The sequence below is a fragment of the Ailuropoda melanoleuca genome, chromosome 1, assembly GCF_002007445.2.
Source record: "Ailuropoda melanoleuca isolate Jingjing chromosome 1, ASM200744v2, whole genome shotgun sequence".
Taxonomy (NCBI): domain Eukaryota; kingdom Metazoa; phylum Chordata; class Mammalia; order Carnivora; family Ursidae; genus Ailuropoda; species Ailuropoda melanoleuca.
In genome coordinates this window covers 41,237,915-41,310,003 of record NC_048218.1, presented here as the reverse complement: position 1 = coordinate 41,310,003, position 72,089 = coordinate 41,237,915, and the positions used below count along the sequence as shown (strand labels likewise).

At 33.6% G+C, this 72,089-nt stretch overlaps 1 long non-coding RNA gene across 1 annotated transcript; it reads right to left on the bottom strand.

Annotated features, from left to right (window-relative positions):
* Nucleotides 1-12,776: 12,776 nt before the first annotated feature.
* On the bottom strand, nucleotides 12,777-27,945 carry LOC109490466. The gene is made up of 3 exons (XR_002143790.1): nucleotides 27,737-27,945; nucleotides 25,167-25,305; nucleotides 12,777-12,807 (listed from the first exon to the last, which is right to left on the bottom strand). It is a non-coding gene; the product is annotated as an uncharacterized LOC109490466 (long non-coding RNA).
* Nucleotides 27,946-72,089: the final 44,144 nt, after the last annotated feature.

Below are 72,089 nucleotides of genomic sequence, written 5' to 3'. Positions count from 1 at the left end.
GACACACTGATCCTAAAATTCAAAAGGAAATGGAGGAGGTCTAGGATAGCCAAAATAATCTTGAAAAAAATGTTAGAGGACTCATACTTCTTCATTTCAAAACTTTCCATAAAACTATAGTAACATAGCAATGTGGTACTAGGATTAGGTACAAGGATTAACATAGAGAAAAATGGAATAGAATTGAGCGTTCCTAAGGAAAAAAAATACCCCTAACATTCATAATTAATTGATTTTTGACAAAGTTGCCAAAATAACTCAATGGGCAAAAACATATGGTACTGGGGCAACTGGATATTCACATGAAAAATAATTAGGCCTCTTACACTATATACAGAAATTAATTCTAAATAAAAAGTAGATGTAAAAGTAAGATCTAAAATTATAAAACCCTTGGAAGGATACATAAGAGTAATTCTTTGTGATCTTGGTTTAGGCAATGATTTCTTAGATGTGAAACCAAAAGCACATATGACAAAAGAAAAAGTTTAACTTTTTGGACTACACCAAAATTTCAAATGTGCTGCAAATAATGTCAATAAGAAAGAAAAAGACAACCCAAAGGCCTGTTTGCAATCATATATTTCATAACAGACTTATCTAGAAAATTTAAGAACACTAACAAATTAATAACAAGACAAGTAACTCAATTAACAAATGCCACAGCAGTTGTACAGATCTTTTCTCAAGGATAATAAACAAATGACTAAGTACCACTGACCCTTGAACAACACACAGATTAAAGGGCCAATCCGCCATGCAGTTGAAGATCTGTGTATAATTTCTGATTTCCCAAAAACTTTACTAATAGCCTCCTGTTGACTAAGAAACAGCTGATTAATACATATTTTGTATGTTACACGTATTATATACTATATTCTTAAAATTAAGCTAGAAAAAAAGAAATGTTATCGGGAAAATAATAAGAGAAAATACATTTACAATACTGTACTGAAAAAAATACACATGTAACTGGACCTATGAATTTCAAACCCATGTTGTTCAAGGGTCAACTATATTTAAATAATTGTCTATATTATTAGCCATTAAGGAAATGCAAATCATTTCCACAGTAAGATGTCACTTCACACTCACTACGATGACTATAATCAAATAAATTGCAAGTGTTGGCAAGGCTGTAGAACAATTTGAACCCTCATACATCTCTGGTGTAAGGTAAAATGGATCTGAACTTTGGGAAAAACCATTTGGCAGTTCCTCAAAGTTAAACATCGTGTAATCCTATGACCCAACAATTCCACTCTTAGACTCATATACCAAAAAGACATGAAACATATCCACACAAAAACTTGCACATGAAACATTCATAACAGCATTATTTTAAGATTTTATTTATTTATCTGAGAGAGACAGAGAGAGAACATGAGCAGCAGGGGGGAAGCAGAGGGAGAAGCAGGATCCCAGCTGAGCAGGGAGCCCAACGTGGGGCTCAATCCCAGGCACCCCAGCAGCATTTATTTTTTTAATAGCCAAAAATTAAAAATAACCCAAATGTCCATCAACTAAAAAATGGATAAACTGTGGCATATCCATACAATGGAATGTTTTTCCAAGTTAAAAAAATAACGAAGTACTAGTTCATGTTACATATATGAAACTTGAAATCATTACGCTAAAAGAAGCTAGTCAGAAAAGAGGACATATTATATGATTTTGTTTACATGAGAAGTTAAGAATAGGCAGATATGTAGACATAGAAAGATTAACATTTGTTTCGATGGCGGAGGGGAGGGAGAAGTGATTGCAAATGGTAGATGTTTTTTGGGGTAGTGATAAAAATTTACATTGTAGTGATGGTTGTACATGTCTTCTTGGAATATACTAAAATCATCCAATTGTATATATTATTTTTTATTTTTTAATTATATATGTTGGATGGATGAATTTTATGGTATGTGAATTCCATCTTAATATAGATGCTAAAAATTATAATTACAATACTTACTAAAATATAATTTTCATATTAATATACTAACATACTTTGAAATCTCAACATCATTTGTTAAAAATAATGTTTAAATGAAGTTAAACCAATTAAAATGACTTCTGTTAAAAGATAAACTGAGGCACATTATAAATTGCAAAACTTTATTTTAGCAAAAATCAATTCGAATTTGGCAACACCTGAATCTAACAGATGGAAAGGAGCACTGAGGAGCTATACAAAATGAAAGAATTTTATAGGCAGAAGGGAGTAGGAACAAGAAAGTTATACTAGGCCAAAGAGTGGGCTATTTTCCTATAAAAATGCAAGGGCCTGTCAGGCTGATTACCTAACTAGTGTTGATTAGGTAATTTCTGATCGGCTGGTTTCAGATTTCATTTCTGGGAAAGCCAAGCTGTAATTAAGTCGTAGTTTGGTGATATGGGTGATAAGAGACTTCATTTGGGGCTTATTGTCTTGCTTTTTAACACTTCATAAATTTCTCTGCCATTTTTCTTCTGATAGCATGAAATATATAATAGTGACAAAAAAAAATAAAACTAAAAAAGTAGCTTAATCCTTGGTCACGCCTACTTTTCATTTGAGGTTTTGAATTTAGAAAGGTAACATTTCAGGTGCGACCGGGTAGCACAGTCGTTAGGCTGCCTTCAGCTCAGGGCGTGATCCTGGCGTTTCTGGATCGAGCACCGCATCTGGCTCCTCCGCTGGGAGACTGCTTCTTCCTCTCCCACTCACCTGCTGTGTTCCCTCTCTTGTTGGCTGTCTCTCTGTCACATAAATAAAATCTTAAAAAAAAAAAAAAGAAAGGTAACATTTCATTTTATATTTTAAAATTTATATAATTTACATCATGTAAGTATGAATGTAATGTTTCTGTTTAAAAAAAGAGATAGACAACAGGCCCCAGATGAAGTCACTTATGCTAAGCCCATGTCACCAAACCAAAGTTTGATATCTAAGCTAATAGCAATTTCAACTTTCTCCAATCTTGTAGTCTTGACTGTTCAGTCTAGAATTTTCTGGTCAGTAGCAATGACAAAATCTGCTATATAAACTACTTTTTTATGTCCCAAAGGAAGATGTTGTAATTCACTCTTTCCTTATCCCTTCCCCCTTCTGACTCTAAAAGATTCCCATTCTGTATAGTTCCTCAGAAATTCTTTCTCCTTGTTAGATGGCTGTTGCCTGACTCATAAGTCACTGAATAAAGCCAAATAGATCATCAAATCTACCCAGTTGAATTTTGTTTCTTGATAATTCAATACTGACATAATTTAAAAGTGGTATAGTTCTGAATGTCTAATACAAAATTTATTTAGTGAAGAATGTCAAAAAATACCACCTTGCTACAAATTGAATTTATCTCTAGGATATCAAATCTTTTTAAAAGTAAATTATATGTTTTAGATATCTGCATTTGTTCTTTAAAAAGCTCTAATACATAGAATAAGAAAATAAAATTTCAATTAGCATTGCTTTTATATTCATTCTGCTGCTTCATTCTGAATGTCTTAGAGTGAAATGAGAGTAAATATAGTGTTGAAAGAGGTAACTCTATTGCTCTCCCACATACTTTTACTTTTGTACCAAGGCTTGTTCTTTTATCTGTTGTCTGAGCTGCTTAATTATCTCTAATGAATTCTGTTGGTATTTTGGGTTAATAAACTTTCTTCATTTCATTAAGCGTTTATGAATTATGAATTTCATAGGTTTTCAAACTAACTAGGATGAATTTAAATAGATGTATGGAGGCTCTTACAAAGAAGAGGGGAGGCAGATTATTCTGCTTTCATCAACTAGAAGCATATTTTACTGAAACTGCTTCAAAGGAAATTTTAAAAAAAACAACCACAAAACTAGATTTTCACGATAAAATTTATCTGAGGTATCTGTGTAAAACTTTCTGGCAAGTAGAGTATTGATCAGTACCGATTAAAAGAGAGAGAGAGAGAGCATTTCAAGGATAGCACTTCTTTGCTGACACTCTTCCTATCTTTGTTTTTCTTTCTTTGAGAAAGTAATCTTACCATACTGGAGTTCTTTTAATTTCATTTATTTTATTTTGATAAAACTCTATCTCCACCATTTTTTTAACCATATCTGATCATTTTAGAAATAAGAGATGGAATGAACATACCTGCTGTAATGTTTGCCACAAGATGGATAGAATTACATGCCACATCTCCAATGAACTGTCTATGAATGAATAGGAGGTACATTTGCTGTAAGCCACAAGCATGGTTAAGACCTGAATATCAGTGCAGTTTTAAGTAATTTTAGTGAACATATTCATAACGGAGTCAAGCCTAGATACAGAAAAGTGTGATTTGAGTCATTTAACCATGAATGCTTATTAAAGAATTTTGGTTACAGTTCATTAGTACTGAAGCAATCTACATTAAATTTCAGAGAGAGTACAGATATATATAAACTTACACATAAAAAATAAATGATGAAAGGAAAGTGTATCTTGGATTACATTTTTACTTAAATGAAACACATATTTTTAATTTGAAAATAAGTAATCCATGAACAAAATAGAAGACTAAACCTTACAGAGATTTTGAATGAATTTACAGCTTAAAAGACTGATCAAGAAATTAAACAGTCACTGTTAAAAGTTTCTGTATGTAATATTGAAGTCATAAAGACAATTTTCTGATAAAGGCACATGAACATGGAAAGAAATATCCCAAAATCCTGACTAGAGCTACAGCAGTTGAGTGACTGACATTTCTTAGAAGACAGAATAGCAGTAAATAAATAACCTAGAAACAACACAAGTACCCATTAATAACTTCTTTAAAGGTCTTGTATCTCAATGGAATATTATATAATTGTGAAAATGGAAGAAAAGAAAAAGTCATCAATATGAATACATCTAATGGGGCTGTAAAATATAATTAAATTTTTAGAACCAAACTTTCTGGTTTCTAAGCCTGGCTTAGCCGTATGTTAGCTGTTCAGCTTTATGCATGATACTTAATCTCTCCATGACACATTCTCTTCTTGTAGAAAATAAGAATGATTAACATATACATCAAAGATTGTAGCAATGTTAGACTATTTATGTTCATTTTAAGTATCATAGAATTGTTAGTTTTTGCTATTTCACAAATTTCCCCCAAAATATTACTGAATAAGCAAATTTCAAAAGAATACACAAAACTTGTTTTGTGCATATTGAATGTTAAAAACAAGCAAAACAACAGAAATTATTTAAGGAATATTTATATTATAAATATATTTTTAAAAACAAGAGCATAATCAACTAGAAAAAAAGACGATACAAGTTGATGACTTGAGGGTCAGAAAGGGATAATACGGAGCTGTTATCAATCTACCACAGCTGCTAACTTAGAAACAAACAGGAGGCTTCCCTGGCCAAGTGCTCCATCCCAGAGAATCCTGAGGGGGTTCGATAAATAGAAAGCATAGCTCCTGGTTGGGTTTGCCAACACTGTTGCTGAACAAACCCAGATAAACTCATCTCAAGAGAAGCCAATAACTCAAGAGATGAGGGTTTGGCAAAGACAAAGGGAGAAATTTACTTTGGGTGCTGGTAGCCAGGGGAGGTGGCAGGCTTAAGCCTTAACAACTGACCTCTGCCTGCAAGATGGATGCCTAGAGTTCCATAGGAGAGGTTAGAGGAGGTAGGTGCAAGAGAGCTGTCAGAGAGTGTATGATCATGGGTGGGGTTCGTATGTGTTCAGCAAATGATCATGGTGTGGGATGTAAGTCTTCTTATCAGGGCTTTTTTTGGACTGGGGGTTGGTGTGTTCTGGTCATTGGAAAATATTTTTGTCAATGCCTCAAGAAAGTGTGATAAGAAAGAACAATGGGTTTCAGTTAGAACATGAGTTAAGTGGTCTTGTCCATTTCTGGTTTTAACTATTGGAGTCAATAGTTGAGCAACAGGGCCTGCTAACAGAGCAAGGAATACAAGAGTTGTCAACAGTGTTGGTAAAATTTTAATTTTTAAAATTTTTTTGGTAAAATTTTATTTTTAAGCTAAGTAGTGCACAGTTGCTCAATGATTATTGTCCTCTGAATTGTAATTATGCTATATTTTCTTAATGTGAAATGACAGAATAATTTTGTTAACTTAAAAAAATAAATTGCCTACAACGATTTATAAATACTACCAAGTTCCACTACAATAGAAGTTAAAGTTCTTAAGAGCAGAAAGTTCTGTTGACTGCTGGATCTCTAGTGCCTTCAAAAATCCCTGGCAGATAGTGGATGCTCAGTGCATATTAATGATCCAATGAATGTTAATACCTAATAATGACCTAAATGAGACTGGAGAAAAATTATGTTGAAATTTCACTGTAACATTATCAAAACTTCATTTTCTAAGTACCTGAGAGGTAACTGAATTTCTTCTTGATCTATATACTTCCTTTGACTCTCTTTTCTATGATATACTTGTATTTGCCAACTCTGGTTTCATGGTCTTTCTGAGATTTGTCTCTTCTCCTTCTGCATACAGCTCTTACTCCCATTCTTAGCACTGCCAATACTGCACTCGAATTCATGCTCCACACTCAGGTATGAGTTCTTGTATTTGAATGATATTTTTATTTTTTTTAAAAGATTTTGTTTATTTGACAGAGAGATTGAGAGAGAGAACACAAGCAAGGGGAGCAGCAGGCAGAGGGAGAGGGAGAAGCAGGCTCCCTGCTGAGCAGGGAGGCTGATGTGGGGCCCGATCCCAGGACCCTGAGATCATGACCTGAGCCAAAGGCAGACGCTTAATCAACTGAGCCACCCAGGTGTCCCTAAAGTATATTTTTAAGCTACATGTAAGAAGTTAGGCAAACAGACTCCCCACAAACCAGACATTAGTCTATAAATAAAGGAGAGGGAAATTATTTTGGTTCATCTTATTTTTAATCATAAGGACTATTTCTAAAAAAAGGACAAAACTCGAAGAAGCAAACATAAAAAACAAAAACAAAAAACAACAACAACAACAAAAAACCTGCTAGGGAAAACAATAAAAATCATAGTTATTCAATTAGAAATTCCTTAGGAGCGCCTGGGTGGCACAGCGGTTAAGCGTCTGCCTTCGGCTCAGGGCGTGATCCTGGAATTATGGGATCGAGCCCCACATCAGGCTCCTGTGCTATGAGCCTGCTTCTTTCTCTCTCACTGGCTGTCTCTATCTCTGTCAAATAAATAAATAAAATCTTTAAAAAAAATTCCTTAAAAATACACAAATCTCAAAAAATAACCAATCTCAAAATGAGGAAATTAGCCACTTTTTTGGAATGGAGAAAACTGTGCACAAATCTAACAAATTACTCTGTAGAAAATATAGTTTTAGCCCAATAATCAACATGAATCCCACCTAAAAATAATCCTCAATCTAAACTTTCTCAGGAAGTATAAGCTATATAAAGAGTAATTTACTCTTACTAGTTTATAATAGATGTTATATAATTTTATAATTGATGTTTATAAATAGAAGTTAACTCAAAGTGGAAAATATAAATTCTACGTCAAACAAGCAATACAAATATTAAAGCACTTAATATTCATTTTTGAGTACTTTCTATGTGTCCAATATTGAGAAAACTAACAATATAAAAATTAATAGATGGTCCCTACCCTCAAATAGCTTGTAGTCTCCCTAGAAAGAGAACTATAGTACTTAGTAAGTGCTGTAAATAAGTTTCACAAAACCATGTGGAATCCCAGCAAACAAATTCTACCATAAATAGAAACCAAGAAAGAAATTCTGAGCGGACATTGAAAGCTATCAGTTTTCCAGGTGAAGACTGGGAAAGAAAGCGGCAGGAGATAGATAGGAAAAGTTCGGGTAGATGAAATAATGTACACAACACAGAGCTATCAAATTATACAAGAAGTCAGGAATAAAGTTTAGCTACAGGCAGATGGGGAGGGAGAAGGAGGCTCTCTTCTGAGCAAGGAGCTGATGCAGGGCTCGATCCCAGGATGCTGAGATCATGACCTGAGCTGAAGGCAGATGCTTAATCAACTGAACCACCCAGTCACCCCTGTCTCCATATTTTATATTCCTACTGTCTTGCACAACCAAGCTTTGACAGAATAAGAATAAAGCTGCTTCATTAATTCTGATATTCCTTGACAGATTAAAGTTCTTTAGGGCTTACAAATAATTTCCATCCAATCCCCCTGATTCTCCAAGTGTAAGATAGCTGGTGAAGACTTGGACTATCTCAGATCAAAGGAATGGATGGATAATTCTTGCTGCTGGAACTTCAGGATCTGACATTTAATCTTAGTCAGGTTCTGACCTTGCACACTAACACAGACCTGATTCCATTCTTGGGACATGTTTTTGGATTCAATTCTCCTTTGAGACCCTGTTTGTAGTTCATCCTGTAGCTTCAAACTTACAGTGAAGTTTCCTGCTTCGAGACACAACCTATTAATGAACCTTGCTGGCATTTTGTCCCCATTAACTTCAGTCTCCTGAACTGTGCCTCCTGCTTCAACCCCACAGATTCATCTTAAAGCTGCCATATCTAATACTGACAATGGGCAATAGAAGAACTTATTTCTAAGGATGGTTTTTAGAGGCAGTGACGTGAGTTTCTAGGACTTGGAGAATGACAGGAACTTAGTTAATAAGATACTGGAAGAAAAAGGTCAAAATAACACCAAGGACAGAACTGACAAGTCTAACTTGCTGAATACTAAACTAGGAATTCTTATGACTATAGGGGTTAGAATGATGTAGATACAGGTTCCTAACTGAGTCGTGAACGAAAATACATTTTACATAAGTTTGATTTACATGCCATCCTCCAAGAACATATTTGACAAGGGTGTGAGAATATCTTTGCGACTGTGAAGAGAACAGACAGAGGTGTGATTGTTTCCATTTGACTCATGAGAATGCAGAGAACAAAGTTGTCTGCTTTGAATCAAGGCTGATATTTTTAAGAGCAGCTATTTATATTCCCTACATCATAGTTGTAGATCCGAATGTTTTAAATACAATGTCAGTCATGGAAAAGTTGAATTATGAATTTGCAGACTTTCTAAATATTAATAAAAAAATTTGTTAGTAACATTTATTTGAAATAACTTATAAAGATAATAAAGCTATTCCCCCCACATCTAAGATCAACAAATCAGATACGACTACTGTCTTTGATGGATATACTTGATTCATTGACTTGTCAATATTCTAACATTCTTTTAAAACTATAGTGTTGGGGGCCTGGGTGGCTCAGTTGGTTAAGTACCTGCCTTCAGCTCAGGTCATGATCCCAGAGTCCTGGGATCCAGCCTGCATCAGGCTCCCTGGTCAGCAGGGAGTCTGGTTCTCCCTGTGCCCCTCACCTCACTCATGCTCTCTCTCTCTCGCAAATAAATAAAACCTTAAAAAAAAAAAAAAGCTATTATGTTAACTCTGTAAAGTTGCCATTTAAATTTGGTCTACTATATTTTATTGAAGCTATAAAAATTGATTTTAACTACTCAGTATCCTCTTCTCTCACAGAGTTAAAAGAAACAAAAAGTATGAGAATTTAATGTAAGTTGCAATAATTACCAACTCCATGCTATTATAAAAATGCCATCTGTTTCTGACCTAGTGTGATCTCAGTGATATCTTGAGTCTTGACACATTTCATGTAGGTGGACTATTAATTCCACTTTAATTTAATACTAGACTATTTTGCAATGCCATTTCTAAGTACTATGCTACTGAAAATTTACTGTTATTTTTTTAAATTATTATCCTGGTTTCATTAGTATGGACATATCTGTTATTATTGTAAGGTTTATATAAAATGATTTTATATTACAGTGGGCCTTCAGATTTCAACCTTAGCTTTTTACATTGTAATAATAATATTGACTCTTGGAATTTTATATGTGCCAACAGAATAATTTTTAGTTGTGAAAAACCAGGCATTGAAATATTTGGTAAAGCATATTTCTTTTATGTACTTATGAAATCATTCTAATCTAACTCATGGAGACAAACAATTCTATGTTAGCTTAAACTTTTTATGTTAGTGCTCAAATATTTCAATGAATATGACCAATTAGTGGAATGTGATCCATTGAAAATTTTGAAACTAAGTTCTATACTAGAAACACAAATATTAGGAAAACTGACTTTTATAATCCTTTTAGCTTATTTTTTTAAGATACTGTTATTCAAAAAAGGTAAAAAAAAAAGTAAGTAAAAGTGAAGCACCTGTTATTTAAATTTGTGCATGAATGTTTTTTGTAATTAAACAGATACATAAAAATGCATGTCCTTTCTTCCTCATATTTGAATGTTACTTCATAAAAACATAATTGTGTCTGTAAATTTCAGAGAATTTCTGATTCCAAAAAAATGCTTTGATTTGTATTAACTTTCTTTTTTTTTTTTTTTAAAGATTTTATTTATTTATTTGACAGAGAGAGAGAGAGACAGCGAGAGAGGGAACACAAGCAGGGGGAGTTGGGGAGGAAGAAGCAGGCTCCCAGCGGAGGAGCCTGATGCGGGGCTCAATCCCAGAAGGCCGGGATCACGCCCTGGGCCAAAGGCAGACGCTTAACGACTGAGCCACCCAGGCGCCCCTGATTTGTATGAACTTTCAATGACATTCTTCAGACTAATATGTGAGACCCCCACGTGCTGACATCCTATAAGAAATATACTACACTTTGGAATAGAAACACAGAATACCCTGGAATCATCAATGTGATGCTACTAACTCTTAATGGTAAAATATTCTCCTAATAAGTTTTATACTTTAAACAGCCTACTTAGAATCAGAAAATATTCCTAAGTGTTAACTCTGGATCATATAACTCTGGGTAGCAACTATAAGAAGCGTCAAAGACTTCCAAAATGTTTCATCATGACATAATAGAAACACAAGAATTTCATTTATACCGCATTGCATTTTTGTACACCCATATGGTTTGAATTTTTTATGTCTTAAAAAATGTATGTTTTATTAAGATCAAAACAATTGTGATCAATTGTTTATCACAGGTATCAATTCTTTTAACAATCTTTGATATTAAATAATAATGATTTCTTAAACTTTTTACTTTGACTCATATGTTTGAGGTCTGTTGCACAAACTACATATAGCATGAATAACTTAAACAGATATCTAAATACTGCTAAGTACAAAAAATGTATATGGAAAGAACTATACATAAAACTTTTATTTTCCCAGAATATTAAAAAAAGCATAAACTATGATCATTAAGGAGCATAGTTCTTAATGCAAAGGTTTCATAAGCATAGTTCTTAATGCAAAGGTTTAATAAGCGAAAGATTCATCCCTCTTATTTCAGTTTCACTCATTAATATAGTAAAATTTGACCCTGTGTTATACCTCTTCTACCGATACCTTAAAATACATGTGTCACTACACCGGGGTTTGGCACTGAAGACTGGAAATCAATTTGATCAACTCAGAAATCTTCAAAAATTCATTATAACTTTCTTTACTTGAAATTAAGTAAACGTGGCATCATACAATGAAATGAAATATAAACAGACTGGATCCAGATGTTCAAATCATCAAGATGCAAGATGGATCATCTGCAGGAAAGGTATGTGATTTATACGTTTTGACTGAGAGAGCTTTAGAATGGTTAGAATTAGATCAAAGAAGCCAGGAAACTTATCAATATAAATGCTACGCTGAGTTATTTTTTTCCCAGCCAATACCTGGAGCATTCTGTGAGTAGTAGTACAGCAATCAAATGAACCAATAGAACTGTCATTAGTGGCTTTGCACTCATGCCCTACTAATGAAAATTGACAAAAAGATGGATAGTATGCAAAGAGGGCATAAAGGTTTGAAGTCTAAATTGAACAAATTAGCAGAGAAAGTTAATAATCTGGAAACAGCAATCGATGGCCCAAAGGAATAAACTGCTAGCACTGACTGAGTCATTATATGAATCACAAAGGAAATGATACACTCTAAAAATTTTGCAGCAATAGAAGAGAAAGAAGGTAAAGTTTGTGACTTTAACTAGAAGCCAGTGAGAACTGTACACGCTCCACAAACACCAAATTTACCTCAGGGGACAGAGAAACAAACCAGGTAGCCTATTTGAAAATGATTCCAATGCCTTTAAATTGAATGCGAGATGCAGTTAATTAATTCCTCAGGAAAGAAAGCAGCAGAGCACCTTTACTCTGGGTTTTTTATTTGCCATATTTTTGTGTGTGTGTGTGTCCTGGTTTTCAGGAAAAGTCTATATGTTTTTAAGTTGACTATGGTTCAATAATATAAAGTGATTTCAATTTATTATTTCAGAAATATTAGGCCAATAAATATCTCTCCTGTATGATTTTCATAGTATAATAAAACTCTAGGAGAATTAGTGAATACGACAGCAAATGGACAAATTAAAAAATGGATCTGCCCTTACAAACACAAATTATTTTTTCAACTTTTTTCCAGAATTATTATTTTAATTTATTGATTCTAGATTTAAATAATGCCCAAACAGCCCCAAATTTTACAGGAATCATGCACAGATATTTGGAATTAACCAGACTTGTCAAAAAAGTAACATATAAAAAATGTTTTTTGTCAAAATGCCCTCTTCTGGTATCATACTTTAAATTCACACAAAAACCCTTCTACTTATTTGATGGTCCTTCTTCAGAGCATTCTTTGCTCCACCCAGTTCTTCTCCTCTTTGGCAACATTGTTCCACACTCTGAATAATCGGGAACTCGGAAAAAAAATTTGTATAAGGGTACCTGGGTAGCTCAGTCAGTTAAGCGTCTGACTCATGGTTTCAGCTCAGGTCTTGATCTCAGGGTTGTGCGTTCAAGGCCCGCACTGGGCTCCACACTGGTGTAGAGCCTGCTTAAAAAAAAAAAAAAAATCTGTGTAATATGATATGTGATAGGAAAACAGGTTCCTGAGAAGTAAGAGACAGCATTCTGCATGCTAAGATTCACTGATAGCTTGGAATTGCTGATGCTGATATCAGAAGAGATAATCAGAAGCTAGTAAGGTGTATGTTAAAATAAATATAAAATTTTTATCTTTATTCCACATTTGTTCTACATCTAAAGGGTCATACTGATAAATTTTAACAGAAGACAACAGGAATGACTAAAGTAACATAATAAGATCAGAGGTTTTAATTGGCACATAGACTGACCATAAAGGACTGTTCTGGGGTCCATTAGAAAAAAAATTAAATCACAATAAAAAAAAAAAAAGTTGGACCACGGAAATATTTAACAAGCTTTACAGGTGATTCTCATGCATATTCTTTGACTTGATTAATCAATGTTTTGTTAAAATAATGCTTTCTCCAAGTACTTGACATTGCCCATGTCATCCGCGTCCAGATGATAGATTTTGTTTGTTAGCATGTTTGTTTTCCGTAACAAAAAGCCAAAATAGTTGGGGATATTCTCCTTTGTTATTCAACACATCAGTGTTTATATACAATAATTTATATTGCAAAAGATAAACCTACAAAAGTAAATATCAACAAAAAATAAATAAAGATCACTCTCTAGTAAAGATTTTGTTTCATATTTGAAATGTAATAAATGCTCATATGTAAAAAAATTAGAGGAGTAAAAAGATAAATGTCTTATATTCCCTCAGAGACAAAAATTGTCAACAAGTTTGTGTATTTCCATTCTTTTTGTCAACACATTGCTGTATACATTTTACATATAAACATATGTGAGTGTGTATATATATATATAATTCTAATTGTTTTATTAAACTTTAAAGAGGGCATGATATGTCCATTTATTTTCAACTAGATAGTTTAAATACACACACAGAGACACACAGACACTAAAAAATGGTAGCCTTAGGAAAGAGACCAGATATATGTGTTTCAAAGATATAACCTTTCTGTAAACACAGGAAACACAACCTCCATGAGCATGAATGATGATGAAGACCAAGGAGCAGCTTGGTTTAACCTGATGATTTCTTCATAGGCAAAACTAATAAAGGTTCAAATAAAATGTGTAAACATGATTCTGAGGGCAGGGGAATCATCGAATGGAAACAAAAATCAAAAATGTGTCATAACTCTCTTTAAAAAATACATCCAGTATTTGTTTATATACTAGGAAGAAATGATTAAAGAGACTACAGTAATTAATTGAAAATTTCTACTTATAAATTTAATAAAATATTGTTGCTTTTAGAGCACATTCTTGAAAGCAAAGATACATCTACTCTATTCTTCTATCAACAATTTCTCCAACTTCATTATGATTCTACCACTATTCCATTAATATTCTCTTAGCTGCCTTTGGAGGCAAAACAACACTTGAAAGCATGTTGAAACAGATGGATAATGCAAACATATAGCAAAAGAAGTTGTGAATACATTCAACTACCATTCTGCTTTATTTTCTGCACCAAAAGAATTTTTACTTAAAAATATAAGATGAAGATTGCAAGAAAGTTAAACCCTGAGATTAACACAACATATATGAGAGCACCAGAGTCCTCGAACTATAATTAACTTTAATATGAAGTACAAACTTTAAGATGACATCGCTGAACCATCTCAAGTATGTTTTAAAAATCATGTTTTGAATAAATCTTCATAATCATTATGCTACTAACTTTACTAAAGTTACTTGGGAATTTAATTGCAAATGGTTATTCTGTTCATTATTAAAAAGCAAATTAATATACACTTCAGATTTGGGAAAAAGGACATATGAGCACAAAATCACAAGGAAGCTTCCTTAACCTTCTTATAAAACTTAAAATAGCACAGTATTGCCATAAAAGTGAGAATATTAGTACAAGAGTCAGTTTCTTACTTACAGTTAGTTTATATTTGATCATGACACTACAAATTAGCCTGCCATTTAAAGAAAATCTGTTTTATTTAGCACATAATGGGATTTTATAATACTCAGTGTAATTTTAACAATTAAGAAAATTATATACAGAGGACAATTTTATGAAGCCCATAAACACAATGTAAAACTGCATTATTTTTTTTATTGTATAGCCATTATTTGATTTTTGTAAAATAGAAGAGAAACTATTTATACATAACAAAGAAGAATCCCCAAAAGGAAAAATAATTGATAAGCTATTTCCCTATAAAAGAGTGATGAGAAAAATGTCGTATGGTTTGTTGATGGGACCCGAGTTAGAAAGCTTCAAATTCTTTTGAGCAAATATCCTATAATGAATATATAGAACACTAGTTGTTTAGTTTACACCACAAATAAATTAAAGAATTCCAATCTTGAGAGTGTAATTCAGTAACTGTTTGACTAAATTGAATGTGAACACTGTATATTTTGTCCTCCTATGTTCAACATGTTCTTAACAAACATGTTAGAAATAAACATGAAATTTTTCAATTTTTACTCTATTACAAGCTGCGAACATTATTGTCAAATTGTATTAACAAAGATTTGCATGGGTCTCTTCTGTGTATGTATATAGAAGTAAATTCTTTTCACGAGAGGGAAAAAAAAAAAAAGTTAGTGATCTTGTTTTTCCAATTGCCTGATACTCCAAATTACTCATCTGGAATCTAACTGGAAAATCTTTAAAAATTAGGTCCACTGATCATTTAAATCTACCTCTAAACTGTTGGACAGGGGCTACAGTGTTTCTGTCCTTTATAATTGATGTAATAAATGCTAATTTTTGTTTAATATCATTCCTGGACTTCTGTGGGTGTATGTGTGTGTGTGTGTGTGTGTGTGTGTGTGTGTATGAGAGAGACACATACACATTTTGTATCAATAAAACAAACACATAAAATTCTCTTCAGCTAATATGTGGACCTGTGTAATTATCTGAAAGTGTAGACCTCATCTCAGAGCCAAAGTCCAAATATAGTATCTTGCCAACCTGAGAAAATATGATTAAAGTTTGCATTATAAATAGGTAGAATCAATATATCAAGAACTCTGTACAATTTAAGGTAAATACTTTTCAGGTTGGATCTCTAAATTCTAAGGCAGAAGCCAGAAGAGCCCAGGTATATGTGAGACTAGAACAAAGAGTTCTTAATTAGGATGCAGAATGCAAAATGGTTGTATGTACAAACAATACTTTGGAATACAAGCTGAGAAATAAATGCTTATTACAGGACACTAGTGTGAATATTTTAGGACAGTTTATCATCAACAGCTTATCACTTTGAGCAGGCTACTGTAGAGATATAGTGAATATCTCTTTTCCCAAAACATAATAGTGTAGGTCTTAATTTTTTAGAAGTATAAACTATTCATTAAATAATTCTGGAAAAAAATAATGACTACTCAAAAAAAGGCAAAATACAACTATAAAACTTAGCTTCTTATTACTTACCCAAAGGGAAAAAGAAATATCCATAGCTATCAAATATTTTATTTCTCAAGAAAGCAAGATCAAATACAAAATATTCATACCAATTTTTACATATCACATCTGACAGACTGTTGTACATAACAGCCTTAGATTTACAGAAAGATTGAGAAGATATATAGAGTTTGCTATATGCCTGTATGAGTTTTCCTCTATTACTTCCACCTTACATTAATAGGTACATATTTGTTATAAGTAATGAACTACCATTGATACATTATTAATTAAAGTTCATAATTATTTAGATTTCCTTAGTTTTTAAGCTAATGTCCTTTTTTAATACCCCATTCAGGATAGCACATTACACTTATTTGTCATGCCTCCTTCGTCTCCTTTTTGCAGTAGCACTCACACATTTCCTTATTTTTCATAACCTTTATGGTCCCAAGGAATTTTATTGAGTACCGGCCAGGTGTATTGTAGGAGGACCCTCTATTGTAATTTGCTTGTTTTTCTAATTATTAGACTGGAGTTATGGTTTTGAGGATGATTACAGAAGTAAAGTGTCATTTTTATCATATCAAAGCATATACAATCAACATGATTTATGGTATTAGTGCCGATCTTGATTAGCTGACTGAAGAAATGTTCATCAGTTTTCTCCATCACAAAGTGAGTCCCAGCTCCTTTTGCATACTTCACTCTTTGAAATGAAGTCTCTATGCACAGCCCACACTTAGGGAGTGGGGAATCGTGCTGCTTCTCCTTTAGGGTAGAGTATCTACATGAATTCCTAGAATTGTTTCACTATGGGAAATTTTTTTTTTAAGATTTTATTTATTTATTTGACAGAGAGAGACACAGACAGAGAGAGAGGGAACACAAGCAAGGGGAGTGGGCGAGGAAGACGCAGGCTCCTAGCAGAGCAAGGAGCCCGATGCGGGGCTCGATCCCAGGACCCTGGGATTACGCCCTCGGCCAAAGGCAGATGCTTAACGACTGAGCCACCCAGGTGCCCCTATGGGAGATTTTTCTTTCCCATTTATTTATTCAACCATTTATCTATATCAATATGTACTCATAGATATTTTTATACTTGGAGTTAGAATCCAATACTAATTTATTTGATTTATTGCTCAATTTCTTCCATCCTTAATCCTTGGGAGCTTGTCAGATGGCTCCTGTGTCTCTTGGACTCACATCCTTAATGTTATAGCTTATATGTGTTATGTTATATATCAATCTTATATATCTCACCTCCTTATGTTCAGCACAATGTGTTCCAGACTCATGCATATTTACTACCCCAGTTCTAGAAACAGGTATCCAAGAAGCTATGGTACATTTTTATTGGAAGGTGGTATTAGAAAACCAGGACCATTACTACTGAGGTGTCATTCTGTTAGGACCTCTCACCTGACAAAGCAAGAAAGTATAGAGTATTTTAAGCCATGTATTCACACATGTCTAAAATTATTTGTACATGTAATCATCTGTAACTATTTTAAGCTACCCACTTATTATGTTTCCAATTCTTGCTGATCTGTAAATTTCCAGTTAGACACATGGCTCCCACTATCTGCCTTTCTTTGCCTGCCATTTATTTTTTAAAATTCCTGCATTATATATACAAGTATCAGAATTGTTAACCCATATTAATACAGGAAAAAAAATTTACCAGTGAGAATGCCGTGTTTATATGTAGTGCCTTTAGCGGTTAGTCTAACATCTTCCAGTCATCTCTAAAGTTCCTTAGCTCAACACCTTTTTCACCCATCCCTTTAAGTGAGGTTCTTTCATGCATTGTAACACAGAAAGATTCACTTGTTACAGACTGCTTTCCTTCCTAGGATCTCTCAAACTCCCAAATATTTTTTTTAAATTCACATACATTATGTCCCACTTCATATACTTAAGTTACATGTGTTTTGACAATTTCATAATGTCATGTATCCATAATTACAGGATCACACAGGCTCGACCACCCTAAAAATCCTTGGTAGCTGCTGATCTTTTAATGTCTGTATAGTGTTGTCTTTGCCAGAATATCACATAATTAAAACCATACAGTATATAGCCATTTCATACTGGCCTCTTTCACTTAGAAATAGGCATGTAAATTTCCTACACAAGTTTTCAGATCGAATGGATAAAAGCCCAGGAGCATGGATGCTGGATAGTCTGGTAGCCCTATGTTTAGATTTGTGAGAAAATGACAAACTGTCCTCCAAAGTAACTATCATTTTGCATTTGCATCAGCGATGAACTAGAATCCCTGCTGTTGCCCATCCTCACCAACACTGGGAATTGCCAGTTCAGTTTTATTTTCATTATTTTCTCTTTTAATTTCAGTTAGAGAAGTTTCTATTGATTTATCTTCAATTTCATGGATTCTTTCCTCAGCAGTGCCCAGTAAAATGATGAGTCCATTGAAAACACTCTTCATTTCTGTTACATTGTTTTTGATTTTTAGCATTCCCTTTGATTCTTAGATTTTCTGTCTCTCTGCTTGCACTCCCCATCTATTCTTGCATGTTGTCTATTTTATTTTCCCATTAGAGCAGTTAACATACTAATCATTATCATTTCAATGTCCTGTCTGATCATTTAAAAATCTGTGTCCTACTGAGTCTGTTTATGATGATGGCTTTTTCTCTTCATAATGTGCTTTTTCTTGCCTTGTTAGCATGCCTTGTAATTTTTGTTGAAAGCTGGACATGATGCATCAGGTAATTAGAAGTGAAGTAAATGGGCCTTTTGTGTAAGGTTTTATGTTAATTTGTCTAGGAGTTGTGCTTTGTTTAATGTTTCCTATAGTTGTAGGTGCCAGAGTCTTTATTACCTCTGATATCATTGTTTTAATTGTCCTTGTTTTTAGACTTCCCTAAGAATTCTTTCTTAAATACAGTCTGAGCTGTCAGCTCTCTCAGCTATAATTCACTGTTATTTTGCTGAAATCCTGTTGACGTGGTGATTATGGTAAAAAGCTGTGGGGAAAGGGAAAGTATTCTCTAATCCTATGATTACATTTCAGACTCAGTGAGGCTAAGATGTGTTTCTTAGCTTCCCCCTCCTCCCTTATGTGAAACAGAAATACTAGAGCTGGATAATTTTCCTTCCTTCAAGTCTAGTAAGACTCTAGTAAAAACTTCTCTTGTTGAATAAATGTTTTGAAGAACTCTCCAGGGGCATTTCAAAATGGTTGACTTTTCCTCCCTTTGGCAGAAACACAAAGGTTTTTTCCTGGGTTTTTACCATGAGATTGTGATGAAATTGCTGGAGGTAAAACCCACAAAAGCATGAAGGACCCATAAGATTGTGTCCTTCAGGAATACCTAACTATGATGCTAGTCTACGTACACTGTTTCCATCAATTTGTCAGTTAGCATTTAAGTGTTCCTATTGGTTTAGGGCTCCAGAGGCTTCTGCTCCAGGAGAGCTGATCTTGGCTGTGATTCTCTGACTCTTCAGATTAAACTGTGATGAATTGCTAATCTTATATGTTAAGTTGATTGGGCCATCGGATAGCTGGTTAAATATTATTTCTGGTTGTGTCTATGAGGATATTTCAGAGACTAGCATTTAAATTGGTGGGGCTGAGTAAAGCAGATGCCCACCAATGTGATTGGGCATTATCCAATCTGTTGAGAGGCTGAATCAAACAAAAAAGGCAGAGGAAGGTTAAATTTTCTCTTTTCCTGACTGAGCTGATACATTGATTTTTTGCCCTTAGTATTCCTGGTTCTTCCTGGAATCTATCCCATTGGCTCTCTGGCTCTCAGACCTTTGAACTACAGCACTAGCTTTCTTGGGTCTACAACTTTGGTGGAGGAAGTAATTGAGAGGACGTGGCCACTTGGTGACTGGCAAGCTGGACCTAGGCAATCAGAGGTCCTTGGTAGCTGCTGATCTTCATCCCCTCCTCTGTCCTTGGAAGCTACATTCTTACCACCATTGTCATAGTGGGAGCTGTTCCAAAAACATAGCCTTGAGAGAGTAGGATGCTAAGACTTCTGTATGGTATACATGACTGACATATAATTAAGGCTTCTTTTAAACTTTAAGTTTATGGTGGACAAGTGTGGAGATCTATTTGTCTTGTGGCTGCCCAGGACAAACCTTGTAATTCCCTTGCTTATTAAACTTGTTACTTACCAATCTGATCTGCCTCTTTCTTTGGTCTCTTCTTGCCCTTTGCTAATGAGCAAGTTTGTGAACCAACAAGCTTGCAGAAAGTAAATCACGGGAATTCTCAGCCTCCATAATTGTGTGAGCCAATACCTTATAAGTTATATCTCATAAAATAAATATGTGTACACACACAAACTCATACTATTTATTGGTTCTGTTTCTCTGCAAAACCAAAGCTAATATACTCTGCAACTCATTTCACTGATGAGGCAAGAAAATCATTAATTTTGTAATCAATAATTGTTATTAAGGATGGGAGCAACAATATCCAAGCCCTTTACATGTTGATGGTAAAAATGGAAGTCTCTACATCGCTTTTTTGGCTATCAATTTAGAAAATCTTTTTAAAATATTGAAAAAAAATATGTGTTGAATGAATGCCTCGGTTAACAGACTCAAACAGTTGATGAGAATATTTATATATGTTGGTACAAACTTTTTGGAGAACATTATAATAACAAATATCAAAATTAAAACTGTCCAACCTTTAGCATATATATACAAAGATGTTTAAATATGGGGATATTTGTAAAAACTGCAGAAAGAGCATATATTTCCAATAATAAAAAAGTGGTTAGTTTAAAAAATAGAAAAACTTTCGGGGTGCCTGGGTGGCTCAGTTGGTTAAGAGACTGACTCTTGGTTTTGGCTCAGATCATGATCTCAGAGTCCTAAGATCAAACCCTGCATTGGGTTCCATACTCCGTGGGGAGTCTGCTTGGGATTCTCCCTCTCCCCTTCCCTCTGTCCCTTTTCCCTACACTCTCTCTGTCTAAAATAAATAAATCTTTAAAAAAATCAAAGATAAAAATAAAATAGACAAACTTTCAATAACAATGAGGTAGACATATATGCACAGATAAGTAAAGAACACAAAAACATATTGCCATGTGACAGAAGTAAAAGAATTAAATCAATGTAAATATTTTTATTAAAATATTCACACATATATAGTAGAAATGTGTAAAAAATAAACGTTTTTATGTATTTTATATATGTATATATGATTCTAATGAGGGTTATCCCCACACATGGGTCTCTAGTTAATCAAGACAAATTTAATACATTCTTAATATTATTTCCTTCTGAAATACCAACAAACATTACAAAGAAGGGAACAGAAGAGATGGCAGCAAAGAACATTGGAAGTTTTAATGCAGATAGGCAAGTAGCAACTTAACAGCCAGAAGAAATTGAAATTGGAGGCAGCAATGGAGGGATGCAGCAGACTAAAACTTGCTTGAACCTTAGAAAGCCTAGGAATAAAAGACTGCTGCTAACTAAATAAGGGGTTCAGACAGAGCCAAATACAAGGATCGATTGAAAGTCTATTGGAACATGGGCTTCAGTTTTTCATTAAAATCTTTTATATTTAAAAATACTAACCCTTAAACATACTTAAAATGTATAAGGAGTCATAGTCAAAGAAAGTTGTAGACAATTTACAAAACTATTTACTTTAGGGAAAAACACAATTAATGATTATAAAATATGAAGACAACTTTCTGCTCTTATCCTTACACTGCTACTATATTCGAATTTTTTAATGGGAAAATATATTATTTGTGTAATTCAACTAATATTCTAAGGAGATTCAATCTTGCCAGCGTTTATCATTTTGAAAGTAAGTTCTATTTTCTCTACTGAAATTTCAGGAATTATTCACTTAAAGTTTTTATCTCTTCTACCAGATTATAATATAAAGATATATACTATTATTTATGAATACAATGAATATATTTTACTTTTTTATGACTAATGAGACTATGTCATGATGTGCTATCCAGAATCCCCTTGCTACGTACTAAATGTTTGTTTGTATTTCCCCAAAATTCATATGTTGGTATTTGGAGGTAAGACCTTGGTGAGGAAATTAGGGTTATACTAGGTCATGAGGATGAAGTTCCCATGATGAGGATTAATGCTCTTAAAAAAGAGGAGGAAACACAAGACATCTTTCTTTTTGTGCACTCACCAAGGAAAGGTCATGTGAGGACACTACCAGGAAAAGGGCCTTCACCAAAAACCCAACCATGCTGGCATTCTGATCTCAGACTCCTAGCCTCCAGAGCTTTGAGGAAGAAATATTGTTGTATAAACTGCCCAGTCTAGGATATTTATTACAGCAGCACTAACTGACTAAGGCATCCTTTAAAGAAGGATTGTTGAAGGTGCTGCTGGCATATATCCTTTTTATGTCAGCCTCCTCAGGGATGACCTCAACTGCACAAAGCTACTTTGACCAAATTCACATCCCTTTCTGGGGCAGGTTACATCCCATGACTGATTGATATGGGGTTATAAAAGCCTGGAAATCTCAAACCTACCTTTTGACAACTATGAAGAGCCACTCTACTCCTGGAGCTCCTTGTATAGTTTCGGACCTGTACCAGAATTCGACTTTTCCATCTGCCCAATCCTACCTTCCTTCTTTCCTTTCCATAGCCATTGATCCTAGGGACACTGCTGCACACTAACTTCAACTACAGAACCCGATCTCAAAAGCCTTTACAAAAGTGAAGTGTGTTTATCAGAATCTTCAGCTGCTGACTTATTATTCCTCTGTTTAGACTGTGTTTGTCATGCTATAGAATACCGTCAGTCACAAATTAACATTTTATGTATCACTGGAACTCAGTCAAAAAAATTCTCATTCATTAAATTTGTGTTTCTCAAAGCAAGTTAAAATTTCAGAGCAATAATATTTGGTCATATGCTCTATGGCTTAGATCTTAGCAAAATATAAACTAATGGGTAATGAATCTTACTTGAGATGAAGTAGGGAGACATACCATAAAACTTAAGATTCCTGAATATAGATTGTAAAGGATGTCAATAATATAACGTCCCCTGTCCTCTTCTAGCTTTTCAGAGAGCACTCATGTAGCTCAAAAAATATTTAGGAAGAACCTTTTATATTACATACTCAAAATTATATATCCTTAAAATTATATCAAATTTTTGTGAAATAAAAAGCTTTTACACAGTGAAGAAAACCACCAACAAAATAAAGAAGCAACCTACTGAATGCGAGAAGATATTTGCAAATGATATAGCCAATGAGCTAATATCCAAAATATACAAAGACCATATGCAACTCAATACCAATCATCATCATAATCATCATCATCAGGTTAAAAAATGGACTGAGGAACTGAATAGGCATTTTTCCAGAAATGACATAGAGACAGCTAAGAGACTCATAAAAAGATACTTATCATTAATCATCAGGGAAATGCAAATCAAAACCACCAGGAGATATTGTGTTACACCTGTCAGAATAGCCAGAATCAAAAAGACAAGAAATAAGTGTTGGTTAAGATATAGAGAAAAAGGAAGCATATGCACTCTTGCTGGGAAAGTAAACTGGTTCAGCCACTGTGGAAAAGAGTATGTAAGTTCCTCAAAAAATTAAAAATAGAAATACCATATGATCCAGTAATTCCACTGCTGGGTATTTATCCAAAGAAAATGAAAACACTAATTCAAAAAGATATGTACCCAATGTTCATTGCAGCCTTATCTACAATAGCCAAAATACGGAAGCAATTTAAGTGTCCACTAATAGATTAATAAAGAAAAGGTGGTATATGTATGTATGTATGTGTATACACACACACACACACACACACACACACAATGGATTATTACTTGGTCATAAAACGGAAAGTTGGCCATTTGCCATGGACCTAGAAGGCATTACAATAATTGAATTGTAAGAATGACAAATACCATAATATTTCACTTATCTGTGGATTTAAAAAAAAAAAAGCAGAAATAGATCCATAAGTATAAAGAGAACAAACTGACAGTTGCCAGAGGAGGGGATGATGGGCATAATGTGTAAAGGGAAGTGGAGATTCAGGCTTGCAGTTATGGAATGAATAAGTCGTGGCGATAAAAGGTGTAGCATAGGGAATGTTGTCAATGGTACTGTAATAGCTTTATATACAGATAGATAGTAGCTATGTTGTAAATCTGAGTCTAGTATAACACTGGGTGTCAATTATACTTCAATAAAAATATGAATTAGAGTCATTCCTAGTGGTTCAGTGGGCATTAAAAGAAAAATATGTAAATGCTATGAGCAACTCTATGCCCACAAATCTGATAACATACATGAGATTTTTCAATTTCTTGAAGAATACAAACTATTTATTTTTTAAGGAAGAATACAAACTATTTAAAGTTATATTAAGAGAAATAACGTGAATAGCTCTTTATTAAATATGTTCAATAATTTAAACCCTTCCTCCCTCCAAAAAAAAAAAATAGTGGACTCAAGATTTTACAGGTGAAATCTACCAAGCACTTAACAGAGTATAGACTTTTTATCCAAAAAGTATGAGAGAATACTCTCTAACTCATTTTACTAGGCCAGACTTAAAATAGAACCAGATGAAGACATAAGAAAGAAAAACTATAGTTCAGTAATTTTCATGAACATTAACATGAGTATCCTTAACAAAATACTAGCAAATCAAATCCAAAAACATATAAAAATGATAATATATCAAAACCAAGTTGCATTTATTCCACAAATGCAAGGCTCATTCAATAACTGTGAAGCAATCATTAAAATTATCGTTTTGTCAGACTGAATAACAAAAGTCATATAATAATAATCTATGTAGGAAAAAATCATGAAAAATCTCAAACAAGAGTAAAAGGGAACTTCATTAAGCTAGTAAGGGGAATATGCAAAACAAAATAAAACAACTTACAGTTAATGGTGAGAAATGAAACACTTCGTCCCTAATGATTTGGAACAAGGCAAGGAATTGCTCTCTCAGTACGGCTTTTCAACATAATATTGGAAATCCCAACGAAAGTAGTAAGATAAGAAAAATGGAACGTGTATACCTAGGAAAGAAATATATAAACTATATAGATGGCAAGGTTGTCTAGGTAGAAAAACAAAACAAAACAAAACAATAACAACAACAAAACAAAACATAACCAACAAACAACAACCAAAAAACCCCAAAAGTTCTGGAACTAAGCAGTGAGTTGGCAAATGTCATTGGATACAAGGAAAATTAATGAAAGTTGATTCCTTTTTAATATGCCAGCAATGAACAACTACAATTGGAAATTTTTTTAAGTACCATTTAAAATAACATCAAAAATGGAATACTTAGGTAGAAATTTAAGAAAAAAGGTTTTTTAAGCAGAAATCTATAAAACACCAATGAAAGAAATAAAGTAAAGTCTAATAAATGGACTTTATTTTTTTGTCCATGTATTAGAAGACACAATGTTATTGAAATGTCACTTCTTCTCAACTTAATCTATAGATTCAATGCAACCATAATCAAAGTCCTAGTGAGCTATTTTGTAGACACTGAAAAATTGATTCTACAGTCGATGGGGATAGGCAAAGGACCAAAACTAGTCAACACAATATTGAAGAACAAAGTTGGAGGACAACCAGTACCTACTTTCAAGGCTTATTATAAAGCTGCAGCTCTCATAACAGCATAATATTGGTGAAAGAATATACACATAGATCAAATGGAACAGAACACAGACCACAGAAACAGACCCATACAAATACAGTCAGCTGAACTTTGACATAAGAGAAAAGGTAATTCAATGGAGAAAAAACAGTCTTTTCAAAAAAGTGTCCTGGTACAATTAGACATCCGTATGCAAAAGAAAAAGAACATAGAGACAGACTTTCTGCCATATACAAAAATTATCTCAATTATATCAAAGCCTAAAATATGAAAGGCAAAAATATAAAACATATAGAATAAAACCTATGAGAAAATCTATATGACCCGGGGCTTAGTGATGTTTTTATATAGAACAACAAAAGCATGATCTATGAAGAAAAAAAATGACAAATTTGATTTATTAATATTACAAACCTGCTCTACAAAACTTAAAGTATGGAAAAGTCAAAGAATGGGAGAAATCTATTTTTTTAATCTGATAAAGAACTTGATATGCAAAGCATACAAAGAACTCAAGATTCAATAAAAGGATCCAAAAGTTCAATTGTATGTTCAGAATATCTGAACATTCACCACACCAAAGAAGATACATAGATGGCATTTAAGCATACAAAACCATGCCCATTATTGCTCATTAGGGGAATGCATATTGAAATAAAATACATTAGCTGTTAAACATCAATGAGTTCTTAAAATTGTGAAAGTTTGATGAATAGGATATTTACAAGTTCAAAGTACTTTATCACATCTTCTGTGATTTCATAAAAATATTTAGAAAATCAAAACTTCAGGGGGAAAAAACTTAGTTCAGTGATTGCTCTCCAACTGGGGGGGCGCAGGGTGGGGAATGAAAATTGACTACAAACGTGCATATCAATCTTTTTTTGGAGATGATGGAAATACTCTGCGTGGATTATTGTAATGGTTTCACAAAATTATGGTAAACTTACTAAAAGTCATTGAATGGGACATTTAAGGTGGGTAAATTTTATGGCATTTTATGGTAAATTATACCTCAATAAAGACATTAAAAGATACTTTTTCTGCAGAGGGAAAATAAGTAACTTTGTAATGAAGGAATTGTCAGGCACGGTCTTAATTGATTGTACTGAACACCATCAATAATGGAACAAATCAAAGTCATGACCAGAAGCAACACAATATCGCATCTACCATATTTTTGGGAAAAACGCATACTGTGAATCTAATAGAACATTAAGTAGACCCAAATCAAGGAGAAGTCTATAAAATAACTGGCCTGTGATTTCCAAAAGAGTCACAGTCATAAACATCGAAAAACAACTGATAAACTATTACAGACTGAAGAAAAACAGACATGACAACTAAACAGAACTGTGGGGACATTGTGATAATCGAAACTTGCAAGGGCCTTAAAGATCACATGATAGTCATTGATTTTGATCACTGTATATGGATACATAAAAAATATATTTGTAAGAAATTCATATGAAAATATTCATGGGCTACTGGTAAGACGTTATGTAAGAAACAACCCCAAATGACTCGAGAAAGAAATGGTGCTATTTTTGCAGCAGTAATATAAATTTAAAATTATTTTGAAGTAAGAAGAAAAATATGACCGTTTTGTTTTAGTAGAAAAATTATCAGGAATCAACAAATTGCTAATATGTTTAAAATTCTAATAGATTTAATTTTGTTTTTCAAGGTTCGAACTGTTAGAACAAAGACTAAGTTACCACGTACGCTATGCACTGAACACTCAGAGCATGCATTTTATCGGGAAGTTCAGGACGCTGTTCTCACCTCTAAGCCAAGAGCTCCGCACTGCAGCAACTCTCCGTTCCCCCTCTCACCTCAGATGCTGAGTCTCCAGCAGGAGCTGCCAGGGAGCTTCCGCACACTTGTTTCCAGTCTTGTGTTTTCACACTGGCATCCTGGGTCTCAAGAGGGATGGTGGGAACACAACGGCTTTGAAGAGCAGCTCCGTTTCCAGAACATGATGGCTGTTACCCAAACCCCGCTAATGGTGAAGGGGGCAGCTGCCTCTTTCCTGTTTGTTTGCCCTGCTTGTTATCTAGTAAGTGTTAATATTAGAAACAAATGGAGACCACGGTTGCACACCACCCCCCCTTCCGAGCGGGCGAAACCAGTTTAGTCTTGCAAAGCTTAATTTAGCTTATCTTCCAAGACTACCTTGACCTACGTGATTACTTGTTTATGGCTCTAAAAATCATAAGCAAAACTTGAACTGTTTCCCAGAGTTGATACGAGGTAACCATTCATTCCCTGTTATTTAAGAAAACTCTAATAGTCTCACCAATCACTACGAAGGATAAGCAGTCACTGACTCCTCACGTTATAATTGTAACAATATTTCCCTGAGCCTTAGTCCGTGTTTTGGTTTGAGTGCTTGCGGTTCACGAACTGTCTTTTGGGCATATGCACAATAACCTTCACTAATCGCTACTATGTTCATTGCTTTTACTTGTAACTTCTGAACTTTTGACAGAAGGAACAAACACTAGCCTGAAGTAGCTCTCCCACCTGGGCAGTGGCTTTCTTTACTCCATAGATTGTAGAATTCCAAAATACTTGAGTCTTGCCACCTGTGCATCCTCCGCACAGGGAACCTGGGAGACCTTTGCACCGACCGAGGCTTGGGAGGCTAAAGAAAATCACGCACTTTCTAAGAGTTCTGTTTTGTTACTTTGTTTTCTTTTGTAACCCATTTCTTTTGTGCTCCTCTGCCCTCTTTCTTCACCTTTATAATAAGGACTGTACCCCACGGGCAGGGAAGTGAGGCAAAGACTGTGAGTGGTCGGTGTTGATAGTCTTCTACCCTCACCTCCCTCCTCACCCTCCTTGTGCTTTGCCTCCCCGCCAAGACCTAAGCCAGACTAAAAGCCCGGAATGCCCAGTCCCTCCAATTCTATGGAGCCGGACTCCCGGCTCTCTTCCAAGCCATGGAACAACTTCCAGCAAGAACCTTTAGGTTGATAGCAAGGTGTGCAAGACCTGTCTTCCTGGAACCTATCAGAGGATTTCAGCCGGTCCGGTGTCCTGCCCAGGTCGGAGCCTGGCTATGTTAGTGCCCCCAGGCTTCTGAAGAGCAGAGTGTTTTACTTTGGTAGATGACAAGGAATGTAAAGACAAACAAAAATTATTAGTATTAGTTAAGATTTGTTAATAAGCTATGGTTCTGTGGATTTGTCAGTTTCTTTAAATGCCTGATTCCTTTGAAGATCTTCTGAACGTGTGTGCACGGAGCAAATTTGTACATTTATGCTAAGGCCTAAATCTTGTCAACCTGCACTAAGAAGTTTGATCCCATTTTGATTTTAATTATCTAAAAATCAACCACTGTAGGATTGGGAAGTGAGTGATGTCTAGATACCAATATCAACTTCGTTTTTTTGTTTTTTGTTTTTTTTGTTTTTTTCACGAGGCTTACTTTGTAATTTTAAATTCTTCTCTTCGACAGTGGAAAGTATTGTATTATCTAAAACACCAAATCTGAACTCATTTCAAATACAAATCTAAAGAAAAAATATTTGAATTTGGGTACTTAGATTAGTTTTATGACACTTTAAATTTATTTTAAGACACATCATAGTAGTGGCTCTCATATGATATACAATAATAATATGCCATCAAGGTGATGAGGAAGCAGAAGGCTGGCTGACATCCTGCAACCTCCCCCCTCCCCCCATCCCCTACTCATAGGTGGGACATTTTCCTTACTTCCCCCGACTCCCAAGTATATAATAATCACTCCTCAAGATCCAGGTGTAGGAGCTCTTTCTGCCGGATCCTGTTTCCATGCTTTAATAAACCACCATTTTGCACCAAAGATGTCTAAGAATCCTTTCTTGGTCATTGGCTCCGGACCTCACCCCACCAAACCTCACCTATATTCCAAAACCACATCAAAGGTATCATCAAGCAAATTATGGCCAAATATCATAGGTCATCATATAGGACTGTTGTTTGAGAAAAATGGCCTAAGATAATTCCTTTCATCAGTTATTTTTATAGAGTTCATTTTTTCTCCAGTATGTACAGCAAGTTACTACCTGAATGCAAATGTCCTCTGAAGGTTGAACTAACATTTTGTGTATGAAATAATTATTTAATTCAGGCACAGTTCATTTGTTACATCTTTAGGAAAGATTTCTGCGAACTGCTAATTTCCACAGTGACTAGATGCTGTGCTCAGGTAGAGGAGGGGGTCATTTAATGTTTCAACAATGGAAGCATTGTGTGAATAAAGTCGATGGTGTCTAATGTACCCTGAAATGTGCCCTAAAGTAGCTTTCTATTAGTAAAGGCAGGGACTTGAAATAGATCTGAGTTTCAAGTAAATTAGAAATCCCATACCACCTCCATTCATTAGTAAAAAACATATGTTTACTTTTAAGATGAATAATACACAGATATCCAGTGCAAAGCATCTTTGTGGCCTCAGGTTGGTGGTATGTTCATTACAGTGCTAGTGACACTTGATGAACAAGAACATCTCATGACATGTGACAACAGAAATGTAATAAAACTTTGAATNGTCGATGGTGTCTAATGTACCCTGAAATGTGCCCTAAAGTAGCTTTCTATTAGTAAAGGCAGGGACTTGAAATAGATCTGAGTTTCAAGTAAATTAGAAATCCCATACCACCTCCATTCATTAGTAAAAAACATATGTTTACTTTTAAGATGAATAATACACAGATATCCAGTGCAAAGCATCTTTGTGGCCTCAGGTTGGTGGTATGTTCATTACAGTGCTAGTGACACTTGATGAACAAGAACATCTCATGACATGTGACAACAGAAATGTAATAAAACTTTGAATTAGCTCAAAGTAAAAATGATATTGTTAACTCTTCAGAAGTATTGAAAGAAAAAGTTCAACTGATTTTTTTTTTAAATATTGTAAAATTCCAAGATTAAGCTTGCCCCCAAGTGAGAAGCCTGGATGCCAATGATCATAATAAACTATGCATTTGAAAATTTCGCACCAAAGGCAACCCACTGGTTATGATGGAAGTTTAACTTTTCAGAATATCCACCTTTAAGTTATTAGTTATTAGTTAATAGTGATTAAGGCATGTGCAATTGCCACTACTAAATCCTTTTTAGCTAACTAAATCCTAGTTCTAAGATGTATCTAGAATCCCAGGACATCTTATCATGCCTACTTGTTCCTACTCTGATGTAAGCTGCTATCCTTTCTCTTGATATTGCTACCCTTTTCATGTTGATTAATGGGATATATACTAATGCATGAGGTGCTCTTCCAGTTTTGTTCACATGCCTCCCATAAACTCGTTTCCATTCCTCATAGAAGCTAGAGTTATCTTTGAAAACATATTAGATTTTGTCACTGTTTGAATGAAACCCTGCAGGTTCTCTATCCCATTAAGAGGGAAAAGTCATGCCCAGGGTGGAGCCTTCTGAAGATCCTTTATGCCCCTCCTCCCTTCTCCTTGTCTGCCTCTCCAAAAAAAAAAGAGGGAAAAGTCAAAAATTTTTCTAGTGTCTAGAAGATAGCTTGATCTGACCTTGTTACCTCTCTGATTGCTTTTTCTCCTACTCTGCTCTGCTCATTCCGCTCCAGTTTACAGCTTATTTGCTATTCCTCACATGTACCAGGCAATATCTCAAACCAAGGTCTTTTTCTACCTGTTCCCTGTGCCCAGAACACTTTTTCCAGATTTTTGTATGGTTACCTCCTTACAAAACTTCATGGTTTTTTTTGATGAGATTTAACGTCACTAACCTATTTTGTACAGCAAACTACTTACCTGTCCTACAATTCCACCACTATCCTCTATTTTTGTTAACCTTACCTCTTATCCCATCTAACATACCATATGGTATACTTAGTCATTATGCATACTGTTTATTGTCTGCCTCTCTGTGCCAGAAAAGGGATAGTTGCAATGGTATGCTGGTAAAATGGCTCTTAAAAAAAGAAGAAGAAGAAAGCCTGATCTGAATTGTTTGCATGATTTTCATGGTGTAAATATTCCCACTGTGGCTGATTACAGGCAATGACTGTCTTACAAACATCCTAAATAATTAACAATCTGTTCTCATCAACTAGGATCTGCCAACTCCAGCCCACTGCTGGATATCTGGGGTTTTGTCCACGGAAATATCCTGAGTGATTACTGCTAGAATCACATCAAGTGGCAGATTTACTTATAAGTTTATAAAACAGTTTAGCACATTTTATTCATTTTTGTCTGTATTTTAAAATTAAGTCTAACATAAACAAGAAATAAATCAGTAATTTCTGTCCATTTATATCAGATTGAATATATTCAACACTAATTAAATATTTTAATGAAAATAGAAAAGTAATAGTGAAAATTATTTTAGTTCTTAAATTGTTAAATACCTGCACATTTCTTAATTTTATAAGTGATCAACATTGTATAAATTATAGTTTCCATATGGGAAGCATCCACAGCTATGCTTTACAAGCTACTGCATTACTTTACAAACTTCAGGAAAGATACAGCCTTATTTTGAAATTACCACTCATTAATAATATTTCATTTTTCTTCATTTTTTAAATTTTCAACTTTATTATTTTTTTAAAGTAGGTCCACACCCAGCATGGAGCCCAAAGCAGGGCTTGAGCTCAGGACTCTGAGATCAAGACCTAAGCTGATATCAAGAGATACATGCTTAACTAACTGAACCACCCAAGTGCCCCCATTTTTCTTTTATAGATTTAATAATTAGTAGTTGCCATCATGTATATCTGTAATAATTTTCAAAGCAATAATTAAATCTCATTTCACTTTCTTGGTCTACATGGTGAAATTAGCTTTTGTTATTGTTTCTAACTTACTGTGGGCTTGGTTTCTTGAAATAACTAGTTTTTTACACGAATTAAAAGTGGGCAAAGTTTATACATAGATATAAATAGAAACAAATATAAATATATTGATATATAAAATAAAGATAAATGGGATGCCTATTATTTAAAATCATTAACTAGTATTTTCTCTGAGAAAAAAAATGCCACAATGATGAATGACAAGGTTAGAAAGAAAAACCCAACATTTTAGAGAAAATAAATGTATTTCACATTTTAAAAGTCAATAACTTAAAATTTAAAATAACTTTAGTTATATATACAAGTGTTTAAAATTTTAAAATTAAAGGTAATATTAAAATACCAAAGACATTCTAAGGTGTGTCACTTTTAATGTGATAGCTTAAAATGAAAAAAAAAAATCCATCAGGACGATTTCCAGATGTATAAAAACATAAAAACGACAAACAGTTGCTGAGAGTATGAAAGAAATTAAGTGATTTTTCACATGTGGAGTAAAATTTCAATCTCAAGTGACATTGCAACGTGGGAAAAAGATTCTTCCTTGTTTACTTATTTAAGTAGCTTGTAAGAACCTTGAAAATCACTTGAATTATGTCCTATTTCCCACAGCAGATTAGGAATTTCTTTATGTACTTATGACCTAGAAGCTGCTTCAGAGTCAACTAAACCTTTCATTTACAATAAGAAGTATAAGAAAGGCTTAAATTACGCCAAAACCAAATTGGTGGTTGTTGGCAGATCCATTAAGCAGATCAGCATATGTAGAAGATTGGCAGAACATTTAGCACCTGCCTGTTCCTGAAAGGTCCGAAGTTTTTAAAAAATCTAATATGCTTTAGAATAACCAAGAGGTTCTTACCTACGAGTTAACTGCCAGCTATATACGACTGCATTTGTTTACACACAACAGAAAACCTGTCTATATATTTTATTTCTATGTTCCTGTTTTATCCTCCTGTTCTCACATTCCTTAAAATTACACAGTGCACTCTTGTAATTTCGTGATATATTTTAATACCTGAGGGATGCATATTTTCCTAACTTCAATAATCCATTGAGTCTTTTAAATTTTTCCCAAAATAAGGTAGTTATTAACAATATTGGGTTTTCTTCCCAATGGACTTTAGAAACTTTCTCAGATTTTACCAAACAAAAAACCACTTATAGAGACATCAGTTGGGATTTTATTAACAAGGTCACTTGTTAATACACAGTATTGTTGGAAGAATATCTCTTCATAGTTAGAAAAATAAATTCCTGTTGCTCTGTTTTACTGAGCATATTCATATTTGAAGATATTACTTTGCTTTTGTACTTCATTTTAATATATTTAGTGTGTCTTTCCTAATCAGATGTCATATAGACCTCTCACTATATGTAATTTTCAGCTCTTTTGATAGATGGCTTCCTACCCCAGTGAATTTACTCAAAGGTGCCCAGAGTGATTTCATGTACACCGTATATCCTACATCTTAAATAGTTTATCCCAATTTCACAGACCAAATTTTATGGACTTCTGGTCTTGCCTTTCGATAATCTGTAAAATGATTGACTATCTTTGAATGTTTTTTGTGGTTCTGTGAGAACAGTCTATATGTACATATATAATAAAATAACAAACAAATGAAGTAACAAAAACATGGAAACAATAACAAGCATAAATTTCTGTAGATTATATGTAATAATATTAACAAACAGTATTGTGTAATCTATTTAAGTGCATTATCTTTTATCTTTTCACAATTTTTATAATTTTAGGAACGGTAGATATTCATCCTTTCTCACTATTTTTATAATTTTAGGAGTCCTATAATTTTTAACTAACAAGAATTAAATTGGCAAGGGAAAAAACAATTAAATTGGCAAGGAATCAAAAGATATCAATAACTTCATTAATCCAAAATATAAAAATTATGATATAATCTGATAGGAGACTTAGCTTACCTACCCAATATTTAAACTAGAGCTTACCCTGGGCACCTGGATGGCTCAGTTAGTTAAGTATCTGACTCTTGATCTCAGTTCAGGTCTTGATCTCAGCATCATGAGTTCAAGCCCCGTGTTTGGCTCCACGCTGGGTTTGGAGCCTACTTAAAAAACAAACAAAAACAAAACAAAAACTGGAGCTTACTGATACAAACATTAGTTGTCAGGGGGAAAAAACAAATAATCACAGTTATTTTCTCAAACCCGTTGTCAATAGATCAGAGAGTAACCAACCCCTTTCTCCCAACCACAGAAAAATGATGGGACAGTTTGGTTGCTTCCAGGTTTTATTATAAATAAAGCTGCTATAAACTTATCTATGTGCAAGTTTTTGTGGCCATTAGTTTTTAACTCCTTTAGATAAACACCAAGAAGCACAATTGCTAGATTATATAACAGTGTGTTTAGTTTTATAAGAAACCGCCAAAACTGTTTTCCACTTGCCATTCCCACCAGCAATGAATGGGAATTTCTATTGTTCCACATCTTAGTTAATATTTGGTGTTGTCTGTATTCTGGATTTTGACCATTAGAATAGATGTGTAGTGGTATCTCATTGTGGGTTTTTTTGTTTATGTGTTTTTTTGTCTCTGCCAGATTTTATTTATTTAAATTCAATTAGCCAGCATCGTTAGTTTTTGATGTAGTGTTCAATGATTCCTTAGCTGCATATAACACCCAATGCTCATCACATCACGTGCCCTCCTTAATGCCCATCACTCAGTCCATCCCCCACCCGCCTCCCTTTCTACACCTCAGTTTGTTTCCTGGAGACAAGAATTTCTCATGGTTTGTCTTCCTCTCTGATTTCTTCCCCTCCAGTTTTTCTTCCCTGTCCCTATGATCCTCCGCGTTAATCTTTATATTCCACATATGAGTGAAACCATATGATAATTGTCTTTTTCTGATTGACTTATTTCACTTAGCATAACACCCTCCAGTTCCATCCATGTCAGTGAAAATGGTGGGTATTCATCCTTTCTGATGGCTGAGTAATATTCCATTGTATATATGAACCACATCTTAATTCGTATTTCCCTGATAACACGTCATGAATCATTTTTTCTCATATATGTCCCCCTTTATTTATGACATTTTTCCACTTACATTAATTTTAAGCAGAAACCAATTGATTTAATAATTATATTTTAATTCTGCAGGGTCTAACATCCTTTGTGCTTTCAGCAATTGCTTTCTCCGACACACCTATCTTTTTTTGTCCTTCTCACCACCTACAAAACTACAAACTTCGTGTTGTATCTGTCATCAAATTGGGTTTTCTTGGTTTTACATCGTATTTATTTATTGTTAAAATATATTTTTTCACATATTGACTATATTTGAACTTTTTGTAAATGGCAACTTACTGTTTATTTTTTCTACTCAATTTTAATTTTCTTGGAATTCATCTATGTGGACATATGTAGTTACAGTTCATTAGTTTTTTTTATTATTATATGCAATTTTATTGTGTGAACAAAACACCATTTCTTTTATTCATTAACTTATTGTTGAATATTTACCATCCCCAGCCCAAAGGATTTTGCTACTAAAACATTGCAGTTAAGAGTTTTTACAGATGCAATAATCTCTTGGGAAATGCTTTACAGGATTGATGCTGTGACTAATTTGTGGATTACTAAATCAATTTAATGTCTTAAACATCAATTAAAACAGTAAAATGGAACAGAGGAAATAAAACATAAAAAGAAAATATGAGAATGAAATGTCAGTAGTAAGTTTTACTCACTTATCGAACTTTGTTTTAGCTGTGTATGTGCGTGACCTGGAAAATACATTTTTTTCTTTGAGTCAGTAGTCAAACACTCTGAGTTATCACTGCTCTAGTGTATAGATCTAGGAGTAAATTGCCTTGGTCATCGAGTCAGAACTTCTTCAATTGCACTATGTTTGTAATTATGTGTACACATTTACCAACTCACTAAAAATATATACGAATTCTGATTAATTCATAGTTTCTCCAATACTTAATATTGGTGAATTTGTATTGCTACAGTAATAGGTTTAAATATTATTTTATTGTACTTTCAGTTCGTACTACCTCCTTACTAAGAAAGCTGTGCCTATATTTGTATGCTTATTGCCATTTGTGTTTCTCCTCTTGTGAAATGTGTTTACATGTATTTACAAAAAAACATTATTCATCTGTTTTTTTTTTTGCTTCTATGTTATTTTTTTCTATCATTTTTTCTTAATTTTGGGGGGTTGTTTGAATACTTAGATACCCTTAGGTAGCTTAAGTAGCTTTTATTATATTATATATGCTGTAAATATTTACTCTGAAGTCTACATTTTCACTTTCTTCATAATGCCATGTAATGAACATATATAACTAATCAAATATAGTTGAATTTATAACAATCTCCCCTTATGGTCAGTGCATTTTTCATATTTTTAAAGAAATTTTTATATCATATATCCATAAATGTATATGCATATTCTAAGTAGTTTAACTTTTTTCCCTTTACATTTATTCTTTAATGCACTCTGATTTAATTTTTCTCTATGGTTCAGTTTAAGCCTCATGTCTTACTATTTTTTCCAAAAACTTCAAAAATCATTAAATGAAGAATTTTTCTTTTCCCAGGTTGCAAATCAAGCTCTGCCAGTAATTATTTTCTATATATGGATCTCTTTTGTAGTTTAATATATGTTTCTGCTTTTAATAATTTGCCATATCATCTTTTCCTTTGCCACTCTCTTAATTATTGTAGTGATATATAAGTACTAATATCTGGTACTGGCACTTAACCTGATGAATTTTTTTAAAGTTCAGTTTAGTTTTATATTGCTTTTGTTATTCATTTCTTTGTTAACTTTCTTGTACCCAAATTGCATGGCTTCTACAATATCAATTTATGTTAAGTATTTTATTTTGTTTTAGTGAAGGGTGTTGGATATTTCTAATATTTTGGTCTTTATCTAACACAGCAGAAAGAATAGTTATTCTAAAATAGTTTCCTCAAAATTCTTAGAAACTCAATAATATTGTTAGAGTTGTATGGTAACAGATGGTAGCTACATTCCTGGTGAGCATAGCATAATCTATAGAGATGTCGAATCACTATTTTGTACACCTGAAACTCATGTAACATTGTGTGTCAACTATACTAAAAAAATCCTATAACTTCTGGATAAAGAAAAAGAGAACTTTCTTTAAATGCTACCTTATTACATTCTAAGCACTTTAAATAAGTTAATTTTTGTGATCTTTAGTTTGCTTGTACAAATCAGATTAACATAGATTACAATGTCATTTGGTTGTTTGGTATTTCCAATTAGCTAATACATGCCTGATGCCCAGTCTGCTCTACTAGCAGCAGTGGTCATGATTCTGATCAACAACTTCACTGTCTATATTTAGTTTCACCCAGCTCCAAGTTTTCTTAGCTTTTGTGAAGACTATTTTTTCATTTTAATTTTTAGATTTTTTTAAAAATTTTAATTTTAGGTAATTAACATACAGTGCAATATTGATTTCTGGAGTAGAATTCAGTGATTCATTACTTTCATACAACACCCAGTGCTCATCATAACAAATACCCTCCGTAATACCCATCCCCCATCTAGCCCATCCTCCACCCACTTCTTTCCATCAACCCTCAGTTTGTTCTCTATAATTAAGAGTCTCTTATAACGTGTTTCCTTCTCTCCTTTTCTTCTTTTCCCTCTTTCCATATGTTCATCTGTTTTCTTTCTTAAATTCCATATAGGACTGAAATCATATGGTATTTGTCTTTCTCTGACTGACTTATTTCACTTAACATAATACACTCTGGCTCTATCCATGTCATTAAAAATGGCAAGATTTCATCCTTTGTGATGGCTGAGTAACATTCCATTGTATGTATATACCATATTTTCTTTACCCATTCATCATTCGATGGACATTGTGAAGATATAAGACAGGAAACAGCACAGGATGTATAACAACAGCATGAATAGAACAGGCAAGTCTCATAACTCCCAAGTACAAAGTCTCATGACTCAATTATTCTGTACTGCCTGCAAGATCACTGCATATGACACCAAGCTGTGGAGCAGCTTCAGATCAGAAAAGCGGTCATCACTGGAGTCATCATGTCAACTTTTCTCTCAGGAGTATGTAACTAGCCAGACATGCAACCCCTTAGAGTATGTTCTAGTTCCCATTCTCCAGTACACCCGTAACTCGGTAATACCAACAAGTCATTACCTGATTATCTGGGAAATATAGGTGTTTGGTCTGATGTATAAATCTTGGCTAGATTATCAGCCATGTTGGATCTGATATAGGTAAATTCTTAACAATTTCTGGAGTTATTGTTTCAAAGAGAATCAATTTCTTAGATACCATCTCTTTGACTGAAGGATAGGGCACAGAACCAGTTGTTAATCATTTTCCTCTCACTTTCAACTGCTAGCTGAATGTTTACACACAGCAATCTTAATAATGTTATCATTAATATTGTAAATTTAGTAGTCTTTTATATTTTCTGTTTGAAATGTAAAGTGTGAAATAAAAGCAATAACATATTTTTATCGTAAAGCAATTGAGAAATTGTATCCCTAGGAGTATGGTGGAAAAGAACTTCTGAAGACAATTCTAACATGAATAGCTCCTGGATAAACTGAAATAAACATTATTTTATTGCATTGCTAAATTCACAGTAAAGGAGAGATTAAGGGTCCTCATAAAGGAAGAAAGGAAGGAAAGGAGGGAGGAAACAAAGGGAAAAAAGCAAGAAAGAAGGGGGAAAAGAAAGGGAAGGGAAGAAACAGTGAGTGGAACCAAGAATAATGGAGCTCTTGCAAGAAATGTTGTTAGTTCTGTGGGATCAGGAGACTGACCCTTTGAAAACATCACAAATGAGAGAAACTAAATTTGAGTTTTCTATATTAAGACTAGAACTGTGAAGAGAACTAGATTCGTCTCAGCTCATTAGCACAGTTTGGTGCCTACTTAAAACATATTTTACATCCTTCCTATTTGGGGTTAAGATTTCTCAGTTTAGACCCTCAGAACACACACAGGTAAAATTCAACAAAATAAAACAAGACATAAAGACACCATGAGTGACAGTCAGAAAAAAATACAGAAGATATTTAGATCACCAAGGATTTTAGCTATCTGAAATTTTAATTTATAATATTAAATGAGTATGTTTAACATGTTTAAAGAAATAAAAGGAGAAATATAAGTAATGGAGTAACAATATGTCATTAAAAACAAGAAGGACGATTTGAACCCCAACATAAAACATTTAGAAATGAATGATATAATCATGGAAAACAAAAACTAACTGATGAGATTAAAATAACACTATAAATACCTGATGAGAGGATCAGATATCTGCAACCTGCCACAGAGAGATAAAGAGATTGAAAATATTAAGAAGAGATCAAATGACTGGAAGAGAGGAGAAGGTCTACATTACATCAAAGAAATGAAAATCAAAATCTAAAACTTTTGTAAGAATAGAGGATATCTTTATGTCTATGGAATTAGAGATTTTCTTAAATAGATATAAAAAGCCGACTTGTGAAAATTTCTTTTATTCAAAGGACATCAAAAAGGAAGTGAAAAGACAAACTACAAAATGGGAGAAATTATTTGAAATGAATGCATTTTCAATGAGATTATATCCTGAGAGTGTAAGAAACTCCAACAAATTCATGTGTAATAGAAAAATAATTTATCGGAGAACTTGACAAAGTCATGTTAACAAATAGCTCACAAAAAAATAAAACAAGAAGTAACGGTAGACTGGGGCGCCTGGGTGGCTCAGTTGTTAAGCTGCTGCCTTTGGCTCAAGAGCATCCCAAGAGTGAGCACCCACCAGGCTCCCTGCTCAGTGGGAAGTCTGCTTCTCCCTCTCCCTCTGCTGTTCCCCCTGCTTGTCCTCTCTCTCCCATGCTCTCTCTCTCTCAAATAAATAAATAAATGAAATCTTAGAAAAAAAAAAAGAAGTAACGATAGACAAAGTATTCAACCTCATCAATAATTCAGGAAGTACAAATTAAGACTATAATAGGATACCAGTTTAAATCCATGTTAACAAATAGCTCACAAAAAAATAAAACAAGAAGTAACGGTAGACTGGGGCGCCTGGGTGGCTCAGTTGTTAAGCTGCTGCCTTTGGCTCAAGAGCATCCCAAGAGTGAGCACCCACCAGGCTCCCTGCTCAGTGGGAAGTCTGCTTCTCCCTCTCCCTCTGCTGTTCCCCCTGCTTGTCCTCTCTCTCCCATGCTCTCTCTCTCTCAAATAAATAAATAAATGAAATCTTAGAAAAAAAAAAAGAAGTAACGATAGACAAAGTATTCAACCTCATCAATAATTCAGGAAGTACAAATTAAGACTATAATAGGATACCAGTTTAAATCCATTAGATTGGCAATAACTGGTAAGACATCAATGTCATGACTAGGCAAATATGTGAGAGATGAGTACTTCTGGTATACTTGTATTGGAATCAATTCTGAAAACAATGTAGTATCACTGTTTAAAATTGAAAATGCTGGTTCCCCCACTTAGTAATTTAATTTCAGAATATACCTTAGAGAAACTCTTGGAGACGTGGCTCAGGGACTTTTTAAGAATGTACCTGGCCATCTTGCTTATACTACCAAACAAACAAACAACAGCAAAAAGGAAAAATAAAAGTGGAAACAACTCAAAGTTTATCAACACAAAAAGTGGATTAGAAATAGAATGACTATACTCATTCAAGGGGGATTTTACAAAATAAATGTTAAAGATCCACATCTACATAAAACATCACAGATGAATATCAGACATTTAATGTTGAGTAAAAAAAGCAAATACATAGGACAATTTAGACTTTAGATATCAATTTCTAATTCTCAAAAAATAAAAGAAAGACTACATTTTGTTTTGGATTCCTATATACACTGTTTATCATTAAGGTGCAGACAGAAGCACAAAAACATCTCTATTTATAGGGGGCAGAAAGAATTAATATAGAGAATTAAAAGCTGACAGAACCCCTTGAAGAGGGGTAAGCAAAGGGCAGGGAAAATTGCATTGTCTTCAGAATATCAGGAGGCTGCAGAAATCTCAGGAAAATACTTAACCATTCTCATTTGCTGGTAGCCATAGCAAATGGATGATTTATATTAAAATACATATATGCAATTAAAAACCCTCCTTTTGGAGATTAATGGGCTTTCCTTCAGCCTTCTCAATATTACATGCTTCTCAATATCAAAGTTTAACCCAAAATGCTATTGATAGTTGTGTCAAGAAACATAGATCTAGGTTTCTTTCTGATGAGACAGGCAACATATGAGAAGAGACAATTGATGCTATATTGTAGAAAGATAATCTGGCAAAATGGCAAATGTATTTTCTTTTTCGTTAAAGCAGTGATAAATAAAAAAGTCGGGATATTCCTTATGTGTGTGTAACAGAGGGATAAGGAATTGGGGGAATTCACATATACAGTCATAGGCACTGGTCAAGCTCCAGTATTTGAGTCCAGGGGTAGGAGTTTACCTATTTCTATGCTTCAGAACTTTACCTTCCTCCTGTATCCATTTTAACAAATAAAATACTCATTATAAAATTTGAAAGATAGGAAGAATATTTGAAGACTCAAAATCCAAGCTATATTAACACAAGTACATGGATTTAATTTACTGCAGTGAAAATGTTTCTAAGTTGCATCAGCACATATTTTAACAACATAAATGTTTTGATATATTATATATGAGTATATTAAGCAAGTACTATTTAAAAAATAACCTAATCTAATTCAGAGTTGCCCAAACAAATCACATTTGGTTTTACTCTGTTAAAATGTATTAATAATTCTGTTTTCCTTATCTGACTTTGTTTTTTTGAGGGGAAGAGAAATTGATTGTTCCTAGAAACAAAGATTGTTCTCAGAAAAATCCCAGAAAACAGCAGTTAGAAAATTGAATACACAGATTCAGGCATTAATCAAATTTTTCACAATAATTTGTTAATAGTATAAATATTAAGTTTTCTTTTAGCCTATGTAAGAAAACTCTTTTCTCCCTTCGAAGCAGGAGCCATAGAACTTAGTTTTGCCATATTGCTATTCCAAAATTGTCTAGGAATCAAAAAAGAAAATGTATTTCCCTAAGCCAGACAAAACCTCTATTTTATAAAATAATATTAAAGAATATATAAAATGACATCTAAAGGAATAAAATGAGGCTTATTATAAAACTAATCAAAGCAAAATAATTATAGTAGGTAATTATCTTAATAAATAACCTCTAGTTATAAAAATAATTATTTTAGAGAACACAAAGGGGGGAGAAATGTGTGGTCATTTTGAGATAATCAGACATTGATAGACAAATTGTCATTGTTTCTAAATGGAAAAAACTTTATTTCAACACTCCTGGTTCTCTCTGCTTTTAAATTAGTAAACTAATAGTATATATACATATATATATGAGGTATTTATTAAAGCATTTCAATGNTTAAGGTAGAAATTAGTCTCCCATACTAATTTTCATTGTAAGATTTATCCAAAATTTTTGATGTCTCACAAAACAGTTGTGAGTAAGGGTATCAATAAGCCTTAGTTGTTACAAAGAAAGTTGTTAATCCTTGTGTATGTAAAGCACAGCACATTGAAACCAATGCAATCACTTTATCAACATTACCTAATGTGACTTATTGGCACTGAAGATAGAGTCCACAGAGCAATATAAAATGGAAATACTCCAGAAATGGCAATTAGGCTTGCAGTCTTCCAGTCAATTCTCTCTCCCTCTTTGTGTGGAACTGTCATTAATACTTGTAATGTATGAGTGTGGGATTGCCAATGCAACGTTAAAGAATATAAATGGATAAAAATATAAAAGTATTAAGGAAATCATTTTATAAATTCTGGCAAAAAAATTACTTACCAAAAAGTGGGAACAAANCAAATTCTATAGTGGAAAAGAAAAAAGAATAAATGAATTGGTAGAAAACCAGCTACTGAATAGCTGTTCTCTATTCCTTTCTCATGCTGAGTCCTTTTCATCTGCTGAACAAATAACCAATTGTTGGTGGAGTGAGTAGGGCTATTGAACTGTGCCAGCTACTACCACCTGCTGCAACTAATTAAGTGTGATTATAAGGTAGTGAAGAGGTGGCAACATTATCATAACCACCTGAAATTCTTGGTTTGAGAGACTGCCCAGAATCCCAGGGCATTCCACCAACAAAGACAAATTGTTAACTCCTACAGAAGGTCTCTGAAGTCATTTATTTAGACCAATGGTTTTTTGGCTACTTATAACATCAGGTAAACTAGTGAATCAATGTATTTAATCTGATATCAGATAATTCAAATCAGCATGGAAGTCAAATCAACTGCTATAATCCAACAGATCAGATTTCATTTCTTTCCATAAAAAGAGTTCATTTATCCAGTAAGATAGCACATATGCCATTTAAGGTAGAAATTAGTCTCCCAAACTAATTTTCATTATAAGATTTATCCAAAATTTTTGATGTCTCACAAAACAGTTGTGAGTAAGGGTATCAATAAGCCTCAGTTGTTACAAAGAAAGTTGTTAATCCTTGTGTATGTAAAGCACAGCACATTGAAACCAATGCAATCACTTTATCAACATTACCTAATGTGACTTATTGGCACTGAAGATAGAGTCCACAGAGCAATATAAAATGGAAATACTCCAGAAATGGCAATTAGGCTTGCAGTCTTCCAGTCAATTCTCTCTCCCTCTTTGTGTGGAACTGTCATTAATACTTGTAATGTATGAGTGTGGGATTGCCAATGCAACGTTAAAGAATATAAATGGATAAAAATATAAAAGTATTAAGGAAATCATTTTATAAATTCTGGCAAAAAAATTACTTACCAAAAAGTGGGAACAAGGCGTTCTTTTAAGCCTTAATTGTAGGCTGTTACTTATACTGACAAGGCTACAGTCCTTTTTTAAACAAATCACTTGGCAGTTTTTTATCAATTCTAGATTCAAGTCTTTTATCAGATATATGACCTGCAAATATATATATTTTTTCATTCTATGGTTTGTCTTTTCCTTCTTTCTACAGTGTCTTTTACTTAAAAAAAAAAAATTGGAGGGGCAGAGGGAGGGAGAGAGAGAGAATCTTAAGCAGGCTGCACGTCCAGCACTGAGCCTGATGTGGGCTGGATCTCACAACCCTGAGATCATGGCATGAGATGAAATCCAGAGTTGAAGTTTTAACCAACTGAGCCCCCCAGGTGCCCCTTTTTACAGTGTCTTTTAAAGATTAAAAGGTTTTAATCTTCATAAAGTCTAAATTGTTTTTTTAAGTATCATATCTCATGTATCATATCTAAAAAAATAGTTTCCAAACCCAAGTTGATAGATTACTCCTATAAATATTATAGTTTTAAGTTTTACATTTAGATCTGTGACCTATTTTAAGTTAATTTGAATATGGTATCAAAGTTTATTTTTCTGCAAATGGATATCTGATCATTCCAGTACAGTGTCTTGAAAAAAACTATATTTTCCTCACTTAAGTTGCTTTGCATGTTTGTCACAAATCAGTCATCTGTATACTTTTGGGTATATTTCTGGATTCTGTTCTGTTCAATCATCAATTTATCTGTCTTCATAACAATTCCATAATAAAATGATTACTGTAGTTTTATAATAGTCTTAAAACAAGATAGTGTTCAGTCCTCCAATTTTATTCTTTCTCAAAGTTTTGGCTCATGTAGCTTCTCCAGAAGAAATCTAGAATTAATTTTACAATTTTTACAAAATTGTGTAGATATTTGAATTGGGATTTTGTCTAATCTATAGATTAGTTAGGAGAGAATTGATATGTAAACTATATGTAGTCCTCTGATCCATGAACATTATATAGCTCGTTAATTTAGGTCTTTAATTTCTCATAGCAACACTTATTTTTAATATAAAGGAATTGCACGTCTTTGTCATATTTATTATGGTCTTATTTTTCAATACTATTGTAATAGGTATTGTTTTATTAATTTCAATTTCTTGTTTCTTACAAGTAAAAAGATCAACCTTTAAAGAACAACGTTTTATCCTGCACATTTCTAAAGTCACTAATTAGTTCTGGGAGTTTGTTTTTGTTTTTGTTTTTTGCATATCCCACTAGACTGTCTATATAAAATATCATGTTATCTTTGAATAAGACATGTTTACTACTTTTTCCCAAACTGAATGACTTTTTTTTTTCCTTAGTATAGTAGGAAGACACTTTCACTATCACTTTGAATATACATATTCCTCTTGTTCCTGATCTTAGGTGGAAATCAACCAGGCTTTTATCATTAAGTGTGATGTTAACTGTAGATTTATATATGACAAAGTTCCATTTTAGTCTTAATTTGTTGAGAGTTTTCATCAAGAATCATTCTTAGATTCTATAAAATGTTCNTTTATCTGTCTTCATAACAATTCCATAATAAAATGATTACTGTAGTTTTATAATAGTCTTAAAACAAGATAGTGTTCAGTCCTCCAATTTTATTCTTTCTCAAAGTTTTGGCTCATGTAGCTTCTCCAGAAGAAATCTAGAATTAATTTTACAATTTTTACAAAATTGTGTAGATATTTGAATTGGGATTTTGTCTAATCTATAGATTAGTTAGGAGAGAATTGATATGTAAACTATATGTAGTCCTCTGATCCATGAACATTATATAGCTCATTAATTTAGGTCTTTAATTTCTCATAGCAACACTTATTTTTAATATAAAGGAATTGCACGTCTTTGTCATATTTATTATGGTCTTATTTTTCAATACTATTGTAATAGGTATTGTTTTATTAATTTCAATTTCTTGTTTCTTACAAGTAAAAAGATCAACCTTTAAAGAACAACGTTTTATCCTGCACATTTCTAAAGTCACTAATTAGTTCTGGGAGTTTGTTTTTGTTTTTGTTTTTTGCATATCCCACTAGACTTTCTATATAAAATATCATGTTATCTTTGAATAAGACATGTTTACTACTTTTTCCCAAACTGAATGACTTTTTTTTTTCCTTAGTATAGTAGGAAGACACTTTCACTATCACTTTGAATATACATATTCCTCTTGTTCCTGATCTTAGGTGGAAATCAACCAGGCTTTTATCATTAAGTGTGATGTTAACTGTAGATTTATATATGACAAAGTTCCATTTTAGTCTTAATTTGTTGAGAGTTTTCATCAAGAATCATTCTTAGATTCTATAAAATGTTCTTCTGCATCTATTGAGAGGGTTAAGCATTTTTTCTTTTTTATAGGTTGTTAATGGTAAATTACATTGGCTTATTCTTTAACTTTTAATATTTGCAAGAGTAATTTTTGAATGATTATACCTATGTTCATGAGGGATACGTAATAAAATTTTCTTCTAATTTTTCTGCCTGATTTTTATATCAGGACAATGTTGGCTTCTCATAGTAATTAGAGAAATATTCTCTCCTTTTCAATTTTCTGCAAGAGTTTTTAATAGAATGGATGTATTTTCTCCCTAACTGTTTGCAAAATTTACCAGAAAAGCTATCTGAATCTAGAGATTTCTTTGTAGGAAGGTTTTACTACATTTTCAACATCTCTAATAAATATAGAACTATTGTATTACAGATAAATAAGAACAAAGAAGACACCACATTAGAAATTGTGCAAAATGTTGGAATAGGCACTTCATAAAATGTAATACATAAAAAAAGGCCCATTAACTGAGGCAATAGACAATCAGGGAAAAGCAAATTAAACTTACATGAGATTCTAAATTATATTTGTGGCATACAAAATGTTCGTGAGGATAGAGACTATATGGGAGCAACTTCCACTCAGTCTATTTGTTAGTGTAAATTTATAAAATCGCTTTTTTAAAAAAGATTTTATTTATTTGAGAGAGAGAGAGAACACAAGAAAGAGAGTGAGTGGGGTTGGGGGCAGGGCAAAAGGAGAGGGAGAAGCAGGGTCTCCGCTGAGCAGGGAACCCCACAGGGGCCTGATCTCAGGAAATTGGGATCATGACCTGAGCCCAAGGCAGCTGCCTAACCAATTAAGCCACCCAGGCACCCCTATAAAATCACTTTTAATAGTTGTTTGGTGATATACACTGTTGTTGAGCATATACATAATATGTGATTCAGCAATTTCAAACTCATACCCAGTAGAATTGTGTAAATCTGTGTCAAAAGACATATACAAGAAAGTTAATGTCATCATCTTTTGCAAAAGCCACAATAGAAACAAGAATAAATCAATCGAGATAAAGTCAAAACACAGCAATAAAAATAAATGAACCACTGTACCTACAATATTATGTATGAATCTCGAAGACATCAATATAAAGATTAGATATCAAATACACATCATATGATTTCTTATATATAAACTTTTTTAACTCTAAGTTATATTATTCAAGTAGTATGTTTCCTTTTCTTTTCAGTTTTCAATGCAATGTTATTGCATAACAGAGTAGTGTATCTGTGGGAAGGAGGGAAAGGATAATGACTAGAAGGAGAAGGAGGGATGCCTGTGGCTGTTGGTTACATTAAACTTTTCTTTATTTCCTATATCGTGCTTCACAGTAAAAACAAAAGAGATTTTTTTTCTGACACACTGTCATATAATCTGAAAGAAAACCATTTTTCAGAATGTTTATTAAATACTGAGTAGTTACAATATAAAATTAGTTCTGAGTGAAAGAATTTATTTTGGTGAGAATCAGTGAACTATATTTTATAACACAGTTCCCTAATTTTCGAGATAGATCTTAAATTCTTTTTTGCTCTGGTTAAAGATAAGAGCATTTTCAGGGAAAATACTGGTGTAAGAAAATCAAAATTACACTTGACCTCCCATTATATTTTATTTTATTTACAGTCTACCTAAAAAAAAAAATGTTGACCTCAAAAAAATGCAAAAAACTGCAAAATACCAAGTCTGAGCTTCGTAATTGGAGCCCAAACTTGGCAAAATAAGTGATCAGATAGAAAAATCAATGATAAATACAAACATGCTTAGAGCAAAATATTTTTTATAAGCTAATTTAGAGGTAAGGACTGAAAGCTTATGCAAAAATCATATTTTTAAAATTGCAAAATTTTTTTATGGAGAATTCCACAAACTTACACTACTAAGAAAGATAAAAGGAAATGTTTACTGAATAACATATTAATTTATGGTTAACTGGTATCATATTTTATATTATATATAGTAGGATATACAATATGCACCACTAAAAATATAAAAATATTACAGAAATGAATTTTTTAAATAAATTTTAGGCTTTTTTTTTAAAAAAAGATTTTATTTATTTGAGAGAAAGAGACAGCCAGCGAGAGAGGGAACACAAGCAGCGGGAGTGGGAGAGGAAGAAGCAGGCTCCTAGCGGAAGAGCCTGACATGGGGCTTGATCCCACAAATCCGGGATCACACCCTGAGCCGAAGGCAGACACTTAACGACTGAGCCACCCAGCTGCCCCCAGAAATGAATTTTTAAAAGCAAATACATAGTAAGTTACATGGGCCCACAAATAACTGATTTTATAGGAAGATAATCATACCATAATGACTCTACTTTTAATAATTCTTATTGCTATAGGACATCCTACAATCCTTCAGTGACTTACTTATGATTGGATTAAAATAACTAACTTAATGTACAAGATGTCACGTTTCACTGATACTTATATAAAAATGGAAGTCTATGTAGGTGACTATCACATACTTATGATTATATAAATGTTATGCTGTTTGATACTGTACAAGGACATAGGAACATAAATGAGGTGAAGGTGTATTATATAATTTGAAATTTAAGTAATTTTAACTAGAATTTAAATTCTTCATCAAGAAAGAGAAACAGACATTTGTGGAATTATTTCCCATTAGCTCTTTGTTGATAGTATTCGATGTGACATATTTTTTGCACGTCTGAAATCTCGTACAGTTCAAGTGTCCTTGAACATACCAATAGTAAGAACATACCTATTAAAATAAATAAATAAATAAATAAATTTTAAGTGCCACTTAACCATATATATATTTTTGGGGGGAGTGTCAAAGCAATTTGTAAAACAAACCCATTAAAACAAAACAATGTGTGCTGCTTTTCAATGTACATTGTAATGCCATTTGATTTATAGTTTTCAGAAAGAAATGAATGCCTTAAGACAAAGTTTTGCCAGTTAAGAAATGCTTATGCTACACTTGTACTTTGCAAAGCATAGAGTTTTAATTACTTAGCATGGATTTGAAGTGGGTCAACTGAAAATTGTAGGCATTTGATGGTGATTATAAAATTTCTCTGCAAATTTCTGAAAATTATGTTTTTAAGAAAATCAATGGTAGATCTAAAACTTCAAAAAGGTCTCTAAGGGATAGACAATAATGCCTATATCCTATCGATAAGAAGCCTGCACTTATGAGGAAAACACCATATGCTCCAATGAAACAAGTAGGAAAAATGTATGTCTGAATGTAATCATGTAAAGTCATTTGGAGAAATTAGCAAGGAACTTGTCCAGAGTATAGACAATTGAAAGAGAGGAGGGGCCCTATCCAGCAATGCCAGGTAAAATAAAAAGAATGCCATTGTTGAGTTAATTTTTTACTCTTTTCAGATTAGTTCATATTACTCTGAGTTATCCTAGCTCGCTCAAGTCTTCTAATTATGTTCACAGGAGGAAAGAAGCTAAAATGCTAATTTATGATGGTGTGACACTTTTTCAAAAGTCTAACAGGGTTATAGTGTACAGAAAATTAAAACTAAATTTCCTTTGCCCTGTGTTAAAATTCTTGTTCATATGATCTGACATTAAGAAATGGAAGTAAAACCTTTTGGGAGGAGAAATTAATTATACATTTCTTCCTACACCTTTCCTGTCAGGTATCTTCCTACTATCATGCACATTATTAGTTTTTAGGCATTTTATGAGAAATTTGCTATGACTATTTCTTCTAGTAAGATGGCTTCTGGGTTCCATGTTTAACTCATAAACACTCTAGATTTTCACTTTTGGTTCTTTTGGGATAGCTTATAACAAAATCATTTACCCACTGGGAACAAGAATAGCTGGATAAAGCAGTTGAAAATATTTTTGCAGGCATCTGAGAACTTGTGTGACAGGATTTGAGAGATCGTGATCCTTGAAGAAAGGAAAGTTCATGAAAATAAACCCAAACATTGCACATGCATGTACATGCATGTATACTCCTTGGGTAATTTGGCAACTCTCATGTGGAATGGGTAATATAGAGAAAAGCACACTGTTTTTCTTTTACTCNCTTTTGGGAGGAGAAATTAATTATACATTTCTTCCTACACCTTTCCTGTCAGGTATCTTCCTACTATCATGCACATTATTAGTTTTTAGGCATTTTATGAGAAATTTGCTATGACTATTTCTTCTAGTAAGATGGCTTCTGGGTTCCATGTTTAACTCATAAACACTCTAGACTTTCACTTTTGGTTCTTTTGGGATAGCTTATAACAAAATCATTTACCCACTGGGAACAAGAATAGCTGGATAAAGCAGTTGAAAATATTTTTGCAGGCATCTGAGAACTTGTGTGACAGGATTTGAGAGATCGTGATCCTTGAAGAAAGGAAAGTTCATGAAAATAAACCCAAACATTGCACATGCATGTACATGCATGTATACTCCTTGGGTAATTTGGCAACTCTCATGTGGAATAGGTAATATAGAGAAAAGCACACTGTTTTTCTTTTACTCTCACACTCCACATCTGACACCAGATGTGTGTGTGTGTGTGTGTGTGTTTTCCCACACTGACCAATTCTGCAACACCATCTGTGTGTCCTATAATTCAGCTCAATTCTGACAATATCCAAAGTTAGTTCAGACCCAAGAGTTAAAGGCTCAGTCCCACAAGACTGATATCCCCACTTCAGATCCAATTGCAAGTAATGGGTCTCTAGGTTACCCACAACTTCTGTCCCACTTGGTTACCAGTCAAAGGTTCCCACATCCTCCTCCTCAGGCTCACAGAACCAAGGAAACCAGTTTACTGACAATCACCAATTTATTATGAAGGATATGATAAAAAAAAATACAGATGAAAAACCAGATGAAGAGATACTTAGGGTGAGATCTGGAAAGGTCCCAAGTACAGGAGCGTCTGTCTCTGTGGATTCGGGTACATTACCGTCCCAGAGGCTCCCTGAACACCATACCGTAGATTTTTATGGAGGCTTCACCAGGTACGCGTGATGGATTATTAATTCATTTTCTGGCCTCTCTTCCTTCTCTGGAGGATGCAGTAGGGCTGAGAGTTACAAGCTAATTGTAGCTTGATCTTTCTAGTGACCAGCCCCATTCAATCGTTGCCTCATTAAAACAAAAGACGTTTCCATCACCCAAGAAATTCCAAGGGTTTTAGAAGGTTCATGTCTGGAACCCAAGTCAAAGATAAATGTTAGCAGAAATGTTAGCAGAAACCAGGAACAGAGAGTATATATCTGTATATATTTCTCATTATTTCATGGGCATGAAGACTACTTGGAGGCAGACAGGACTTTCAGTGTCAAGATCCTAGTAAACAGGAGGTACAGACAATTAAGCCCAATTCTGTGCATTGATTCTCTTCACAAATACTCATGATTCCTAAGCTGTTCATGATGAAAGCCTAAGAAGACCAACAGAAAGTGATAGAAAACCTCAGTAGAGCTTTTGCTATTCTTACACTGTGGGAGAAGTTAATGGAAGAGTGAAGATATGGCCCTAGTAAAACTCACAGGCTCTCAGCTTGGACCTCTCAAGATCTACACCCTGCAGTTAAACTAAAATCAGAAGTAGAACAAGCCTTATAATGGTTGACACCTCGACTCAAGTCATCTTAGTTCCTGAATGATTGAGTAGATCTCTTCCTACTGGAGCTGCTGACAAAGAATGGGATGACAAAGAGAAACACAGCAATCATCCAGACCTTCTGCGCTCATTGTAGAATATCTGGCACTCAATAAGAAACGACCAGGTATACTAAGGAAAAGATACAGGGAAAATAAGACAATGGAAATAGATCCCTGGGAGGATCCACATGCTGGAAATATTAAACACGGACTTCCAAATCTCTAAATGGCAATGGCATATTTCATTTATTTTTAGCTTAGACATAACATTTTATGAAAGTAAGCATAATGTATACCAGAAAGCAGGAAAATAGACCTATATATTTGGTATGAGGAAGTAAAAGGGAAAGATATAAAAGGCAACAATGGAGAATATCCCTCAATTTTATGCCCTTTTCCCAAGGTAATCTCATGATCAGCTTGCTTCCCCTTTCAACAAATGTACCTGCACATGGAGGCGATGGGGTAGAGGTAAGCCCTCTGGAAGTGCAACAAATCTTCACAGGCCCTGCATTTTCAGTATCTTCGCTTGTTGAATCAGGGGTCAGCCTGACACTCAGAGAATTAGTTTGGCATATGGGGCAATGTGGTAACTATAGCTCGTATTAAGAATTGGCCATCATGATTCTTGCTCTTACACCTAGCTTCTTTGTGTCAGAACTGTATTGCTTGTATAGGTCCCCATGGTTTTTAAATTATGAGTTGGTATTTCCTGATAAGATCGTATTTATTTTGAAAACTCCATCAGACAATTACTATTGTCTTTGGTGGTCTCTCTTATTAGGGAGGCAAGTAAAATAAGTTACAATGGACACTTGATTTATTTATTTTTTTCTATCCTTTCCACTGGCAGAATATAAACTTGACCCCTGTGCATTTCTCTCAATATCTGGAACACACTATGCCAGGCACGGAGTATTTGTTAAACATGTCCCTGAAAATGAACCCCATCAATTAATCACTCAGCCTTTTCATTTGTCTGTAGATCATGCTGACCCCAGTACAAGCTTGTTTTTGTTATTTAAACACTAAAAAAATAAAGAACTGAAACCACTTAATACATGGAGAATTACATATCAATATAATTTTTCCCAATTTCAGTGGTACAGAAATATAAATATATTGGCCAAAAAAGCCCTGATAACCAACTGACACTTTACCTGCCTTAACTCTACCTTCATGACTTAATAATCATCTATAAGACATTAAGAAATATGCCATTAAGGCTAAGCTCCTAACTTAAGGACTAATTTTAATTAGAATTAGGTATGTTATTAATATCATAAAGAAGCTTTAAAAAAGTAACAAAATCAACTTTTGCTCTTCATAGCCAATAAAACCCCAAATGCTTTTTCATAGGCAGATTTCACATTTGTTGTGTGCTCATGAGTTATCAAAATATTTTCATATTTATAATCTTATGTGATCTTCAAAATATTTTAAGGCACTAATAGATATGATTATCTCCATTTTATAAATTAAAAAATTAAACAGAGAAATGTTAATGCTATTCTAACATGAGATGGTGAAGTTCAGATTTGGAAATAGTGTAGCTTCATCATAGTTAGATTTAACAATATAAAATATACTATTTCATAGTTTCAGTTTCTTAACAAAAGGGATATAGCTACATGGTGTTTTGGGAAATGCTATATATTTAGAAGTCTCTTCTGATATTCAAATATTTCTTTTCATGGCTATTAATTTCCTGAAATGTCATGGCAAGGTAAAATGATGACATCCTGCATTTGCATGTGACCAAACAGTGAAACTTCTGAATGATTTAGATTACATTGTTTTGTAAAGATGTTCAGAAACTTCAAAATGAGTAGATTACTATGGCAAAAATTTAAGCACAATTTGTGATCTTCATTTGTCCCAGAATATTTCTTTCTACTGCATCATGAAAAAAAAACAATGCAGTATGGATCATATTTTCCTATGGGAAAACTTTTTAATAATTAGAGATGCAATTCCCAACTTAGGCATGATGGTGTTGTAAAATAAATTATAGCACCTAAAAAATTTTATAATAATAAAGAACAGTAAAATTATATTCCAAACCTTAAAATATGTACCTTCTGGTATTATGTCTAATAAAAGTTGATATGATGAAATGCAGCCTCAATATACACTCAAAAATTATTAAGTATATTCAATTACAACTCCATGTTTCATCACCAATTTTACCTAAAACAAAGCATATCTATAATAACTATTAACACATAATTAATTGTATGCAGTTACATTTTAAGTACTTTTTGAAGTACAACATATATTAAAATATAGTGATTTTGTGCAATGTTTGATGAGCTTTGATAACTATATATAATCATGTAAGCACTACCTTAATCAAGGTATACAATATTTTAATTGGCTCAAATATTTTTCCAGTTCCCTAAATCCTCAGCCCCAGGTACACACTGATCTGCTTTTTGTCACGATAGATTAATTTCACCTGTTCTAAAATTTCTTATAAATGAAATCAAACAGATCTATCATTTTGGGTCTGGCATCCTTTCCTTCTTAAGATGCTGCTCTCTATGATTCCATCTATGTCCATTCATATTTTTGTGTCCATCAGTTGTTTATGCATTTATATTACTAAGTACATAACACAATTTATTTATACATTTATTATATTTATTTATATTATATATATTTATTCTTATTATTATATATATACTTACATTAGTGGTCTCAGTTTTGGGGCTACTGTGAATAAACCTGCCCTGCATGTAATATACAAGATTCTTTGTGGACATGTGTTCATTTCTCTAGAGCAGGACCTAGGAGTCGGATTACTGGGTCTTATGGAGAGTTTATGTTAATTTTTGTAAGAAATTGCCAAACTGCTTTCCAAAGTGGCTGTGCCACTGTATACTCTCACCAACAATGTATAAGGGTTCCAGTTTCTCCACATTGTCATTAAGGTTTGGTATTATCGATATTTATAATTTTAGACATAATGGGGAGTGTGTTGCAATAGCTCATTGTATTATTTTCTTATTTCTCTGAAGACTAAATATAGAGTAGCTATGTAAGTTCTTGTTGGCAATTTGTACATCATGTGTTGTAAATGATCCAAATCTTTCATCAATTAAAAAATGTGGCTTGTTTTCTAATTAGGGAATTGTAAATGTTCTTCATATATTCTAGATATCAGTTCTATGTCAGATAATATGTAGGGGTGTGTGTGTGTGTTTGCTGTTTTCTTTTAGTTTGTGACTTGCTTAGAGTCCAATTTATCATGTTTCAATTTTTTTATAATTCATTTTAATTTTACAATTAGTGCCTTTATTGTTCTATCTAAAAATTGTTTGCAATCTCAAGGTCACAATGGAGCAGTCCTCTAATTTTTTTTCTCTAATTTGTTTTATAGTTTTAGCCTCTGTGTTAAAGTCTAATATCCATTTTAAGTTAATTTTTGGTGTATATTACTTAATTATACTGGCCTTCTATTTCCTACAGTGTTTTCTTTATATGTCTTTATTTTTTAAATTTTTTAATAATAATTTTTTATTATATGTCTTTACTTTAAAATGAGTGTTCAAGTTTGAACATCTCAGTCCGCTTGCTTTTTGTAATAGTAAATTTAACCTGTAGCATATAGAAAATTCAGTGCCATTCTAATGACCAGCGAGCAGGATATTTCACAACTCTCAATATGAGGTATGTTTCTCGCATGAAAATGCCAGTAGTGAAGACTTAGTGATGAACACAATTTTTTTTTGCAAATAAAAATTATAAAATTGAATGTCTGCTCTGTTTCCCACATTCTACCTTTTCAATATATTTACAACAGCAGATGACTCGTTTTTAAAAAGATTTTACTTATTTATTTGACAGAGAGCGAGCGCACACAAATGGGGAGTGTCAGGGAAAGGGACAGGGAGAAGCAGGCTCCCCTTGAGCAGGGAGCCCAATGCAAGAATCGATCCCAGGACCCTGGGATCATGCCTGAGCCCAAGGCAGTCACTTAACCCACTGAGCCACCCAGGCACCCCAACAGCAGATGACTTTAATTAATATGACTGGAATCAGGCCAAATGAGCATGACAAACAAATAACAAATCACTTGAAAATTACTATTCCTCAGCTTTCTCTGTAATTGAGAAGTAGTGCTTAGATACTTCGTCCTTTAGGGGACACTGAACTTGATCAGAAAACCCTGAATGCAATTGTAAAACATTAGTAGAGATTTTTTAAAAAGTAATTTTAACTTGCCATTACAGAATGCTGACCACGTGCTAACCACATGGATCCACAGACATTAATTAGGCAAATAAAAATAAAAGGTTTGGTGCATTGCTTGATGATATGACAATTACTGAGAAAGGAAGAATCTGTGCTGCCAAACATGCACTTATAGAAAGACTTGGAGTAAGATGCATTGTCAAAATCTCAAACTATGAAATCAATTGCAAAAATACCTTTTCTTTGTGGCATAGAAATTCAGTCTAAAATATATCACTCTGAGAATATCACTAATTTATAACTCTCTGGAGCATGGAACGTATTGGAAGTCCTCTTTGATCAATGCTAAGAATACCACTGTTTACTTAAAAGCCATGCTGGCAATGATTTTCCCTTGCTTACCACTTCGATATCTTCCAAATGTATGAGCTAGTTGTATTTATCAGCAGCATGTTATAAAATTCTAACCTCAAGCATTGTGGACATTGTGTGTGTTCTTTAAAAGTAACTAACATAATATGTATATTGAGGGTAAACAAAATATAATTTGCATTATCTACTCTGATTTTATATGCAGAAGTGGTAAACAGCAAAGATCTGTCAATTATGTGTCTGACTTGGCGTGTATTATATAATGAGATAATTTAAGTTAAACATAATTGCATACTTTTCCTGAATACACCAACCATATTAATCATCTATATAACCATCTTTCTGCTTTAGCTATACTTTAAAGATAGAGCCAAGGTTTTTATTTCCTGAATCTAAAGGTCTAACACTGTCTTTTACAATCTTAGATTTCTGGAAGATTAAAGTTCTTTCCTATGGATCTTACAGTTAAGTAGACATCAGTCTGGATAATTTATATTTTGCAGTAATTCATTTCATTCTGCTCATTTACATACTTCAACCATATTTCTTTTTCTTATATTTTATTGTCCTAATTTGCATAAGAAATATAATTTAATGCATTTTCCTGTTTTGTCTATTTATTACTAAATCAAATTTTAACGTTTTACTAATATTTCAATTTGGAAATCTGAAATACACCCTAGTGTATATAATGGAAAGGACATTAAAATAATCATTAATCATCAGAATTAGACCTAAAATTTACAAAATCATTATAATCCCTAAACCTAATAACATTTTTCATTTATTGAATACCTATACCATGCCGGGAAGTTTGTTAATTGCTTTACATATATTATCTCATGTAATATTTACAAAAGCTCCCCAAGATAGGCATTCTCACCATTTTATAGGTGAATTTCAAATGTTTTCAAGTAGTTAAATAAATTGTCCAAGGTGACAGATATCCAGTATATAACTCAAAACTCTATTAATAAAACATTTTGTTAAAGATTATATTATACTAAATTATAGTAATATTTGTATTTCTGTATATAAAGAACTCAACTCTAGAGAATTTTATTTCTGCATAACTTTCTTTAATTTTTTTAAAGCACAAAATATGAATATGAACATTATTTACTAAAAGTAAACATATCCTTCCTTTTTATTTTGTGTTGGGGAATTTTTAACAAAATACAAAAAGTAGACTTTTACTCAAGGAAAAGTGTTAAACTACATGACAACAGTAAATAATGAGTAGATTTCTCTATACAAAAATACAAAGTGTATGATCTCTGACAACTGGGAAGCTCTGTTCTTAGTACTTAAGAGGAAGAATCAGGTTGGACTTCAAAAGAGGGAATTTACTGTGTGGATTTTATAGGCCCTTGACAATTGTTTGCATAGTCAACCAGCTTAATTTTTCCAGAGGAAGCTAAACAAAAACACAGAACAATGTTTATCCCATTGTGAGTTATAAGAGAAAGAAACACATGTGTACCAATCTGTTCACAAGATGATACTAGATTTCAAGCTGTAGTATTGTTCATATCAGGTTTGTTATACAACGCATTTCCAAATAATTTTGTAAGAAACTTGACTAACCCCTAAACACAGATTAATTGTGCGGAGGGGAACAAACACTGAAAAACCTTATGTAGAGCATGTCAGTCTTAGGGAGAACTATCAACAGGCATGAGACACTTCTCATGTGACCTACATTATTGTTTACAGCAGTTAGCAAACCTGGCAAAAAAGACAGCTCCAGTGATACCTTAGCACCATGTTTGGTTAGTAGCCTCTAACAGCAGTGATGAGAAGCAATTACAAGGCAGTCAATTTCCATAGATCGAGAGCTAATACACAGTTAAAGAGCTAACAGAATTAAAAAAAAAAAGTCATAGCACAATAAAATTTCTCAACAAAGTTAAAATTGCAAAAAAAAAAACCTTTTATGAAAAGAGAAAAAATAACAGCACCTATGCATTTTTTTTCCTGAAAATATTAAAAATTATTTGTTGTCTACTTCCACGTAGAGTCACATTGTTTTCACCTTTTTTTTTTTGGCCTTAAAATTAATTTATGGACATTATCATAACATAAATCAGAATACGTGCTTTAAGTAAATAGATTTCCATATAATTATAGTTACCACAAGATCCTTCTAGAGATTAGTTCCATGTAATGTGACAATTAAATCCCTAGAGAATAAAGCAATTAAAAAAAAACTCATTAAAAAAATCTGTTGGTATAAACATATTACACATTCAAATGGAAATACATGTTATTTGTCGTATCCAAAGATAGTTCAAAGAAATTTGTTATCAACATACTCTTCGTGAATTTCAATATTAAATTGAAGTTCAGTTTAATCTTTTTTATTATATCTATTTATTATGTTAAATCCTTTGATTCTTAAAGATTTGCATAACCTTTATCAAGGTTATACTTATTCAGTTTCTCAGAGTTTAGTTCCTCTTCTCCCTTTATGTTCTCTTTACATTTTGCCCGATCAGATAATTTATTCCCAGTCAGATCAGAGACATTATCTTCTATGTTTGAGCCTCTGCCTTGAATAGACTAGGTATTTATATTGTACATTTTCAAAACTTCATATTCCTAACGTGTCAACATTCCTACAAACAGGCTGTGAATACCTTGCCAAGGTGACCAGATGTACCAGTGTGATGTGGCTGGTCCCTGCCACAAGTTCCCCTTCTTGCCCTTTCCTCCCTGTGACCTACTGACATTCGAACACACCAATGAAACCCCTCATATCTTTTGTTTGTATATTCCACTCTGATCTCCCTGATAGTAAGGACTGCCCACAGTTGCTCACTTTTTCTCTCTTTCCTCTCTGGATTCCCCACCCAATTGGTAGAGTCACTCCACTGAAGCTCTTTCCATGTGGCCCCTTCATGGCATGCTATGCTTTCCTCTTCTAGATCTGCGTTACAGGAAATCTCTTTCACTGCCATATGCTTATCATGGTATTATTCTGTGTTTGTACCTGACTAATGTTCAAAAAAAAAAAAAAACCCCAATCAACCAACCAACCAATCAACAAGCCAAACAAACAAAACCACCGCTTTTAGTGACATGATTTTTCCTTATATCACAGTACTCCATCACTTATACTTTAGTCTCTTCCTCACAGAGTCCATCATTCTTGACCAATATATTAATAATATTACCTCCAAAAAGTGATAGCAATTTTATTTATTTATTTATTTATTGAGAGTGAGCAAGCGAGCACAAGCAGGGGGGAGGGGCAAAGGGAGAGAGAGAATCTCAAGCAGGCTCCACCCCCAACATGGACTTCTACATGGGGTTTGATCTCACGACGCTGAGATCATGAACAGCCAAAATCAAGCATCGGGGGCTTAACCGACTGAGTCACATAGATACACCAAAAGTAGTTTTATATAATTTATAATAAAGACTTATGCAAAAACAGACTCAGAGGGGAGGTGGATGGCAGGATGGGTAAAAAATGTGAAGGGGATTAAGAGTCCACTTATTGTGATGAGCACTGGGTTATGTTGAGAACTGTTGAATCACTACATTGTACATCTGAAATTAATATAACACTGCATAGTAATTCTACTGGAATTAAAAAATAATAAATAATAAAAAAGTGACTTATTCTTTTTCTTTTCTATGATTAGTACTCATCACATGTTGGAGGCAATATTAGATTTATAAAACATGCTCTTAAAATGCCAGTGTTAAAACACATTTTCATATCCACCTTTCTTGAAACTGCATTAAAACCTTAGTAAAGAGGGTGCCTAGGTGGCTCAGTTGGTTAAGTGTCTGCTTTCAGCTCAGGTCATGACCCCGGAGCCCTGGGATCAAGTCCCATTATCAGGCTCCTCGCTCAGTGGGGAGTCTACTACTCCGCCTATCCCTCCTCCCTGCTGTGTTCTCTCTCTCTCAAAAATAAATAAACAAAATCTTTTTAAAAATTTTAGTAAAGAGACTCTAAATTACAAGAAAAATCAAAATGAATAATGAAAACATAAACTACGTTTTGGAAGTGGATAAAAACATGTAACATTTTGCAGACACATCCAAAATGAAATTTCAGCCAGAAGCAAACTGATTGTATCTTAGAACCCCAGAAATGCACAGGAATTAGGTTCTCCATTCAAAGGTAGATGTGGGGCTGAAAAAGTAAGTTTGGAGTACTCTGCGTCTTTTTGCACTGTGTGATAATTATCATCTCTTGCTCCTGAAAAATACTATATATTTCATTTACTAAGATGCTGAAACTGTGAGCATGAACTCCAGGAATGAAGCTTGCTCTGGGTGGTACGCATTTCATGAAAAATAGTGAGATTAAGCAAAAGGCTATCCACTGAACAGTGAGAGTCTTAGCAGTTTAACCCTCCAAGCTCTGCCAATGTGACCACCAGGTGTATACCAGTCAAATTCAATTAGAGAAGTTATTGGTTCAATATATATGACAATTCAGTCAATTTTCCCCTTCCACTGTCCATCTGTTGATGCCTCCTCTCTCTCCTAGTGGCTCACTTGCAATGGCCCCATCAATGGATTTCATGTTTTCAGTTTGGGTTGGGTTGGGCCAATGGACATCCCAGGTAGCAGGCCAGTGGGCGAAAAGGGAGTGAGGCTGAGGTTTGTATTTCCTCAGCTCCCTCTTTACAGAATCACTCTTACATGGTGGCCTCATGGAATATCTCCACCTCTCTTTCTGACACAATTCTGCTACCACTTCCTCCCCTCCTAGATTTTGGCCAAGGATGGTAGAGCTTGCCTATTAATAACCCCCAAGTTAAAGTAGCGTCCTGATCTGTTTCACTGAGAAACTATTGTTTTTTCCACTGTAACTAGTAATTGAGCTGAACACTAGTTAAATTATGTTTATGATTGTTAAAAAATAATGGTATTTAAAGTTCCAACTTTGTCTCTATGAACACTCCAAGGCATTTATTATAGGTTTTAACATTCAGTATTTGGTGGTTCTGTCATCTGCAATTTTAAGTTTTATTTCTTCCCCTTTTCAAGAGCTCTTTATGCATGTTTTGTAAAAACAGATTAACAAAAACAGAATTTTTTTTTTAAAGTAAAGTGTAACAATTCTTTTTTTATATAATTTCCTTTCATTAGGGTTAAAGAGTACAACATATTAAGTCTTCTTTGGAGAAACTTCACTCAGGGTTTCATTTAGCCTTATATGATCAGTTTATACTCCATGGATACTTAAAAACTAGAGATATGTTTTCTTTGAAACATGTAAGCATTTTAGAGAAAAAGAACACAGAGATAAAGAGTGGATAGACAATAAAAGAATGACAGGGACAGAGAAAGGCAGAGAGGGAGAAAATAGAAAGATGGATAAAGGGGCCAATATAAAGATAGGAAATAAACAAGTACACAGACACAAAGACCATCTGATAGATTCAAAGGTAGACAGAGGTGTATGTGTGTATGTGCGTGTGTATAGGAGAGAAATAGAGAGAGAGGCTGACTTACTGATTATGGTGACTCAAATTTCGTATTCTCACTTGGACACATATTAGCTGTGCTAACCATTTAGCTGCGTTAAGTTTCACTTTGTAAAACATTTTACCTATAAAATGAAGATATGGTTTCATATTACGGAATCATTATGATGTAATCCATGCTAGAACAGAGCCTAGTACTGAATATAAATTAAATAGATGTTTTCTAAAACTACATTTTACTCTGATACTTATGGTCATATATATTTTTATACACATTTTATCCATCAATAACTAAAAGTGGTATTTTGAATTTTGACTTTTAATAATTATATGTTTCCTAGGATTGCCATAATAATGTATCAGGAACCAGGCATCTTAGACAACAGGAATTTATTCTTTCTCAGTTCTGGAGGACAGAAGTCTAAAATCAAGATATCGGTAGAGTCATGTTCACCACAGTTCTTTTGGCATGGATCCTTGCTTGCCTCTTCCAGCTTCTGGTAGCTCCAGGTGTTCCTTAGTTTGTGAGAAAATAACTCTAATCACTGCCTCTGTCTTCATTCTGTGCATCTAGTGTTTATTTTTTCTCCTTATTAAGGCATCAGCCAATAAGAGATCACCCTAATATAGTATGACCTCAACTAAACTTGATGATATCTGTAAAGATCCTATTTCCAAATGACATCACATTCACAAACATTGGGGGTGAGGTCTTTAGCATATCTTTTTGGGGGACAAAATTCAACCTATAACAGTAGTATACATTATTTTTTATTTCTAACACATTTTAATCTTTCTATTTTGATGTTGTCTTAATTTTAGCATATTATGCTTTTTAAGAGTCTTATCTATATATGACTGAAGGCTCGTATTAACTTTGAACTAATTTCATACTCAAGCTAACTATCTGCAAAAAAATACGTACAATTCCAAAATACACAAGATGACCTGAATTATTTTAAAATACCAGAAAGTAAGGAAGTGCTAAAACAAGCAAAACAAAAATACTTGAATGATGGGAATTTCAAAGGGACACAGGAACCAACTTAATGAGCTCCCAGTAGCCAAAGCTAAAATAGTTTAAGTAAAAGAAATAAACTATTATTGGATTATAACACAAAATATAAAATAAATATTTGCAAGTAGAATGCATACTGATAAAAGTAAAGGATTGAATAAATAAATAGGGCAGAAGAAACATCTCTTTTAGAGAAACACTGAAGAAACCTGAGTAAGAACTCTAAATAATAATAATAACAACAATGTATCATTATTGGTTCATTAATTGTGACCAATACGACACACCACTCCGTTAGTAATGAGGGAAGTCGGTGTGGGGCATATAGAGACTCTGGATTATACTGACAATCATTCCGCAAATCTAAAACCATGCTAAAATAAAAATTATAAGAAGCCTAAAGTAAAGCCACTCTAAAGATCTGAATAGAAACAAAAGCAAATCATAAATTAGAGACAAAAATTATTTCTAGAAGTATTAACCTATGACTAAAGAGGAATAAAAAAAGAGACATTTAAGTTGGCCACTTTTTGAATATATTTTACCTACTAAAACATCTGACAGAGTCACTGTTTATATATTCACCAAATAGTTCTAAAAAAAGATATGTTCAAAATTAATTATCGAATGTGGTATTAGAAATCTAGTTTCAGTATCTTTGTCCTGGTTTTATTTCTTTTTACTCTTTATTACAGTATCCGTGTGTAAAAAAGTTTTAAATTTTAGGGAGAAGCGAGTGTCGTGATCCTTCTTTTCAGGTCTCGTGAGAGGGCTACCATCAGAAATATGTTTAAATTGCAATTTTATTTCTAGTCCAAAGAAAAGTCAGAAAATGCATGGGTCCTGCTCTCTTTCTTCCTCTCATTTATTCCTTTTTTTTTTTCTTTTCCTACCTCAGGGGGGGAAACTGTCTAAGAATGCACTCACTTAGGGTATCAACAGGTATAAATTCTAGGAAGTGTTAACACAAGCCTTATAAATTGTTACACCTATTTTGAATTTTTTTTTTGTTAAAGCAACTGAGCAGTAATTTCAAGGCAGTCTTCTATGAATGAATTAGCCCATCAACACAATGCTCTCCACTAGTAAGAAAAATATGCTAGAGGGAAAGGAAATGGCAGAGAAGCAAAATCCCTTGCCAAAAATGTTTTCAAAAATAAATATCAAGTCAAAATTAGATGGCTGTACAGGTTTCGCAGTTGTTAAATTAGGTCAAGACAGGGGGAAGAACATGAATGTCTCTTGGTCTTCTTGTTTTAAATAAAACATAGGCAAAATATACACTCACCCTAAACTATAACAGTGGGAGGACAGTGCTTACTACCAACCTTTATAACTAATGAGTTCATCAAGGTTCTTTCTGCGCATTTGTAATTCCTTTTTAATTCTAATGTAACATGCCTTTTCATTTTTAGTGTCTATGATCTTCCCTTTATAAAAATTTTATTTTAGGGTACTTCAAGGAGAGCTTGTGTGATTTTCTAGAGGCAAAGGGCTTGATAAAGACCCCAGTATGAAAGGATTGAATAGTCTAATTTAGAACAGATGAATGCTTTAGTCATTTGGAACATTTGTTCGACAATTTGCCAGGACACATTTCAACTCACTTTCAAACAGTGATCAACACATAACTAATTGAGGGGTGCTGTGAGGTTGAAAATTCCAGTGAACACTCTATTGGCTTTTTTGAGGTTGTAACTTTTAAATCAACCATACGAGAGGGCAGGGAACACAAAGATTACTGTGAAAAAGTGTAAAACACTATCTGTATTGCCCAAAGAATTTTTTTGTCTCTTTTTTCTCTAAAATAATATTGATCCTGTCAAAGAAAAGTCGATGCAAAATGATGCATTATTTGATCTATTACACATCATATAAAGGAATTTTTTATATATAAAGGAACAACTTAACATAGCTGATGTTTCAAATTTAATATGCATAATATTTCTTGCATGTATAAGATCACACTAATTTTAGTGTAATATATATGAAAGTGAAAAACCAATTCATTACTTAAATGTATATTTACACTACTCTGACAATTTTCATCAGTGATTCAGTTTAAATTAATTATCTTTAATTTGGTATTACAAGATCTTTCTATGGCCTGAATTTTACAAATAATTAGGTACAGTTATTTTTTTTTTCTTATAAATGAGAAGCCCTAGCTAGCATCAGTCAATCCTGCCATGGACCAATCATCATAGTAGAATAAAAATTCATGAGTGATTTATACATATAAATATTATGACAGCAAAGATAAACACCCATTAATGAAATCGCCAATAATTTTGAATGATTATGAACTCAAACAGGAGTTGGATTTTAGATCAGTACTCAAAGAGATAAAACTGATGTAGTTACCAAAGTGTGCTGTTATAGAAAGCCCATTTATTAAATCCACCGTGTTGCCTAAGACTATGAATCTGGCAGCATTTTACATGGAGAAGGGTCACGGGAACCCTATGCTAGGATTAATGTGTGCTCTAGGATCCTGGAGCAATGAAGGAAGCTAGTTGATGGAGCCACAGGATTTTGAAAATGATTAGTTTATGTAGTGAATATTTTTATCAGGTAAGGGAGAACATTTTATAAAAGAAGCATAAAATGAACCTTTAGCTTTTGGCTATCAGTGGGATGAGTTCAATCCATGATGCGTGGCTTGGCTTCCTTGTCTCTCTGAAAAAGCTGAAGGGAGGTCTGTGCGACTCCCACCTCTAATTCACTGCTGCTAAAATCAATCCTCAGACCAAGATGTGCCAGCCAGGGTTCTTGTAATCCAGCAGGTCTGGGTTTGAACCACCGTGTATGCACTTACTAGCCACAGGAGTATAAGTGATTTCCTGAACATCCCAGAGTTCACTTCTTTTTTGATACTATTGTTTACCTGAAAATAACAACTTTTAATGTTTAACTCCTATGATTGCCATGAAGACTGAATATAGTGATATAAAGTTCTCGTCATTGAAATGTTTTAATAGTTTTGAAGTGACTATTAGAATTATTAGAGACACTGTATCTTAACAAAACTGATGTAATTCTGTTACAATGTTTACACAATTTCAAGGTATTAGTTTCATCAGATGATAATAATCTCATATTACCTATGTAGTGTTTCAAAATACTACCTAGTTATCACTCTAAAATCCTCCTATCATTTTACTGTCTTACAATTAGTTGTTTGCTAAAGTTTATAAAATAGACCTCTCCAAAAGATGTTCTGCTTTTCTTCCTCCCATCCTTACTGAGTATCTTTAGTGTAGTGATATTGTCTGCATGTTTCCCCTTCTCATTAACAAGCAATATATGGAAAGTATAAATTGCTTTCTGATCTTACAGGTGAAGTTTGCATCTTGTCCAGATGGTTTGGTAAGTTATGCTAAGACCTTATCAATTTATGTATGGATTTAATTAATCAAAATATTTCAGGCTATGGCCTTTTATAAAAGGCACTTCATAAGAATCAGTGAATTCTTCTTCTTAAATCATTACATAAAGTGGGCAATGTTTTACATAGTTTATATATATAATTTTGTGAGTATCTTTGTCATTTGATGTAATGCTTTTAGTCAAGAATGCATTAAAATAGTCATTTAAAAAAATTTAAAATATGAACTTCCTGGGGAGCTTGGGTGGCTCAGTTGGTTGACACCGAGTCTTGGTTTTGGCTCAAGTCATAATCTCAGGGTCATGAGACTTACCCCAGCATCAGGCCTCACACTCAGTGTGGAGTCTGTTTGAGATTCTCTCCCTTTCCGTCTGCCCCTTCCCCTGATCTCTCTCTCTCTAAAATAAAATAAATAATCAAACAAAATGTGAACTTCATTCCACATGGCTCCAAAGTTCTAGCCATCTTTGCACTGAGATTGTTACTAACGAATACGTGTTATTATGTTTAAATATAAAATTTTATATTGTTGTAAATTAATATTATGTGAAAATGGGCAAAGTTATAGATAAAGCGATATGATAACTTTCTTTTATCCAACACTCTTAATAAAGTGTGAAGAAAAACAGCTTGTAAGGCTTAAGTGATCTGACAACCGTCCCCAAACATGACAACCCATGGTGGTTTTTCACAGTTGTTTTTAGCAGTTATCCTTCTGCAAAACTCACTTGCAAGCAGGTTCTCGTATATAAGTGAAGCTAAAAAAATCATCGTGGTTTTTCTATCTCTCAGCATATGTTAGAGTTGGATGACAAAGGCATTTTTCCAAATGATAAATCAAACAATTTCTTTCCCAAACATTTGGGTACCACTTACCCATACCATATTGTAGATCAAAATTCTGTTTACTAAATTACCTTTTATAAGTTTATTTTCCCCATTAGGCTGACAAAGAACAAGTGCTTATTATTTAGGATTACCCAGGACCCCACTATTATTTTAATGCTTTTTGAAATCTTACTTTCTCTATTTTTTAATGTAATCGCTTTAGTTATAAACTCTATCTTTCAAAATGCCCATATGATTCAGTAAAGTGTAACCCTTATCCTGTTTTGTAAAGGTGAGGTATGCCATTTGGGAAGTCAAAATCTGAACTCATAATAGTCCCCTAAAACTCCAAACTGAAGGTAACTTGCTTCTTGGGATTTCTATCTTATTCATTGACATGGGATGAACTTTCAGGAAATGATTATAGTTTGGATTCTAAGTATTCAGAGCAAGAAAAAAAAAGCACAAAAGCATTTAAATATTTTCAGAAATAATAACTCAGTAGAATCAGGATATAGTGATTTGAATTACTTTGAGGATTTAATTGAGGGTTTACTGGATAATAAACTTCTAACATCTCTTTTAATCCTCACATCACCAATGATGTACTTGCATGTTTATTTTACAGATGAAATAGAAATGCCCAAGAATTTAGATAAGTTGCTCAAGGTGACACAACCCATGGTAGCATTTTTACAACTCGGGTCTCACTGATTCTAGAGATTAACATGGAAGTGATTAAATTTCCCTTTTCTCTACTGAAAAGCTGTCTTCTTATATTTTAAAAAAAAGATGAATAAATAGATATCTAAATACACAAATTTGTTGCACTTTATTTAAAAAATTGAACAAAATATATACCTCATATATTTTCATATATACTATATATAGGTTTATAACATACACACATACATTTACAGGCTACAAATATATGTACCACAAAGTCTGAACATAAAGCAGCAGTTTCCATCCCCATAGACAGATGAACCACGGGTCACTCCCCTGTGGTTGTGATGAGCAAGTCTTTAATCGCAAGTCTTTAATCAGAATTGTGCAAAATAGGTAGGACCATCAGGCAGTGGAAGGAACTGTCTTCTGCTTGTTTGTTTTGTTTTTGATGTGCATTAACATAGAGTGCTGCCTTCTGAAGAATATGCTTTCTATTTTCCTAGTATCTCTCAGAAGACTAAGAACAAGTATATCTATATTTGTTTTTTGTTTGAAATCATATATTGCAAACTATCTCCTGAGTAAGCTTTGAAGACTGCATGGAATACTGCCATGTGAAGACTGTTGAAGTCCTCACTCAGCTCTGACAAACCTGGGTATCCTTGCAGCCCTAAAGACATCTTGCCATAGAATGTAAAGCTAGGTTATTTGTTGATTAGTTTGATTCTTCCTTATTTTGGAGCATTCTTTAATTTATATGTAATAGTTAAAGAGCACAGACTCTAGAGACTGATTGCCTGAGTTAGACTCCAGGCTTAGCCACTGATGAGCCGTGTGGTATCAGGAAGTTTACTTAACCTTGCTATACTTCAGCATTCATACTGGTAAAGTGAGGATACCTCACAGTATCATTATGAGGATATAAGGAGTTAATATACAAAAACATTTAGACTAGTACACTGAAAATAAGTCCAATGGTGTTAGGATAGTTACAACAGATATGTAGAGTTTAGCGACTCCTAAAAACAGAACACACCCATGTCTACCACAGAGTTTAAGAAATTAATCAGAACCGATAGCTAAGAACACTCCTGTGTTCCTGTCCCAAATCCTACCCTCTTCCTTTCTTCCAAGAGCTAATGACTACTCTGTTTATCATTTCCTCGCTTCTCTTTATACTTTTACCATGCACATACGTATCCATTGCATGGTATATATAAACAGTGTATTGTTTAATTGATGACATTCTTGGAAATTTTATCCGTGGAATCATAGAGTAAAGAGAAGTTCAGTTGGATTGGGAAATCTCTGTACTTCTCTCCAGGAACCGCTGGAAGTCCAGCTTTGACATTGGGCTACCAAAGAGGGAAGTGGGCTAACTGATTAATGATTTGTGTTTGCTTAAAGTCTACAACTCCCCTGGCAGCACGCAGGCCATTGATGGCTATATTATTCTGTGTTTTCTAAAGAAACAGAAGCAATAGGAGGTTACATATAAGTGTGAATGATCTAAATGCACCAATTAAAATACAGAGATTGTCAGAGCAGATTAAAAAAAGAAAACTCAACTATATACTTTCTATCAGAAACCCATTTTAAGTACAGACTCTGATCGAATCAGGGTAAAGAACAGGACATGTTCAACAGTACTTAGAGAAAGCTGGAGTAGCTATATTCATTTCAGACAAAGCAGATTCAGAATAAGGAAGATTATCGGTAATAAGGGGGACATTAAATAATCAATTCTCCAATAACGTACAGCAATACTAAATGTGTATAAATCTAACAATGGAGTGTCACATCTCTATGATGTTGGAACTAAATTTTCTCAGATGCATCAGCTTTGACATATATTAAATGTGACTCAAATATGATGAGTGAAACGGAATCTAATACTTGCAATTAGACACAATTTCTCCAGGATTTATTAACTTGAAAACTCAAAAAATAAAATATTCATGTTATGAATAAAGCTAGGTTCATTCTTCTATTTAAGTCACTTGCATCTAAACCACTGACTTTGTCAAAAGCAACATGGTTTTTCATGATCTCCTGTCTAGATTTTGCAGTTGTGTCACATTTATCAGAGGGACAAAGTTAAAGTGATACAGATAACTCCTAGATGCATCCTTATTGTTACGCTTAAGAAAAAGGCATCTGAGATAATTGCTTTTTTTTCCCTTACCTTGTTTCTGTCTTCAGGATCATTTTATTGAATATTGCAATCAAAAAAGAGAAAGAATAAATACTTATTCTGTATTGCCCTAGAGCAATGACAATCAGCTGCTGAACAGTTTGCCTAATGAGGCAGTCACGACACTCAGAAGGTTCCCTGAAATCAAGGTTATTTGGGCTTTTCGATAGAACTTCACGGTCCCTTCTTCATGCACGAGAGGATGAGGGCATAGAGCATTACAACAATTTAACATAATCCCCTTCTGTTCCTCAAAATGTTTTTTTTAAAATATATATTAATGCTCTTTTAGGACTGGAGGTGTAGCAAACATTTCTATAACTTACGAAAAGGAAAAAAGGAAGAAAGAAAACTCTACCTTTAAAATCAAATGTCTTTGCATCTACTTTTATATTGGCAGGGGTACTTTGATTATTATTCAAAGTAAACGCTGAACACTTGTTCCATCAACAAGTACTCTTATTTAGACCTCCCTTCCTGGCAATAATCATCATACTATATGCATACTTGATAGTGATTATGTAACAGAGTGTTTCTTGGTATTATCTGCAGAGTCTGCTAGATTCATTTCAGCTAGGTCTGTGTTGGGAGCTTAGTCTGATGTCCACTGGAAAATAATATAAAATTTCTGTTTCTGGGGCGCCTGGGTGTCTCAGTCATTAAGCGTCTGCCTTTGGCTCAGGGCGTGATCCCGGCGTCCTTTTTCTCCTTCTTCTTCCCCTCCTTTTCCTATTCCTCTTTCTTCATCAATTATCCTCCATAGCCTAACAAATAACATCCAAATTCTTTTCTCAATCAAGTTCTTACCTATTTTGTTACAAAATACATTTCAGCCATATCAATAACCATACTATAATTAATTTTGTCTGCCCAAAACAGATTACTGGCTCTCTCACACCTCACACGTTACTCACACATACTTTTGCTCAAAGTGTGTCCAATGTTTATTATGCCACCTTTTTGCCCATGAAAGACCTATCCTTTTTTCTAGATCCAACTGAAATTCCAATTCCTTCAATAATCTTCCCTTCAAGATTGCTCCCACAACAGAACCACAATGAAAGACAGCAAATACACAACACCCACCTTTTTGGAACGAGGTATGTAAGTATGTATGATTATATCCCACCTGATATTACAGCTATTCATAAACTCATTTTTATCCCAAATTATCTCTGTTTCTTTGTATTCCCTATAGCTTCATAGATTATTTGCGAAAGTAGGCACTGAGTAATTTTTATGTGAATAATCAGATTCTAACTCAACATGTATTTCAACTGAGGATGTTGGAAAGATTAAGTAGATAATAAATAATTAAATAAAAGCAAAAGGAAACAATAAAATACACTGCTGACCAAGTATGTGAATTTACAAAAATATCCCAAAACACGGTCATCTACC